The sequence below is a fragment of the Cryptomeria japonica genome, chromosome 9 (assembly GCF_030272615.1).
Source record: "Cryptomeria japonica chromosome 9, Sugi_1.0, whole genome shotgun sequence".
Classification (NCBI taxonomy): domain Eukaryota; kingdom Viridiplantae; phylum Streptophyta; class Pinopsida; order Cupressales; family Cupressaceae; genus Cryptomeria; species Cryptomeria japonica.
The window spans coordinates 570,592,003-570,648,324 of NC_081413.1; the positions used below are offsets into that span (position 1 = coordinate 570,592,003).

Sequence of the window (56,322 nt, forward strand, 5' to 3'; positions counted from 1 at the left end):
TCAATTATATAAATACAAGCATACCCATCTTTAAAGAAATATAAGGGAAGATGACCAACCCATGTTCCAATAACCATGCGCTCTGCACTCTTTGTGCATCCAATCCCCAATTACTAACTTAAAAAAAACAAAAAAAAGATAACTAAAATCTCATTAATAAATTTCACATGTACCAATAGTTGCTCACATTTTACATTTTAACTTTTTTGCTCCATAATTGATCCATTTGTGCACAACGACTAGGTCATTTGTGCATAAGTGCTCACAATTTTAAGTGCATGATTATTGAAGTATCTTTAAATAGGTATCACGCAACACTTTAAATTGTGTACCTTTTGACCCCTTGTGTACACAACACATCCCTTATTACTATCTAGAAATAACAAGCCCTTACTATCTAGATGGATCTATCTAGAAGTACTTTTACTTTTTGATTTTGATCCTTGTGTGCATCTAGCAGTAAGAACAATCGCTATAAACAATTAAGTTGAATTCCATGAAGATAAACAAAATAAAAATAATAAAAAATAAAAAATAATAAGTTAATTTTTCTTTATTTATTTTGCATTTGATTTAGAATGTACAGTGTTATCCAAGGAGCTCCGAAAATTGGCGGGCAGGCAGCCAAAGTAGAGCTGATCCACTCGCCTGAAATAATGGCGTGTTCATCGATGGTTGTGTTGGCACAACGTGCCTTCTCTTTTCGGTCATTGACATATTGCCTATACCCTCGATAGGACGACCTAAGTAGATTCGGTTATACTCTCCGATTATGTGATGTGTTGCCCATCTCTTCTTGTTACCTGCGCAAATGTGGGACTAAATTCAATTTAATTTCAACTTTGCAAATGTGACAAATCCTACTCCCGTGAATTTCTTCCCTACCCTTCATACAGTTTCCACTCTATTTATGAAATCAGCAGGGAAAAGAAGAAGCAGAAACAGTGCGGCACATGAAAAATGGCTGTACCGGAGCTCTAACACAGGTACGCTTCTTTCTGACTTCATTTTTCTACTTCAATATGCTTGCTTAGTGTTTTCTACTTCAATACGAGCTCTTTTTGAATTGGATATTGGGGAGATTGTATTCTAGGGTTTGAAGATTTTTATAATGTCCACGTCACCGACCCTTCCATGGGACCAAACGCAGTGCAGCAATCTGTGGGGTTAATGGTTTATAATAAAAGTTTTCTGTAGAATATAAAATTCTACAACTGTCCGTCTCTGAAAAAAAAATGGCTTCTGAATTCAGAACACCTGCTTTACATTTTCTGTTGTTCCAAGCAGAGTCATGTGAAACTAACCAGGCGCCTCTCCTAGGATGATTTTTGTTTAGCGAAATATTAGGGGAAGTCAACCTTATTGTTTCGTAGCTTGGCATAAGCTCCTATGGCCACTGCATTTCAAATATCTTGCCAACCCTGGGTACAGCCACAATCTGATACAGAGGCACACGAATTATTTGACAAAATGTTGAATGAATGTAGCGCAGGCAGCGTCTTACAAAAGGATTTTGAAAAGTAATATTGAAAAAGAAAGAAGAAATGATTTTAACATCCACGAGGTTAAATATAGCTTATAAGACAGACCCGTTCACAAACTGACTTCTGCATTTCAATTTTTTCCTGTGAAGCTTGATGATGAGTGCTCCTAACAAACCGTTTGTCAAAATGCGTTTACAGAGAATGCGGTAGCTGTTGAATATGTAAATGGCCAAAGCATAAATGCCTTTAAACTCTTTGAACCCTGTCAATTTAAAGTGAAATTCCTGATTTTCATCTCGTTACAAATGTATTATTAGATTTCTTTTAAAGAGATATGGGGTCCATGTTAGAATAGATTCCCGATTATATTAGAAACAGTGGTACACAGTATAGGTAGTCTTAGATAGATCCGTTCCTCCATTAAATGTAATTGACATCCATCCAGCTGATGTCAGCCGATTCCAAGGAGCCACGATTATCGACAAAACACAAGGAACAAAGCAGAGGATGAATTTACCTTAGCAATTACATATTTCTATTAATATATCTTTGAGGAGAAAGTTCTTATCATTATAAATAAGTTTTCTAATCTTTACCACAGAAATTGGGTTTGTTTTCCGTCATTGAAATCTTGGATTTTTCAAGTGAGCAATGAGTAGTTTTCACTCCTCTGGAACTATTCACTATGGGTTGATTCAAAAAGATCTAGTTTGGATTATTGAAAAAGAATATACCAGTAATATCTACTCTTTTATCCTATCTTTCCTGTAGAACAGGCTGGAGTCAAATCTATTTTATGGATTAATAGAAATAGAAATAAACATCATTATTAATGTCTGCAAATGGTCACAAAGGATAATGAGACTGAAGATAAATTTTTGTACAATACATCAAGAGAGAGTTTATATTGCACTTTCAAACAAAACAAAACTAAAACAATATGTACTTATTAAAGACTAAGCAACCAAAGTCGATAAATCGAATCATTTGTGAAAGAAATCTGTACTGCAAGTACTTCTATAAGAGCATATATGTCACATTATACATCTCTTGGGTTTTGATACTTTATGCTTCTTGTTACCACTATTTGAAAGTCTCCTTCTTTGACTGCCTTTAGTATATAAAGAACTATAAGATGCATGTTGTGAGCCACTTAGAAAATTGGCTGCAATGAAGAAGGAGGTAATAGTTCTGGTGTTAGCAGAAGCATCCATTTGTTTCCTTTACTCAAGAGACATGCAGGTTTCTCTATTGTATTATTTGAAGCCTTTTGGTTGTGACGTCAAAAGTAAGTTTTCAAAGATTGCCTTAAGTTTCTCTATTTGTTTTATGTGAAGCCTTTTGATTTGTTAGTTATTAACTTATTGTGTTCTTGTTTTTCATATGAAAGAAACAGCATTCCAAGTAAAATTTTCTTGAATGAATCAGGGCTTTAATGGACCTTTAATACCAAAGAAAGTATAACGATTGAATAGATAATTGGGAATTCACACAATAAATAACTGTTGACGGGAATAATCATTATGTTTATGTTGTCGTCGGTAATAATGAGTTACGGCGGTCAATTAGTTAGCCGACGGGTAGGTAGTTGGAGTCGCGACGGTTGTGTCGTACCGCTTCGGGTATTATATATTGTGTACCTTTTCTTCGAAGCAGGATCATGGTAGTCGTGTCAAATGTAATGTTATAAGCACTTGATGTACATGGACTGTTGAATAATATAGAGACTGGTTATTTAATATATTTCCATTATGTTCTGTGCATTTACTTTCTACATTTAACCGTTTACCTGAGAGGGCAAACATTTGGCGCCGTTGCCTAGACGAACTCGGGAAGGGAAGACACGGATGGCGCACAGACACAATGGGCCTACCCGTTGGTGAAGTAAACCCGGAGGCCGACGACGCGCAGATAGAACTTTACACAGGAGAAGACACGGCAACGCGAGAATTTTCGATTTTGCTCCAAGTAGCCATTCAGACATATGTTCGACGAGAAGCAGCGGAGGCAGAAATCCCACCAAGTGTTGTGTGGACAGCGCTGGAGGTTAGCCCGGCAGTAAACCGGTTGATGAACCACCTCCCCCGGTTGCTTGCACAGGCATCGTTGGCACAACAGGGCCGCCTGGAGGAGATTGCCCAGGAAGAGCGACGACAACAAATCCTGCAACGCTACGAAGAGAACAGTCGACAGGACACGGAAAGAGATGGCGACAGGCCAGGAGGGAATTGAATTGTGAACTTCTTATTTTCAAATAAAAGTGTCATTGACACAAGTTGTACTTGAGCAGATAAATTAATAAAGACATGTTTTGATTAAAGAATTGAGAGTTATGGAAATGTGCGACAATTAATGCCAAACCTCTTGAATAAAGATAGAAATAGAAAACCGGAAACGAACGAGTGGGAGGCCGCGCAGAGGGCTTTGATTCTGGAGCAGCAAGTAGAACGTAGACGGAGGCTGAGGCAACTTGCTGAAGGACGACCTGCCGAAGGGGGGCCCGAGGGGAACCAAGGAGGTGTCACGGAAGGTGCAGAGGCTGACGGAAATTTCTACGCATCGCTAGATCATCGTAGGACGCGGAGCCACGAAGAATTTTTAGAAGAAACAAGGTTACGGCGAAGTCTAGTCGAGGAGACTCGGGATCAGTTTAGGAACTTATCCCTCACGCCACGGAGTGAAGATCACCAACGGGAAGCAGGAGTAGGAGCGTGTCAGAACGAAGGGGAGGGCAACAGTACGGGTGTAGGTGCCACACGCGACAGGCAAAACACCGTACCTCCAGGACACACCACCAACACTATCGGAGGTAGCAGCGCAGGGCCACAGACACAGCCACAGACACAGACACAACCGCCTCCAGGAAGACGACCAGGGATGGCGAGCAAACAAAAGTTACCAAAGTTCACAGGGGACGGCAAGGAAGACCCCTTACGACACTGCCGTACATGTGAGACCATTTGGTCTGTCAACGGAGTAACAGACCACGATGACTGGGTACAGCAGTTCCCAGCCACGTTACGAGGAGTCGCCATAGATTGGTACTCCGATATAGATAAGCAAAAAGTGGCCACATGGGCTACCCTACAGAAGGAATTCACGGAGGAGTTCCGGTTGCTTCGTGATGACAACGAAATTGTGACAGAGATATATAGTACCAAGCAAGGTACTAAGGAGACAGTACGGGCATACAGTCGGAGGCTGAAAGAACTCTTGGGTAAAATGGAGAGCCAGCCGGCTGAGGGCTTAAAAAAACGATGGTTCGTGGAAGGATTGAAATCCTCCCTACGAAAAAAAATGAAGATTGTACCCCCGACGTCATATGACGACGCCTATAACAGGGCAATGGATCTGGAAAGCGAGTACAAAACATCAAGAAAGAAGAAAAGTAATAGATATTCATCTGACGATGATGAAGATTCTGACGGAGAGAGCAGTAGCAGTAGCGAATCGGGTAAAAAGGTACATGCGCTCCAGAAGGACATGGAACGAATGCTGAGAGAATTCAAGGCCATGAAAGGGAGTACAAGTAAGACGGAAGAAACTAAAGTATGGTGTACAGACTGTAGGAGTGATGGACACACAAAGGGTACTTGCTCGAAGAAGGCATTCTGTGAGATTTGCCAAATGATGGGACACTCCACGAAGGAGTGCCCATACAATATGAAAACCCGAAGCCCGAACCAGGTGTTGTTCACAGAGCAGGCCACAACATCCACACCAGCGGGTACGGGCCAGCAGACTAACACAACGGCATCATCTGGAGGATACCGGGATAATAGACGTGGCGGTGGGGGTGCTGCCCCTCGACCCTGCCCTGTACTGCGACAGGGAGCGCACCTGGGGCGCTGCCCCAAGACCCCGCGGGGGCGCTGCCCCTCGACCTCGCTGGGGCGCTGCCCCAGACCCCCAGTTTATTTTTGAGCTACAGAGTACCACGAGAAATGGTGTGGTTGTCCGTATTGTGAGAAAGAAGCCTGCAGCTAAGCATTGGCGGGGAAGCCATAAGCTGTAGAGGGAGACAGATTTGGAGGTTGGGAACAAACAGAGTTCGAGGGAAGGTATTGCAGGTCTGCGCAGTTGTATGACACCAGGGAGTTATTCAGTTCAGTTTTTTGGCTTTGGGGAGTGTGATGGAGGATTTGAGGTGTCTCCTAGCATTTGTGCCAGCGGATTGTGGCCACCTCCAGGCATGACTGGTACGCTTTGAGGAACTCGGAGTATGTCTTGGCTGGACGTGAGGTTGCCTTGGTGGATGCACAGAGGGCTCTGGAGGAGCTGACCACCAAGTTGGAGGCAATAGTCGCGTGAGACTTAGTTCAGCGTACCCAGGAGTTGGATGCCGAGAGAGCAACATGGGTGGCTATTGAGGACAAATTGGCTAGGGAGACAGTATCAATTGAGTAGCAGTTGGTGGAAGCTGAGACTGAAAAACGTGTTTTGTAGACAAGTTTGGGTTAGGCACAGGAGGACTGTGATGGCAAAGGAAGCAATATTGGTGAAATCTGCACTTGAGCATCGGATGGTAGTAGAAAAGGGTTTTCAGGCGAGGACGCAGCAAGTGTATAAGATCCGGGCCCGACTAGCGTCAGTAGTTTTTGCCGTTCATCTCTATTTTGTATTAAGTCGTCGGAGTCGACTTCTTTTCTTGGGGGGGATGATGTTGACGGGAATAATCATTATGTTATGTTGTTATATTATGTTTATGTTGTCGTCGGTAATAATGAGTTACGGCGGTCAGTTAGTTAGCCGACGGGTAGGTAGTTGGAGTCGCGACGGTTGTGTCGTACTGCTTCGGGTATTATATATTGTGTACCTTTTCTTCGAAGTAGGATCATGGTAGTCGTGTCAAATGTAATGTTATAAGCACTTGATGTACATGGACTGTTGAATAATATAGAGACTGGTTATTTAATATATTTCCATTATGTCCTATGCATTTACTTTCTACATTTAACCGTTTACCCGAGAGGGCAAACAATAACCTCAAGTAGGTTACTGAGTAATGCTTATTCATAAATTATTTTCACTGCATCAACGACTATAACTGTTTGGAAGTGTTCCATAGGACCTCCAAGAGGAGCGTTTTCTTTTTATAATAGTAAGTTTAGGATGGAGTAAATAGATAATGGTTAACCAATATTATTCCTTGAAGAACTGCTACTCTCATGTTATGGAGGTAAACTTCTTTCTAATCTATAGGTTATCTATTTGTTATGGGGATGGTTAGTTACATACTGTTAATGAATGTTTGCTTTGGTGCAAAAGTTATCATATTCTGAGGACTGACCAAACAATTTAAGAGCCTCATTCTGCTCTAAGTCTTGCATGCATGTTTCTCATTGTGTAGCTTTGATTTAAAATGTAATGCAAAATGAAGCTTGTCATTTCATTGCTTTTAATAATAATTTTTTTTTTAAAATTTTTTTTAAAATCTAAGTATTTTTAGTCTGTGAAGCTGTGGATGGCACAATTAAGCAGTCCTGGTTTGTGTGCAATTTGATTTCTTTATTGTTGTGAATGTCAGCGTTATAAATTGTACACGGGAGATTGCCTATTTGTTTCTGTAAACTAGGGTTCAGGTGCTTGTGTATCGGTATTCATTCGTTTTTCTAACTGCATTGTAGGTTTCATATTCGTATGGCTAAACACTAGAAAAAAGAGGTTTTCCATGGTTGTAAACCATGACTTGATTCACAGAGAATTTGCGTTTCCAGGTGTGTTGAAATAATCTAGGAGGGTTCTTGAGAAGACTACATGCAATCTTAACAAAGGGATACAATTCATTGACACATGGTAGGTAATTTATACATTATATTTTCAGAATATTAGTTAGAATGCTATGATTGCAAGGGCTTCTCTAATCTTGACATCTCTTTTAGATGAAAACATATTCCTCGAATAGCAGAACTTAGTTTGAGTTTTACTCTTGATTCAATATAATACAAAGACTGGTCTTATGCATACAATTTAAATGTTCTGAATCTTTAGCCATTATTTGCTCAAGTCTGAGGAATCATCTAAATGACAGGATCATAGGAAACAGAAAACTGAGTACCCAAGCACTGGACAAACTACGATGACGGTAGAATTATTGTCTCTTTGTGATGGAAAAGAGGGCATTGCAAAGGCTACCAGGTATATCTGTTCGGATAGTTCACAAAAAAATGATTTAAATGGACAGCGTATGTTTTTAAAGTTGGCAGAGGCTAACATTGACAGAGATTGAAAGCAACTGGTTGGTTCCACTTTCCATTTCCTCAATTTCATTTTTTAGTCACAATGATGCACTCTATATTTACCATTCAGCATAATCTCATATGACTGATAACTTGTGCAGAATTTCGTATCTTTAGAGTGAAATAATAATTTATTATGGAAAGCTACTGTAAATAAAAATGCATACAATTCTAACTTGCATGGAGATGAGGTACCTATGATTCGAAAATTTTGAAAAAAAAAGATACCCTTTTCTATATATGTATATTCAATTGTACAAATGACCAACATGTAAGTTTCTTGTAAATCTAAAATTTTGGAAAAAAAAACAAGATACCCTTTTCTTTATATGTATTTTCACATGTACAAATGACAAACATGTAAGTTTCTTGTAAGGAAAGAGGTTGGAGTGAGCTCTCAGGTCCCAGGGAAATGAACAGTCACCCTCCATTGATGACCTGCTTCGAATTTGCTCTGGCCTTTTGCATCTTCTTTGTTCCTTTGGCTGGCCTTGGATCATTCTTAGTTCTCTTTGGGGGGCTTTGGGAAGTATTGGTTTATGTTTTGCATTTCCTTTCCTGCACTAGGTTTAGGTGCCTTTTTTTTTTGATAATATCCGGTGCGTTGCGGTCAGGGCATTTATTGCCCGGGCAAGGTGGTATCTCTGGGGAACAACCCGAGGTACATAGGGATCAAGACAATGGTATTGTAAATAACAAAACTTTCAAGGAGGTGGTGTTGGGAGCGAGCAGAATGGGTTCCAGATTCAGTCAGGTTTGATGTGAGCATGGATGGAGCACTCTGTGAAAGTGGAGAAGCCGGAGGCAAGTTCCAAACGGTGATATGCTTGAGGGGTCAAAGGTTTATAATCAAAGCTTTCTGTAGAATATCCCTGAAAAAAAAATGTCTGCGTCTGAGTTCAGAACACCTGCTCTACATCTTCTGTTGTTCCAAGCAGAGTAATGTGGAAAAATTAGGGGAATTCAACCTTATTGTTTCGTAGCTTGGCATAAGCTCCTATGGCCACTGCATTTGAAATATCTTGCCAACCCTGCGTACAGCCACAATCTGATACAGAGGCACGTGAATTGTTTGACAAAATGTTGAATGAGTGCAGCACAGGGAGGCGTCTCACACAAGGTTTTTGAAAAGTAATATTGATAAATGTGCACAAATAGTGTAGAATCTGACAACAGTCTCTACCCTTGACAATCTTTATAAAGAGATATCCTCATGCTATTTGTAGTAGTGTGTCAAGACTGATTTCTATTGAGCTGAGAAAGACCTCTAACAGAGGCACGATGTACTCCAGTTTTGAATTGAATTAAAAAAAATTGTGTGTAAAACAGCATTCTTTGTTTCCTCTGTTTTCTGTCTCTTTGTTTCTTTATTGTTTGCTGCGTTTCAGATTTCACAAATAGATGTAATTCGTAATTTTCTCAGTTTACAAACGTATTGATTACTATGTAAGTGATGCTCCTTGTGGAGAATGGTTATCACACCATTCTGTCTATGGAGCACTCATATTGTACCATTGACAGTATTTTTAATTTAATTAATAATTAAAATTTAACCAATATTTATTTATCAATTAATTATTAAAAATGGTTAATGGTACAATATGAATGCTGGATAGACGTTACCTTATCACACACCCTCTTTATTATTACATTTCCTCTCAGGTCCTCAACACTACCAACAACATTGGGCTTGTAGTATTTTGGGGTTAGAAGCCAAATTGCCAATGTTTCAAAACTAGAGCTATACCCTAAACTCGAGAAGGCTTGCTCAACTTTCTCCTTAGAACTATATATTTCTTTAGTTTGCTTATTTAATTAATCAAAAGGCCAAGGCAATAGTGATATCCTAATTAGGAAGTAGCAACAATCCACTCTCCTTCACCATTTTCCTTCTTTGTTCAAGAGTGATATTTTTAACCTTAAAATCAATTTTTGGAGAGTGTGTAGGATTATGAGAAGTTTAAAGTGGTGATGTAAAAAAAATGCGTTTTTTATTTTATCATAAATGTGAAAATCTGCTTTGACTTTTTTGGGTTGGGTAAAAGTACATGCTGTCATGGCAACAACTAAAGCGGAATGGATATTTGTTCAAAATGAATATCCATTTAGAACGAATATCTTTTAAAAAAGGATATCCATTTATAATGGAAGTTCAAAATGAATATCCATTTAGAACGAATATCTTTTCAAAAAGGATATCCATTTATAACGGAAATCCATTTGAAATAGATATCCATTTAGGACAGATATCTGTTCCAAACTGATATTCCTTAATTGTCGCACAATAATATATATATATATATATATATATATATATATATATATATATATATATATTATTTACTAGCATATATACATATGTAGTAATATATATAAAATACACAGAGAGATATCCATCTCAAGGCGCCTATTTTTAATCAAAATTTCACATAAAAGTTGAATAGGCGCCTCAAGAAGGATACCTCTTGTCGTATTTTAGACATATTACTAAATATATATATGCTAGTAGTAGTACAACACGAGACAATATATAAATGAAATTATAATTATATATATATTTATTATTAAATTATTAAATATGGTAATAATATTAATATTTAATTTAAAAACCTTATTAACAAATTATAATATATTATTCTCATATTAATAAAAAGAATTTATTATTATATATTTAATAATAATGATAATACTAATAGTATTAATATATAATAAGTGTATTTTTTTGAATAAAAAGGGGTAATTTTTTTATTAAAACTCAAAACAGAACATTACAAGGCATACACGAAGCCAACGACTCTGGAAAGGGTATACAACAACACCTAGTCACAATCATAATCAACAAAATCCACCATCCTAACCATCCATATCAGCAACAAATATTTCCTCCAAATCCTGACAGTACTTAGGGGAAAGGTGATCCCATCCCTCCACCTTCCAATCACCAACATGTTCCAAAGCCCATTTAGCCAACCAATCAGCTACCCCATTCCACTCCCGCAGAAATGTGAATAAAAGACATCGACTCCATCTTTGATCTAATTTGCAAAATCTGGTAAACAACCAAAGCCAGTTACCAATTAACATCTGTTAACTTCTGCTCAATCAACAAATTAATAATAATCTATGAGTCCGACTCACATATAACCTTACGCCAACCCAAAGCATAAGCCCTCTCTAAAGCATACAAGATTGCAAGACCCTCCATAAAGTTATTAGCTTGTTGCCCTTTATAAATAGAAAAGAGGAAAACAACCTTCCCCAAGCAATCTCTACCAACCCCACCAATCCCAACATGTCCAGGATTACCACGAGAGGAGCCATCGGTATTGATCTTTAAGAAATCTTCCGAAGGAGGTAACTATCTACCCACTCTTTGAACCCTCTTTTTCCCACGTCTACCTCTTCTAGCACAGGCAAAGACTAGAGACAATCCCTGAATACCAAGCCTGCTCACAATATCATCATCCACTTTGTCAAGAGGAAACATCACCCCACATTTAACTTTCACCATCTCTTGGATCATACCCACTATTCTGTGCCATACTTGTTGAACAACTAACCTTTCACCCCCGAAAATTCTACGATTTTGCTCTAACCATATTTGCCATAGTATAAGTGTGGGACCAATACTCCACACAATCTGAAGGAAAGAAGTCAAAGTGGGAGGCTTACCCAAAGTATTCTAGAACTCCACCAGGGATGAAGCATGAACACAAGGGTGTTTCCAAACTCCCCACCAAAAATGCTAGAGCTGGAAAGAGAAAGGACACCAAAAGAACAAGTGCGAGGAGTCCTTCTCACCAAAACCACACAAGACACAGATAGAAGGTCCATGAAAGCCACGCTTTCGAATATTATCCCAAGTCAAACATCTATTCCAAGCTAGAGTCCACATAAAGCAGTTACACTTTGGCCAAGAGAATTTGTTCCAAACACACTTCCACCAAGGAACCTCCTCCCTGTCTAGCCTTTGAGACATCAGCTCCTGATATCCACTAGCAACAGTAGATGTGCTCCTCAGATTCATAAACCAAGCAAGGCAATCCTTATCCCTGATGGAGCTGCAATGTCTATTAGATATAATGCCATGAAGCTAAACACAATCCTCTTCCCTACCAACAACAATCTAGTCACTAGGAGCCTTCCATCTTGCCACCTCCAACTGCCCACACGGATAAAAAGATTTAAAATCGTTCACTCTAGACCACCCAGCCTCAAGGAACTGCTGGCAGAGATTCCTCAAGTTTGGATACTGAGAAGTAATGGGAGGGAAACCATCCCAAGAGTCAAACCAAAAGAGTGCCTCTTCCCACTCTTGCATATCCGGAATAACCCATCCTTAATTAGTGCTGCCCCTTTCTTGAGTTTGTTCCAAATCATTGAGCCTTTCCCCACTAGGGGATATCTTGAAATCTCTTCCTTCCGAACCCCCCTGAAGATACTTATGCAACAAAATCTTGGCCCGGATTTGATCCTGCTCCACACACCACCTCCAATACAAGTTTGTAGCCAACGCCATCCCAAACAAAGTCGATTGCCTTAAACCAAGCTCACTTAACTGCTTTGGGTTGCACACAATATCCCAACTGACAAGATTCCATTTAGATGAAGACAAGCTGCCCGCCCATAAGATCTGCCTTGTCAAAGAGTCCATCTCCTTGATAAAACCCATCGGGGCCACTTGTAGCATACACCTATAAAAAGGCAGGGCCTACACCACTGACTTGAGCAACTAAACTCGCCTAGCAAAGGAAATCCATCTACGAGTCCAATGATTAACTTTCATACAAAACTTGTCAAGAATATACGACCAAGACTCCCTGGAAGGTTCCCAAGAGAGATAGGAATACCAAGATAAGTCAAGGGAAGGGAACCAATCTGAAACCTTAAGATATGAGCAATCCTCAATTGTATAGGCTTTGGCGTACTGAAAAAGAAGATCGAGGATTTATCCTCATTATTCAACTGACCAGAGGTAGCAAGATAAACATCCAAAGCCTTACACATATTAATAGCTTCTCCAACCTTTGCAATTCCCATCAAGGTTGCATCATCCACAAACTGCAAATGAAACAACGGGGGTAAATCATTTCCCCATGTCCACCCTTGAATCAAGCCCAACTCCACATTATTCTTCCTGATTTCCAAGTCCTTCCGCAAGAAGAATAAATAAGCAAGGGGAGAGTGGGTCCCCCTGTCGAAGGCCCCCCTAGAGGCACCAAAAAGCTCAATGTGCTCACCATTGATCAAAAGAGAGAAAAATATAGAAGTAACACATGGCATAACCCATTAGATCCAATCCGCAACAAATCTAAAGGCCCCAACAACATGTCAAAGGAAGGACCATCGAACCTTGTCATAAGCCTTCGCCATATCCAGCTTGATGAACATAGTTTTTTCTTTTGAGGCTGCCATGGAATGGATGAATTCAATAGAAATAACCAACTCGTTCAAGATTTGTCGGCCTACAAAAGCACTTTGCTCCTCCGAGATAAGTCTTTTAAGCCACTTCTTTAACCTATTTGCTATCAACTTGGAGATAATTTTATAGACCACATTGCAAAGAGATATTGGGCGGAATTGACTTAACTGATCAACCCCCTCACATTTGGGGATAAGGGCAATAAAATTAGAGTTAAGAGAATGCAACATCTGTTTATTCCTTTGGGACTCTTGTACCACCTCCAATAAATGCAACTTGATAATATCCTAGAATTCTTGAAAGAATTCAATCGGGAAACCATCAGGGCCAGGTGCCTTCCCCTTCTTCATTTGGAGCACAATCCTCTCCAGCTCCTCAAGAGAAATATATCCTATAATATGCTCATTCATCTCCCTAGTAACCAACCGAGGAATACAAGAGAGGACACACGTTTCCTCTTCTGAACCCCCCTAGGAATCCTCTCTAAATAGAGAATCAAAGTACCAAACAACCTCCTTAGAGATGTCATGCATGGCCAAAAGTTGCTCACCCCTGTCGTTTACAAGAGTAGGAATAGAATTGCCATGTCTCTTGGCTTTCACCAAATTGAAGAAGAAAGCAGTATTTTTATCTCCTTCCTGAAGCCACTCAACCCGAGCCCTCTGTTTCCAATAGATTTCTTTCCACAGTTCACATTCTTCCAAATTCTTCATAGCTCTAGCTTCCTCCTTGAGCAAGGTCTTAGACAAGCCAACCTCCCTTATCTCTCTAGTGATGCCATCCAACTTAGACTGAGCAACAACATTAGCATGAAAAATATTGCTAAAGCATTGATGATTCCATCGTGTAAGCTGATATTTAACAAATTGTAGTAATTTGGCAAAGGTATACATAATAGTGCCATAAGCAGGTCTACCAATCCTACACCATTTAGCTACATAATCCTGTAGAGAGGAGTCACACAACCACATAAGTTGGAACTTGAAGGAAGGAGACCTAGCAACCCCAACAGAGGAAGAATTTAGCTTAATAGGCCAGTGGTTTGACCCCCGCCAGTCCAAGATCTCAGACCACCCACCACCAATCCAGAAACAAGAGACCAAGAACCAATCAAATTTCCCAGCAATGCAGTACTCCCCAATCCTTCGATTGTTCTAGGTAAACTGATATATAATAAGTGTATTATTATTTATAATATAAGATATTAAATAATTTATTAAACCCTAATCCCACTTGAACTTAAAACCTAACACTAATCACACACTAATTAAAATCTAACCCTAACCCTAATTATATTATAACCTTATTTGTACCCTAACCTTAACCAAAAAATTTGAACTATAAACCTTAACTCTTACCCTAATTATAGATAAAATTAGGGTTAGATATATAATTAGGGTTAATAGGGATATGATTAATAGTAGGGAACCTTAGGGTTAGGACTACATATGGAATTAGGGTTAGAGATGAAATGGAGTTAGGGTTAGGATTGGGAATAATCTTAAAGTTAGTATAACAAATAAAATTAGGTTTAGCAACAAGACTATGGTTAGGGTTAGTGTTGATGTTAATGTTAAGATTAGGATTATGGTTATGATTGGGAACAATATTAGGGATAAAACCTAATAAGATCTAATAGTAATCCTAATTATACCCTAAATGTAATTTAACACCAAGACTAACCCTTTCCTTATTAGAACTCTAATTAAACTATAATTGAAATCTAACACTAACTCTAATTATTCCCTAACCCTAAAATAATGCTAAGAGTAACCCTAATATTAACTTTAATCCTAATTGAATCATAACCCTAACCCTATCCCTTACCCTAATTAAACTCTAACCCTGACCTAACTAAAACCTAATTGAACCTTAATTAAACTATAATGCTAAACAAATTATAACCCTAACCTTATTTATACCGTAACCACAATCATAACTCTAGTCTAACTCTAACCCTAACTGTAATTGAACTCTTATAAAATCGCAATCCTAATGCTATACCAAACTTAAATTTAACTTTAATTAAACCATAATCATAACCTTAAGTGAACAATAACCTTAATTGTACCCTAACACTAACCCTAATCAGACCCTATACATACTTCAATCTAACTGTAACCCTAACACTAACTTTAATTCAACTTAACGCTAATTAAGCCCTAAACATAACCCTGACTAAACTTTAGCCCTAACCCTAACTCAAATATTTTGTTACAACCCTAATAAATAATCTTTTTTTCCCTTGCTTAGATATTTATTATTATTGTGGTACAAGTCTTGTAGTATTTTGCTCCTTTACCTTTTCACTCGTGGACTTTCTACCTTTGCTAAACTATATTTGAACACATTTTTTAGATTGGGTATTATTGGAGTTGAGGAAAAATTAACTCTACAGCTCCCAAAGATCACCTGCATGCAAACCTGTCACAGAAGGAGAGAAGCAAAAAAGGTATGGAGGCCAGAATTCAAAGATCCAGAAAAGAGGAATATTGATTGTGCAACAAGAATGCAATTCAATAATTACAATTGTTATGAAAATACAAAGAGAGAATCCTTATGAAAAGATACTCAAAACCCTAAAGGCGAAAACCCTAAATAATTATAAGATTCCTAAGTTTAGATTAAGCATGGAGTATAATAGACTAATAATTAAATAAATAATTCTTAGCTAATAAAAGATAACTCCAACAACCCCCCTTAAGATGAACTTGGGGAGTAGCTAAAAAACAACTAAGGACTAAAAAAACATGTAAAAAATGCAGGAAAACAACAATGGGTCCCGACAACTAGGCCTAATGAGGTACCCAAGTACAATAAAATCTCTGTAAAGTGGAGAAAAAAAGAGAAAATCCTGTGAGAAAAAAACTGCTCTCCAAGAAGAGATGGAAGCTCAAGTGAAGGACTAAGATGCCTCCAAACAAGAGTGTTCCAAAAGATAGGAACAAAAAAAAGAGAATGAAGAACACCACCGAAACAAGAAATAACTGTAAACACTGTTGAAGAGTAACTGCTGATCTGAAGAACCTCCACTGAAATAGAACATGACTAGGTAGACAAGACTGGAATCTACATGAGTGCCCTTAAATGAAACTACTCGAATCAGATGGCAAACAAAGGCAAACAACTGAACTCAAAGATATAGATGACATGAAACACCAAAGTTTGAAGAGTTGATCAATCGAACCAAGGAAGCATTAGAACAACATGACAAACCTCCCCATAATGCTGAAAAGGGAGAGGGACAGGTACACTGAAAAGAACGGCCAACAATAACTGCATGACGAAGAACCAGGAACATCAAAGGTGCAGAGAAAGTACATAGTGTCGTGGAAGGAACGTTCACTTGACACACAAAATGTGGCTAATGTCGTGGAAGGAACACTCATGTGACAAAGGTAGATGACAAACAAAGGCAAGCATCAACCCCCCCAATGACACTTTATAAGTAGTGCATGTACACTAAGGCACAAGATGTACAAGATCCCAAGTATACAATGCATAGTGACACTTTATCTCAGTGCGTTTGCAAAAATAAAATGCTACAATGATCAGAAGAGACAAAAGACTGGAAATAGAAAGAACAACCAAAGACGAGATATCCTACTCAAAGAAAGAGATCCCAAGACTTGAAACATCCAAGATATTCATTAGAGTGCTGAAAAGAAAAAAACTGAATAAAATATACCTGGAGAAGAATTTGGAAATAAAACTCATATGAATGGAAAGAACACAGAACAAGTTTTCCAACAATATAAAGTTTTCGAAAAACGGAGTTCAGATGCTCAAGTTATGTCTCCCAAAGTGCAAAAAAGAACCTCTGGCTTTGATAGCAAAAAACACCATCAAAAAAGAAAAATCAAAAGGTTCAAGCCTCCAGATCTGGATAGATCTCGGAAAGAGATTTCCGACGATATAAGGTTTTACAAAAAATGACTCCGTTTGCCCAAGTTATGGCAAAAAAACCATTAGCCTGTTAAAACCGTTCATTAAAAAAACACCCCCCCTGCTGGTGGCAGGGAGGTGGCGGTTGGGCGGCAGCCGGGAGCTTGGAGGCCGATGGGGTTTCAGGGCGGCGGGACCTAGACGGCTGGCGAGTGGTGGTGGAGCGACGGGTTTCGGGCTACTTGTGGGGCCCGAGCTGTTGGCGGCGGGCGGGTTTCTGGGCGGTGGCAACAACTGGCTGTTGGCGAAGACCGTGAGGGTTGGCCCCAACGATTATCGGACCGTCAGTGTGCGGATCGACCTAGGCAAGCCATAAAACTGCAATTTTTTTGTCTCGATCTGCGTGCCCGAGGCCGTATGACCTAGGGCCTGAATTTTTTTTTTCCTCTAGAACACTTGACTCCAAAATAAGTCGATTTTTATATCAAAATTTGTGGAAACGACCTCTTGAATCCAACTGTTAGGTCCTTTTGGCACCAAAATTTACCAAAAAATCAGCTACCCCCAGAAATGGAAAAAAAAACAATTGCACAAACCCTCGAAAACACAGATCTAAAGAACAAGGCCCAAAATCTCTCATGAAGAGAACAGGGGCATGTAGATCTGGAGCTCTGATGCCATATTGGATTTGAGGAAAAATAAACTCTACAACTCCCAAAGATCACCTGCATGCAAACTTGTCACAGAAGGAGAGGAGCAAAAAAGCTATAAAGGCCAGAATTCAGAGATCCAGAAAAAAGAAGTCATATTGATTGTGCAACAAGAATGCAATTTAATAATTACAGTTGTTATGAAAATACAAAGAGAGAATCCTTATGAAAGGATACTCAAAACCCTAAAGGTGAAAACCCTAAAGAATTATAAGATTCCTAATTTTAGCTTAAGCATGGAGTATAATAGACTAATAATTAAATAAATAATTATTAGCTAATAAAAGATAACTCCAACAGGTATGATAACACATAATATGAGAACTATACTGAGCATATTTATTAATACCCAACTTAACTTTGATTATCCATAATCATTTTGTCAATTGTTATCAAGAACTATTTTGGTTTTGTTTAGAGTTATATATAAAATATTATAAATTATATTATAATTATAATTATTATAATTTAATTTAAGCTCACTTTAGTATACTATACTATTATATAATTATTTTTTATATAAAATAATTTATTTACTATTTCTATTATGGCATAATTATACTATAAAATCTAGAATAAAATGTAACTCTAATCCTAATTGTACCCTAACCCTAATTTAACACTAGCAATAACACTAATCCTATTTGAACCAAAATTAAACTATAATTAAAATCTAACCCTAATTGTAATTATTCTTTAACTGTAATGACCCTACTAGTTAGAGACCATTGTCCTGCAAAACAAATTGTTAGAATACAACAAATATACATATATAGCTAATCTAATTTGCAATTAAACTTAAATTACTTAATTAATGCTAATCTCAATTCCTATTTAATAAAAAGGATACAAGTGCAGTACTGGGACATGTTCTTAGGCAACTGTGAAACTCACCTTTTTGGAACCCATCTTGGTTCCAAGCCATCCAGGAAATCGAAGGTTAATTCGATTCCAGTGTTGGATGTAATTTCTTACACCCAAGCCATTCAGGAAATCGAAGGTTAATTCGATTCCTGTCTTGGATGTAATTCTTTACACCCAAGCCATCCAAGAAATCGAAGGTTAATTCGATTCCTGTCTTGGACGTAATTTCTTACCCTCAAGCCATACCAAGGAAGACCATCCTATATAATCCATTCCTTGCCTTGGATGATGCATCTCATCATCCAAGTCTACGAGAGAGGACCAACCAGATCCGTCTCTTCTTGGATGAACTTAGTCAACCAAACCATATATATGCATATAGATATTCAGTATATACTGCTGATTAGGGATTATCATAATCCCTCCATTAGGCCAAGGGAGTTTCCTCCTTATAGCCTCCATCATATAATCACATTTATATTACATTTTATAATTTATTACTACTTTCCATTCCATAATCCACATTTACATATTCCTAACTTAACATGTATTCCATAACATATATTCAGGAAGTGTCCATTATCAAACATTCACATTTATTAACGTATATTCCTAACTAATCATTGATATGTATTCATTAACATATGTTTATACATATTCATTAACATCTAAAAATCATTCATTAACATATGTATTAAACTGTTCATTACTATATTCACTAACATATGTATTAAAGTATTTATTATTTATATTCATTAACATATGTAATAACATGTTCATTATTTATATTCATTAACATATATAATACAATATTCACTCCTTACTTACCTGTGCGTAACCTGCTGCCGTAGCTTCCAGACCTTTCTCTCTAACCACGTAGCAATCCTTCTTCCTTTTTCGTTGCCGCCCTCCCATCTGCGTGCTGCTGTTCCCCTTTATACCCCGTGAAGGGTTGTACCCCTCCACGGGTCCCCTTCCGCATGAAGAGATCGCACCACTTCATGTGGGGGCAATCATTTGGGGTTGGGGTTGGGGGTGGGGGGGGTGGCGAGGCGGCTTGTTAATATATGTTAATATTACAACTATTACATTGACATATATTAAATATTGACATTGTAAATATATTAAATATTAAATAATACTTTCTTTATTATTATGTATTAAATATATTTCCTTAATTTTTTATTTATTACTATTTATCATTTTAATCATTTATTTATAATAACCTTATTTAATTAATCCATATATTAATATTATTAAATAATCTTACATTAGGTGATACCGTAGGGGTTATCACATTAACCCTAGTATAATACTAAGAGTAACCCTAACCCTAACCCCAACCCTCACCCTAATAGTAACCTCAATCTTAATTGGACTATAATGCTAACCCTAACCCTTACCCTAATCTAATTGAAGCTAATTGAACCTTAATTAAACTTTAACACTAAATGAATGATAACCCTAACCTTATGTATGCCATAACCACAATCATAAGCCTAATCTAACCCTAACCTTAACTATAATTGAACCCTTATAAAATTGCAACCCTAACACTAACTCAACCCTAAATTTAACTTTAATTAAACCCTAACCCTAACCTTATGTGAATAATAACCTTAATTGTACTATAACCTAAACCCTATACATACCTCAATCCTAATCCTAACCCTAACACTAACATTAATTTAGACCTAACCCTACTTAAACCTTATACATACTGTTAGGCCCTATATGGAAAGCTAATGTACTGAGAGGGGAGGGGTGAATCAGTACTTCAAAACATTTCTTCAACAATATCTTTACTGTTTTGCATAAACCGAATAGTACAGTAACATAATATAAAACTAAAACAAATAGATAGCAATCATACATGATTCACTCCATAACACATATATTTTGATTACGCAAAAACTCTTGGTTAGAGAGAAAAACTGCGGTGGGGATGACACCCACAACTTCACTACTGCAATAATAAAGAGTGCTCGGTTAGAGCTACATGTTTAGCTATTTCTAATGGCTTACCCTATTAGGAGTAACAAGATCTATTAGATCTACCTAGCTAAAGGATTTTACAACACTTCATCTAAATGCTGCACCTGGTTAGAGGCTTTACAATTTATAGACTTGATTAGAGTCTTTTACCCTGTTAAAGGTTTCTCTTACAACTTCAAAATATTACAATAAAATTATTACAAATATCTGCAACTTTACATCTGGAATGTCATAGCAGATTCTATGTGCTCATAATAGATTACCTTGCTTATAGCATACCTCGGTAACCCATATAGTAACTCGGTAAACCCTTCTGTTTACTCTGTACTTCGACTGTTCTCTGAAAACCTTCTCGGTGACCTCTATATCTCTGTAACAGTCTTCTTACACTCATGCACACACCTTTAACTCTTTAAACTCATGCTGTATAAATAGATCTCTTATGACGGTGATCCAATTCATTGCTTCGATCTTACAAACACGATTTATTGAATGAATAACCATGCAAAATATTTCATTGGTTAGATAACCTCAAAATCATACACAATCTTTAAGTGCAATTTCCAATGTGATAACAATTAGATGTGCCTCGATCTTGTAACACGTTTTCATATGCATGTCCAGGTTCAATGAATCTGGTAACATGTTTCACTCGGTGTAAATCAACTCGGTGTGTCATCTTTGCTACTCGGTAGACATGTAAAGATATTTGGTAGACAACTCGGTGTATACTGCGTTCTGTGACTGCTTTCTTTTGTAACCGACTAGACTGTACATACCGACTGAATATTTCGGTAATAGATAACCGACTAGAGTATATAGTATAACTTTGACATAAAACCAATGGCAATTTGATAAGTAGTAACACATACTTCAATTGTAATACTAACCTAACACTAACTTTAATTTAAACCTCTGTAATTAAACCCTAATTATAACCATGGTCCTTGCCTAAAAGGACAAATATCAATAAAGCTTTCGTTAGCCATAATTTTATTGGCAATAATATGAGAAGACTGCATAATGAAATAATTCAATGACAAAATAGCATCATTAATATCAAGTTCAAAATTATGGTTTACTAGCGGTAACATTCGAGTATTGAACATCTTAATTCGATTATATGATAGAACTAGCTTATATATCTTAACTTTAATCTATATAAAGTATGTCGAGAGTATCGAGACATTTTTTTCTTTAATCAAATCTTTAAGTATAGCATATACAAAGGAAATAAAATGCCTCGATACTCACAATGTACTTTATATAGATTAAAGTTAAGGCATATAAGCTAGTAAGATTTGAAATTTGAATATATAAGTAAAATAAATTAATATTAATTTAATTTATATTTCGAGCATGTAAATTAATGATTAGTATACTATAAATTTAATTATTTGTATGTAATGATTTTTTATTTATAGTATATGATGTTCAATTTAAGTTATGAAAAAATATATTATTTAAGTATATAATTATATGTATTTATTGATAGGCATATATGATTATATATAGTTAAAATGCAATAATAACTTTATGCTTGTAGTTTCTTTCGTAGTTACATAAATATGTATATGTAGTTAAAGTTAATATATTAAATGTTTAATTGTTTTTTATTTTTATTTTATTTTTGAGAGTAAACATATATCATATTATAACAAAATAATGTGAATTTGTAACAAAAGTAAATGATTAAGAGAGGTAGCTTAAATTGCTTATAGAAATTGTTATTACAAAATTAACAATGCTAGGTTATTTTAGTAAAACATACTTCAATGTTGAAATGAAGTTTCTATTAGCATAGGAGACGACATGTAGCTTACAAAGTATATTGTTTACTGAATTATTAGTTTCATAAATTTTGAATTTGCACAATTTTCTATAGGAAAGCATTAATATAAATATTGAATATATCGTGATATTGCATTTGGACAATATTGAAGCAATTGTGGTTTGTTGAAACATATATACAAATTCATTGAGTCAATATTAAAGCACAAAAATAGGGTTCTAGTTTTTTGAAATAATTTTTACAGTCAAAATATTATCCGATGACTATTTGGATTTTGGTACTTCTGAATGTAATTGGTGTCCCCATGTCTTGACATTTATGTAAGGAACCCGTGAAAACACAATAAATTTACATTATTGACATTTGAATAGTTGAATTTTAGAGTTATAATAATTGGTAATAAATCATAGGAAAAAGTGTCATTATTATTTGATAGTGTAAAGAATTGAAAATGTATATTTTCATTTGGATAAAGAAATATGAATACTATAGTAATGTAATTGGTGTCTCTAGGTCTTCACATTTATATTAGGAACATGTGAAAAGAAAAGAAATTTACATTAAGATTGATATTTGAATGGTTGAGTATTAAGATTTTTTTTTTTGATAATAAGTCATAGAAAAACTGTGAATGGTATTTGATACTATAAAGAATTGAAAATATACATTGTCATTTGGAAAAATAAATTTGAATACTATAGTAATATTTAAATAAATAAAAAATAGATGTATTTCGTAAAAGAAAAACTTACATTAAGTGTTCTTGATGCATTAAAGCCCATCTTCTTTTTTTCTGCTTAAAAATCGTGTCCCTTTCTTTAATTTCTCGTATCTATCATATTTGAATGGTGGCATGATCTGTAGTCCTTGTAAGCATTTTACACGAGATTGGCACAAATGTTAGACTTGTTCTTTATGTTGGTCCTATATCAATAGTAGTTTTTTGAAGAGTCAATCCTTGAGATTTGTGTATTGTTAGTGCCCAAGCCAATTGTAATGGTATTGTGTAGAACCACCTCTTTCAATTGTTGAAATTGGAATTGGAATTGTAGATGGATGACAATTATTGAATGATAGTCTAGAGTAATTGTCAAAATTCAACTAATATGTATGCTGATGGTTGGGGTAGTCCACTTCTTGGTTTATATACAATTTTTCTTAATATTTCCTAAAGCTCGATTTAGAAGTCTTGCTTCTATCCATAGATTTGGTGTCAACATTACTCTTGAAATTTTTAAATAATAATAATTCTACGTTCAGTGCATCATTTGTTGCGCCTTCGTTGCTAGTTAGAGTTCCAATTGTTGTTGTAATGCTGCATTTAACTGGATTCTATAATGATTGTAATTTCTTCCTGTTATGGTTGTGAATATTATCATTTGTTGAAAATAAATGAACACAATTATCAAATTCTTGGTTGCTTGTTGCATTAATTGCCATGTAAGACCTTGTCATTGACAACATCCAATCATCTAATGTAGGTTTTGCATCTCTTATGTTCATTAAGAGTTCACGAAATCATTGTTGGTCATTGTTTTGTCCATCCTATCGAAAAATATGATTCAAAGTAATAATAGTCTTGAATTGTTCCCATAATAGTTTAGCTTGTTTTCTACTTTGATATGGTGGTCTATCATTCACTGGAGGCAATTGTCCAATATTGCCAACCAAAATCATAGATATTCTTGAACATTTTTATTAATTATTTATTATGTTAATTGTATGTATCATAACTCTTAAATTTAAATCTTTTTAGTGCAAATTTGTCTAAGTAAAATGGAATTGAAATTTTACAACTTGAGTAGAAGACATACTTGTGAAATTTTCATTTTTTCATTTGTAGGAAAAGCTTAGCGTACCCTAATTCTAATATTAACATTAATTTTCACTGTAGCCCTAATACTTAACCTAATTATAACATTAAATACAATCCTAATCCCATTTTTTCCTTAACTCTATCCCTAGTCTTTAATCTAAAATGCTAACCTTAATTTTAGAAATAGTTTGAACAATTCTAACACCAACTCTTGTTATACGTCTAATTTTAACCCTAATTATAACTATTAAGAATAAATGTAATCATAATATAATCTATAAGTGTAATTATTATAAATAGTTTTAAATAATTTGTAATTAATTTGAATCATAATTTTAATTTTAATTCAATTATGAAATTTAATGGTGGTATAAAATAAATTAAGCGATCTTTATAAATCATTATTACTTAAAATATATTGGCATGTTTGTAAAAACTATTTTTCATAAGATGGTGGAAATGTATAATATGTTAAATTATGTTATGATTGAATATTTTTAAAGGTTATCCAAAAAAAAAATAAAAATTACAATTAAAAGAAGATTTCTAAATTGATATTAAAAAATTATTTTAGATGATGTTACAAATATTCTATGAAGTTGAAAATATATATTTATAAAGACATGTACTAACCATTATGTGATACATGTTTATTATGAATAATTTGAAAGGAATGGCGTTGTACATGGTGGGAGCCGAATGCGGGCTAGGGCATCGCAACCCTAGCTCGTGAGTGGAGCTTGCATGTTGGTGTGGCGGCGGGAGGGTGGCGTTTACGGGTTTGGGTGTTGATGCGCGAGAGGTTAGCTACGGGGCTGCGGGGGTGGAAGGTGGTGCGGTGGCTGTGGGTGGTGGGAGGTACTGCGGGAGGCAAGGGCTTGGGGTTCTTGTGGAATCGCACCCTGTTCGCGGGGAAGGGCAATGGGGGTTTCGATCTGCATGGTGGGGAGCGTGTGTGCTCTTGCAAGGGGGTGTGGTGTCCTTGCCTAGTTCCTTTCGGGAGGTGGGCTCTCCGAGTGGTGCGATGTCTAAATCTGGTGGAGAGGCCTCGAAGGCACCTCACGATATGGATCTCCACCCCAAAATGTAAAGACCTTTGATAATAACCTTTTTGCCTCAGAGTCTGGGGCTGGAGGTGCTGGGGGCTCCCGGATCTGAAAGATTAATGGCTGCCTAGAGAGGTGCAATGAGAGACCAAAGTTGAGTATTCCTCCAGAGATGATAGCAGAAGATGTTGATTACTTTTCAAAACATTCGTTATACTGCAAGTTTTTGGGGATGAGGGTTTCTCTGCAGTTTTTGGAGAACTGGGCTCAGAGATCTTGGGCACCAGAAGGGGAAATGGAGATTATGTTACTGGCAAACAACTACATCATGATTAGCTTCAATTGCATGGAGGATCGGAGTAGGGTTTTTGAAGGAGGGTCGTATTTTTACAACCAGGTGGGGTTGTTCATCAAACCTTGACATGCAGGGTTCAATTCTTTGGAGGAACTCCCGAATAGGGTCCCAGTGTGGGTTTGTTTATCACGTTTTCCGGTGGAATGTTGTTGGGAGGATGTGCCACGGATGCTCGCTTTAGTGCTTGGGAGGCCAGTTGGAGCCTCATCGCAAACCCTGGGGAGAAGGGTAATGACCTTCGCCCGTATCTGTGTTGAAATTGATCTTAGTAAGCCTCTGCTAGATGCTATAGATATGTGTGCGTGTTCTTATTCTTGGGTTCAACAGCTGGATTATGAGACTTCACCATTTCGGCGTCGTCTGTGTCATGAGTATGGTCATTTGCAGCATAAGTGTCCTAGGTATAAACTAATGGTGCACCAACCTCAATAACCGACCTGCAACACAGATGGGTCTGACAAAGGAAAAGCCGCCATGACTGGGGAAGTTTTGGGCATTGATGGTTTTGTTCCAGTTAAGACAAAGAACATGAATCAGGGACAAAAGAGGCCACTACAGGAGAGACAGGAGGAGGATACCTTTAACAGGTTTGAAGCTCTGGATGACCTCACCCAGCAGGAGGTGAACCCTGGGCTGACTCCTTTGGATTAGGGTGCATCAGGGTTGGTCAATGATAGTGTGAATTGGGACTCGACCCAGGCTCTGCAAATTGCTGGGAGCCCGGAAATGGAGATGGATCTGCTAGGTGTGGCTCAGTTGGGGACCATTCCTAGCGTTGTAGTGGAGTTGGCTGGGGGGGATGTTTCTCCTTCAGCTCAAAAATTGGAGTCTGCTGGGTCATAAGTAACAAGATGGGCTTACATTTGGGTCTCCACCAGAAGGACATTAAGAAAGGATCAATGGAGAAGAGTTCAAAGGTTGGTAGAAAAAAGGATTTGGAGAAGATCAAATTGATGGGGGAGAATTTGGTTTAGTCAGAATCAGTAAAGACTCTGGATTCTCACCTTTCCAATCCCCCTAAATGATTGTTTTATCATGGAATGTGAGGGGCTTGAACAGTGGCCCTAGACAAAAAGCTATCTGGGAGTTGATAAGGAGTCATTCTCCTGATATCCTATTTTTGTAGTAGACAAAACTATCTGTGGAAAGTATGATGGATCTGGTGCCAAAGCTTTGGGGGAGATGCCAGTGTCAGTGTATTGGGGCTGTGGGTTCCTCAGGAGGGGTGGCCTGTCTTTGGAAACCTTTAAGGATTCGCCCTGTCTGGTGGGTGACCTCCAAATCTTCGTTATCCGGGGTTGTCTCTAGTCTTGAGACTGGAGAATATATCTTGTTTACTAACATCTATGCCCCCACTAATCTTCAGGGTAAGTAGAACTTATGGTCCCATATTTCTTGTATGCGAAGGTTGGTCCCTTTTCATCCTTGGATTATGGCGGGAGATTTCAATGCCATCCTTGAGTTGAGAGAGAAGAAGGGGGGTGTTATGCGGTTGGAACCTTCGTCTTTCCTTTTTCGGGATAATATAACATCGTTGCATCTTGTTGACATTAAGCCTGGAATGGTCTGTTCTCCTAGAACAATAGGAGGGTAGGGGAGTATTGTATTGCGGAAAGGTTGGATCGTTTTCTGGTTTCTAGTTTTTGGATTGGTGGGGAGCGGTTCACAAGCTCTGAGATTCTTGATTGGAGAGGGTCCGACCACTGGCCCATCAAGTTGGTTTCTTCTTTTGCTCGGGTCGCTCGCTCTCCTTCATTCAAATTCCAACTTATGTGGCTTCAAGATCCTGCTTTGTAGACTCTTGTAGCGGAGTGGTGGAGGAAAGGGAGGCATGCCTTTGGCACTGCTATGTACACTTTTGCTAAGAAGTTGTAATTTAAGTTCCAGCTTAAACAGTGGAACCGTCAGGGTTTCGGGAATATTTTTCATGCTAAGAAAGCTGCTCAAATAGTGTTGAATGGCATCACAAACGACATCAGAGAGCATAGTTTGTCTAAAGCCTTGCTTAGGGAGGAAGACAGGGCTGTCAAGGCTTTAGAGGAATAGGAGCTTAGGGAGGAAATATACTGGAAACAAAGAGCTCGTATTGATTGGCTTCAAGAGGGGGATAAGAACACCGTCTTCTTCTTCAACTCAGTGAAAGCAAGAAGACATGGAAATGTCATTCCTATTCTGGTCAATGATAGAGGTGAGAAGCTTTTATCCTTGCAGGAGATCTCCAGGGAGTCTTTACATTATTTCCGGTCCCTCTTCAGGGAGGATTCTCAGGGGGAATCGGTGGAGGAGAATCAAGTTCTCAATTGCATCCCTTCTCTAGTTACTAGGGAGATGAATTAGCAGCTTATGAGTCCCATTTCGCTGGAAGAACTAGAGAGGATTGTTTTTCACATGAGAAAGGGAAAGGCTCTTGGACCGGATGGCTTCCTGGTTGAATTCTTTCAAGATTTCTGGGATATTATCAAACTAGATTTATGGGAAGTGGTTCGGGAGTCCCAGAGGAATAAGTAGATGCTTTGGGCTTTGAATGCGACTTTCATTGCACTTATCCCCAAGTGTGATGGGGCTGACCGGTTAGGCCAATTCCGACTTATCTCTCTCTGCAATGTGATTTACAAGATCATCTCTAAGTTGATAGCGGATAGGTTGAAAAAGTGTCTGGGGGATGTTATCTCTGAGGAGCAGAGTGGGTTTGTGGAAGGGCGCTAAATCCTGGATGGGGTGGTCATTGCTACGGAGACCATTCACTCTATGGCAACTTCCAAGGAAAAGGCTATGTTTATTAAGCTGGATATGGCTAAGGCTTACAATAGAGTTCGTTGGTCTTTCCTCCAGAAGATTCTCAGGGTGTTCGGCTTTGTTGACGAATGGATCCAATGGCTTATGAGTTGTGTTACGTCTACCTCTATCTCGGTGCTAATCAATGGAGATCATACTGAGTTGTTTGGTGCTTCTAGGGGTCTTCGCCAGGGGGACCCCCTATCCCCTTACCTATTCATTCTTCTGGCTGAGGGTCTGGGGAGGTTGATTAAGCATAATGTGGGTCTGGGTTTTATTCAGGGATGGAGTTGGGGTAATGACTTGCAACCGCAGTCTCATTTGCAGTTTGTTGATGACACAACCCTTATGGGACTTGCTCGGATCAGAGAGGCCACTAATCTGAGAAAGGTTTTGGATGTTTATCTTGCAACTTCGAGCCACCTGATCAATGAGGATAAATCTTCTATCCTCTTCTTCAACACTCTTGGTTCTATTCAAAGGAGGTTTGCTCTTACCTTGAGATTCCAAGTTGGATTTCTGCCTTTGACTTATTTGGGTATTCCTATTTCTCCTGGTATCCCTCCTGGGGAATCTTGGCAGGGTATCTTGGATAAATTTCGTATGAAGGTTCATCACTGGACAAATATATGGTTATCCTTTGCTGGGAGGGTTCAGCTGATTCAGTCGGTGGTTCTGGCTCTTCTGATTTATCGATGTATGCTTCAAGTGGCTCCTAAGTGGTTCTTGAAGGGATTGGACTCTCTGGCAAGGCAATTCTTATGGGCAGACAATCTTTCCTCCAAATGGAGTCTCGCCAATTGGGATTTGGTGTGTAGCTCGAAGTAGTAAGGGGGGGGGGGGGGGAGGGGGCTAGGTTTAAGGCAGTCTATTTTATTTGGGGAGTCTCTAGCGGTTAAATTGTACTGGAGGTGGTGTGCTGAGCAGGATCGTGGCTGGGCTAAGATTTTTGCCTACAAATATATGCATAGGATCCCGATGGAGGAAATTCCAAGATTTCCACTTGAGGGAAAAGGCTCAACGATTTGGAGTACTTTTAAGAAGGGGGCTTCTCTTATTAAGGAAGATCTCTTTTGGATTTGCAGGAGGGGGGAAGAGGTCCTATTCTGGAACAACTCTTGGGATGGTTACCCTCCATCTTGGACCAGTTACCCAACCTTGGGAATCTTTGCCAGAGGTTTTTGGAGGCAGGGTGGTCTAGGGTGAGTGACTTCAAGCCTGTGTATAGGTGTGGGCGGCTGGAGATGGAGTGGTGGAAGGTTCCTAATGAGTGGCTAGTTGTTGGGATGGAGGAAGAGTGTGCTGAGTTGCATGGTAGTCTGGCGAATAGACACTATAGTTCACTCAAGGGTAGGGATGGACTTGCTTGGTTTTTGAATCCTAAGGGCGTTTTTAGTGTAGCTAGTGGATACCAGGAACTGCTGAACCGAAGACTTGAGGAAAGAGAGGTGCTCTGGTGGAAACAGGTGTGGAATATTTTTTGTTGGCCAAAGTGTAACTGCTTCGCTTGGACTTTGGCCTTGAACAAATGCCTAACTTGGGACAATATTCACAAGCGAGGATTTATGGGGGCTTCCATTTATGCCTTGTGCGGTAATGGGGAGGAAGACTCCTCACACTTGTTCTTCAGATGCCCCTTTTCTATGCTTATTTGGCACTATTGGTGGGGGGTGTGGAAGCATTCTTGTGCTCACGCAGATTCTCTGGTGGAGTTTTGGAGCAGTTTGGGCAAACTTCCTATCTTCTCCTCCTTCCTCCAGACTGTCTGGTACATTGGGCCCATTTTCATACTGCAACAGATCTGGGTCGAGAGGGACAAGAGGATCTTTCGTGAGGTCAGATTGGTAGTTCAACAGGTGTGGAATAGGATCATTGTTATGATTTGGGAGATGGTGGAAGCTAAATGTGAGGTGCATTTTCCTCTGAATAAAGATGAGGCAGATATTGTGAGTAGGTTGGGATTGCAGGAGTTGTCTCCTACCTCAGCTTGTGTCAGGAGAGGAAAACCTACTTTGAAGAAGGTTTAAAGGGTGGGAAGATGGATGCCTCCTCAGGATGAGTTTATCAAGATTAATATCGATGGCTCCTCTAGGGGTAACCCAGGCCCTGCTGGGGTTGGTGGTGTTGGTAGGGATCATATGGGGGAGGTGGTCTTCTTCTTTTCGGTCCATAAAGGGCAGCATTCTAATAATTTTGTGGAGGATTTTGAAATCCTCTATGCCTTGGAGTATGCTTGGGAATTGGGTCGAAGGAAGGTTATCTATGAATTGGATTCACAAATTGTTGTGAACTTGCTGATGAAGCAGAAGGTGAGTGGGATTCATTGGCAGTTGGCAGTGATTGTTCGTCAGATTCTTAATATTAGCTCGTCAATGGAGCAGGTGTCTTTCATCCACATTCCTCGTGAGTGGAATAGAGCAACAAATTGTTTGACTAAGTGGGCCTCAGAACATGGTAGTGATTGGAAAGTTGAAAGTTGGGAGCATCTTTCCTCGGATTACTGTCAGGACTTGCAGAAGATTCTTGCTGAGGACAGGGATGGGTATGAAATTGGCTGATCTTGGGCTGGGCTTGTGGTCCTTTTCTAGGGCTTTGGGGCTCTGGTTCTCTTTGTAATTCTTGTGTTTGATTTTCAATAAAGTTTTTACCCCTTTATTCTATTATGTGATACATGTTTAATTATCTATTTTTAATTTGAAATTAATTCTTATTGTTATAATATTTTTAAAATTAAATTTAATAACAATTATTATTAATTAATTTTATATATTCTATATTATTATAAAGATAATTTATAAATCATTAATGCTTAAAATTTTATATGCAGTGCTTTGTTTTGAACTTTAGGCTTTGAAATGAAAGAAAAATAAATAAATCTAATTGTATTAAAACCCTTAAAACAATATAAGATTATCGTTTAAATCACAATCCTAGAGGAGCCCACTAGAGGAATGGCAGATGGAAGTACCTGGTAGGGTTTTCAGAAGGCATGAAGGCTTTTGTTACAAAGGTGGTTCAAATTTGAAAGGGTCTTTGAACAGAAACTGGAACCGCGAAAATTTTAGAGATGACCGATCAAGGTTCAGAAGACAGTCATGGCCATGGAAGGGTCCAGAGACCTCTCAACAAAGAAGGCCTACAACTGGAGCAACCACGAAAAACGTCAGGGACTGTAGAAAGGCAAGATTTGATGGCTATGCAACATTAAATAACAAGCAACAAATTGACTTTAAAACGGTGCAGGAGAAATTTTGGAGGCCAAAACCTTCGGCGGAAGCTGCAAAAGTCCTAGAGGTATGCTCGAACTCAGTCTACAATAGAGTTTTGAACATAGAAATTTCTAATGAGGAATGGAGTGAAAACATTAGATTTCTTAGTGAACATGCCCTTTTTTTGAAATGGGAGGGCACATGGCCAACTTTCTCTAAGATCAGAGCGTGGTGTGTTTCCATCTGGGGTAAGGGAGTGGAGCTTAAAACTTTAGAAAATGGTTTCTTTCTAGTTATATGCCTCTCTGCCTAGGACATGAACTAGATTTTGGAAAACAACCCTTTCTTTATGGATGGGAAAGGTTTTAATATTATCAAGTGGAAACCAAATTTTAACCCTAAGGAAGAGATTCTCAGTAGGGTTCCAATATGGCTAAAACTTCCAGGGTTGCCCCAAGAATATAAGGATATATAAACCCTAAGGAGAATAGCTGAAACTCTAGGGGTTTTTAAGAAAGCAAAAGAATTCATTGACTCTTCGAATTTCAGCATGATTTCGAGGATTTGCATAGAATGGAATCCGGTTCACAATTTACCGGACACCCTAGAAATCAAAACAGGGTCGGGTGTTTGGATTCAAAAGGTGTTTTTAAAAGATTTGATGGAGTCATGCCCAGAGTGCAACTCATTTGCTCATCCAAAAGGGGAATGCAAGATAGGGGATAAAGGGAAGCTCAAAGAACATGATTTTTTGGCTGAGGAAATCACAAGGCTTTCAGAATCTAATGGCTGGGAATATCATAGGGAACCTTTGGACTGGGATGTGCTTCATAACCACAACTGAGGGAACGCTTTAGAGCACACCACAATCCATAAAGCTGGTATAATGAAAGGGCTTATTCATGAAATGTTTGAGTCAGAGTCATCTAGGATGGGTTTGGAGACTTTTTCGAATGTTCGCAGGATAGAGTCTTTGGTTTGGGATACCAACCATAAAAAAAAATGATCTTCAAAGGCAAAAGTGGGAGAGGATTATAGACGAGAACCCCTAGATTATTGAAGAGGGTAATAGTGTTTCGGATAAAAACATAGAGCAGGAGAACATCCAGGATGTTGATCATCTAAAACCTGTTGATGACTATATTTCGAACAAGATCCATGACAGTAATAAAGATGATGAGGAGGAGACAATAGTCCTTGAGACTCAGACAAAAAACATGGACATGGGATTTATAAGAGATGATCAATTACTGTCCCAAATCCAAGATAACGAGGAAATTTTACAAGCAATTCATAATGGTCAAGACTTGGAAGAGACGGTTTTCAAAGATATACAAATCTCACCCATTTGAAATCCAGAGGGATCTTTTGAAGGAGTTAAAGATAGTGGAGGGGAATTGATATCATTAGATTCAGAGGGAGAATCATCTGATGCCCAACAAGGGGAGGATGAGTTAGGTTTACTTGCTCTTAGAGGGGATTAGGAAAAGAGATCTCTGGAAATGACACCATCTCAAAATGTCAAAGTGAAAGTAGGGGAAAAGAAGAAAAGAGGACCTAAATCCGACAGAGTTAGACTAGAAATTGTAGGAAGTGCTGCTGGCCAGAGTAAACTCAGACTAAATTGGGAAGGGACGTGGTCTCTTCCCGGAGGCAATGAGGCTCCTTTCATGGAATGTCAGGGGTTGCAATGCCCTTGACAATATTAGAATGATCAAGAGATGCCTTGATTAGTTTAGACCAGATCTGGTTTGTTTGCAGGAAACCAAAATTAAGATAGAGGATTTTGATTCTTTTCACAGTAGATTTAAAAAATGGAAATGTGCTTTAGTGGAAGCTCAAGGAGCTTCGGGTGGTCTAGCTATTATGTGGAATAACTTCTTGGTGGATGTCACAATCATGAGACAGGGTAATTGGTGACAATGGGTGATATTTTACTCCAAACAATTGTTTATACATGTTTATATGATTAGTGTTTATGGTCCAAACAACACTATTTAAAAAAACCAGCTATGGACTGATCTATCTGAGTGTCTTAAACAGGGCACTGAAAATATTTTCATTATAGGTGGTGACTTTAATGCTTTGGTTAGACCTTCAGATAAAATGGGTGGAGTTGGCTGGAATAGACAAAGTAACAAAGACTTCAATTCCTTTATTACAGAGTCTGGTTTAATTGAGATTCCTTTCAAGATTGATGATTACACATGAACCAATAGAAGAAGCATATTTTTAAACATAGCTGAAAGACTGGATATGTTCTTCATAGCTGGTGATTGGTCATCTAGTCTATGGACATGCACTGGAGATATTCTTCCTTTTACAGGGTTTGATCATTACCCCACGTCTTCGAATATGAGATGAAAAAGCTCCAGATAGATGTCCTTTCAAATTTGAAGCAATGTGGCTTAGGGACAACAACCTCAGATCTATAATGGAGGTATGGTGGAAGCACATCCCCAAAAAGATAGGTAACAAAGCTTTCACTTTCTTTAAAAACTTCAATTTGTTAAAGAACAACTAAAGAAATGGAATAGAGAATATTTTAAGAAGATTTTTAGTGAGAAATTGAAATTAGAAGAATAGTTGAAACAACTCCATGAACAAGTCATCCTACAAGGCATGGACGAAGTATCTTTTTTGAAAGAGAAGGAAATTAACAAGTTGTATTTTGAAATTTTAGCAAGAGAGGAATCATTTTGGAGACAAAAATCTCGTGCAACTTGGTTGAAGTAAGGCGTCAGAAACACCAAATTTTTTCACATGTCAGTAAAGGTGAGGAGAACACAAAATAAGATATTCTCAATTAAGAATATGGAGGGTGAACTTCTAACAGATCAGGAAGCTATTAATAGGGAGGCCATTAGTCACTTTTCTAATTCTTTCAATGGAGAAGTGCTAATAGATCATGATCTACAAACCATTATGGATATCGTCTCTACTTGTGTGAAGGAACAACACAACATGATGTTATTGAGCGTAGTGTCAGTGCAGGAGGTGAGATCAACAATTTTTGGTATGGGCTCTGATAAAGCTCCAGGCCCGAATGGTTTTCCTACCCTCTTTTAAAAAAAATTATGGGATATTGTGGTTATAGATATTTGGGAAGTTGTGGAATAATCAAGAAAGGGTGGTTTTGTCCTTAGGGATTTCAATAACAAATTCATAGCCCTAATATCGAAGAAGGAGAATATCTCCACTTTCAATGATTTTAGGCCTATATCCGTTTGTAATACAATCTATAAAGTGATATCAAAGGTGATAGCAAATAGATTGAAATGGATTTTGGAGGAGATTTTTCCTCGAAACAGAGTGGGTTTGCACCTGGAAGATCCATCTATGAAGGAATCATCCTAGCACATAAGGCAATTCACTCCATTCGATTATCAAAAGGGGAAAAAATAATGATAAAAGTGGATATCAAAAAATCTTATGATGAGGTAAATAGGGATTTCCTTTTAAAAGTTTTAACTAAATTTGGCTTTGATCCACTTTGGATAGCTTGGATATACAACTGCATCAATTCCCCATGCTTTTTTGTTCTCATCAATGGGATCCCACAAGGTTTCTTCCCATCAAACAAAGGGTTAAGACAGGGGGATCCCTTATCCCCTTTTTTATTCATAATTATGGCGGAGGTTTTGGGGAGATTGATCACTAAAGAGTGTAGGGCAGGCCGCTGGAAGGGGGTGAAGATTGCAAAAGGGGTGGAACCACTTACCCATCTTCAATTTGTAGATTGCACATTCTTGGCTGGAGAGGCATCGACAAGGGAGGCTAGAGTCATAAAACATATCATTGATAAATATGAACATGTGTTAGGTCAAAGAGTGAACCAGATCAAGTCAGAGATTTTCTTTTTTAATATAGAACCCTCCACATTACTGGAATTCTTGGCATGAAATTGAGAAGCCTACCAAGAAAGTTCCTAGGCATTCCTCTCTTTGGAGGAGCAAATAAATCAACGTTATGAAAATTTTTGGTGGAGAGATGCTTCAATAGACTTGAGGGGTGTAAAAGTAAATGATTGACATTGACTGCTAGAATTTTAATGCTTAAAATGGTTGTCTCAGCGATCCCAATTTTCTCTATGATGTACCTCAAAATTCCAAGTAAAATCATAAATGTGATTAAACATAAAATGAGGAAATTTTTATGGAATGGAGCAAATGAGCAGGATAAAATCCCTTTATTGGCTTGGGAGAAAGTTTGTAGCTCGAAGATGAAGGGGGGTGCACGCCTAAGGAATTAGCAAACTATGAATGAGGCTCTCAGAGCAAAACTTAATTGGAGCATTTATGCTAATTCGAACCAACTATGAGTTAAGGTAATGAGGGCTAAATATTTGGACTCTAAGGAAGACCACAAAATTTTCACAATAAAAAATCCGCCAAAGGGATCTGCAATATGAAATTTCATAGTGAGTTGTAGAAAAGTCGTAACAAACCATCTAACTTGGCATATTGGGAATGGAAGGTCAGCTAAATTTTGGGATGACTCTTGGGCAACTTATCCTCTAATAAAAGATACAACTAAATTTTTTGATATAAAGACACAACTATGCAGTATTTGGGGTGACCAGATTAGAGATTATTTGGAGGTTAAACAAGGTTTTTTGGGGGAGGAATGGTGCTGGAAAGATCTATCAGTCACGGGGTTTTCAGAGGCTCAACAATCTCTTTTAAAACAGATTTTAGATTAGAGGAAGATTTTTATCACGAAAGAACATGATAGAGTGGTTTGGTGTGGATCCAAGGATGGTAAATATTCAATAAAATTAGGCTATCAGATCTTGGAAGGTATGGTGGAAGACCGCTCAAAAGTGAACGATTTAATTTGGCACAAACACTGCTTCCCCAAAGCATGAGCTTTTGCATGGCTGGCTATCAAAGGGAGAATTCTTACAGGTGAAAGAAGGAAGCGTTTGGGGCTGGTAGTGCCCACAAAGTGTGTAATGTGTGGGGAAGTAGAAGAGGATCTTGACCATCTTTTATTACAATGCAAAGTAGCTTAGAACTGTTGGTTAAGTGTAAAGGGAAGGTTAAATTGGCATGGCCGTTTACAAAAATCTCTCAAAGATGTCTTTGAAAGATGGTCAAGGCAAAGTAAGCGGTGTACTTTCTCAAGCATATGGAATATTAGCCCATCTCTAGTGATATGGGAAATCTGGAAGGAAAGAAACCGAAGGATCTTTCAAGATAAGATAGAAGATGAAAGGAGGCTTGTGAGCATAATTGATCAGGCAATCAAAGAGACTTTAGGGGTAATAGCATCCCAGATGGAATCCATGAATGTCCCTTTCACTCTAGAGGATAAGAGGATTCAAAAACTATGGCCAAATATCAAAATAAGACATGGGGCTTGGAATAATAATAAGAAGAGTAATAAAAGGGACACATCCACATAGTGGAATCCACCCCAAAGGGGATGGATCAAAGAAAATTTCAATGGAGCTGCGCAATATAGTATGGGCTTGTCTGGTGTGGGTGTGGTGCTAAGGGACCATTGTGCCGATTTGGTGAAATTAGGGGCCCAACGTATTAGGAAGGGGACTAATAATGAAGTTGAAGCATATGCAACTTTGTTTGCAATCCGGTGTGCTCGGGATCATGGTGTTGAAAAATTACATTTGGAAGGGGATTCGTTGATCATAATCCAAGCTATCAAAAATGGAGAAATTAAGGCTTGGCATTTGCAGAACTATTTATCACTAGTCTTAGAGGATTTGAATTCATTTGAAGATGTTGTGGTCAGTCATGTTAGGAGGGAGGGTAATAAGGTGGCTGAAAAATTATCTAAATGGGCTTTGTCTTTTAACCAAGTGGAGGAATCAAGATTTGAAGTTTTTGATGGTGAGTTAACTTTAGATGAATCACTTTAAATAATGATGACCCAACATATATGTCTGTAAGCCAAGAGGTTGAATACTCTTCATGATGAAAGGGGGTGCGAAGGACAAGAAGTGTTAGAGGATTTTAAAGTGGAATATGCGATTCTTTTAAATGGATGTTTTGTATGGATTCAAATTTTTTAAATTCAACACCTTATGAAGGATAGGAAATCAGATGGCAGTGAAGGGGTGTTGGGGACACACGTGTAAATTTTTTAATAGAAGATTGGAACAGGGTCTCTCAGTTGTCATTTTTTATGATTTATTTTGAAAAAATTGGTAGGGGTAGTTATAACATGTCCTTCGTAAGGAGTATGCCTTAATGATGGTAGTGGCGGCGGTGAAGTGAGCCGAGGATAGTGGATTATAACCAAGCAAGTGAATTTAATGATTCTATTCACACTCTGTGTGAAGGTGGTGATTTGATAAAGCAAAACACATTTATAACCCAACTTCTCGATGTTTATGTGAACAATAATTCACACGAGCTGGATTTCTTTTTAAGGAAGTTAAGATCAAAGACTTTCTTCAAATCTCTATTTTGCTTTGTCTTGTGTTTATGTGCAGGTGCAGATTGGGTTGAAAGATGGATTCCACTTTCACTTTCAAGACACAAAAGTAGCAAAAGGCTCTATATGGGCCAATAGAGAATCATAGTCTTAAACTCCTCCTCAAATTCCCATTTGATGATGTGTTGAATGCAGTGCAGAGGACGCTTGGCTACTTTTTTCAGCATGCAAATCATAGATGGAAATTAAATATTGACATTGCAACAATGATCATGGCATGGGGTCTTGAATTAGGTGTTTCAGTAGGTGACATTCGTTGGGTCATGAACTCTCTATTTGAACAAGATTTACTAACTAGAATTGACTCTATCCTGGAATGGGCTTACCCAGGATATGGGTTTGATTACGGAGAATGTTTCGATAGTCAGATTGTGGTGGAGGAGCTGGGTTTTGTCCCCTTTGTGCGCTGGCCCAGAATGGTTAATCAAAATCTTTACTTGAACCACATTCAGACATAATGACATTCTTTAGTGGCAGAAATAAGGGAGTATCAGGTCTCTAGGGGAAGCCGAAGGCTTTGGTTCCTGACTATCATTCCTAGGAGGAAGCGCAGCGCAAGACATTGATTGGCTCGGGGATGATTCCTTCACTGATGGAGTTTGGTTTCCTATTTTTTTGGTTGTTCGACAGTGATGAGAAGAAAGGATATTTCAACATGTTGCAGTTTTGATTATGGGTTCTTTGAGTAGCTATACTTGGTCCTATACGAGGTGATTTTCTTAAGTGTAAACCCATTGAAATCCCTTTTTGTCATATGGCTGATGGATTTCTTACTATTAAAAATAGTGGGGGAAGTGTCTAGATTTGAAGTCTTATCCCTTTGAAGGGGTTAGTTGCTTGTAGAATGTCTGATATGCATAGCTTTTTGAAACATTTATTTAAAAACTAGTAAGTAGTATATAGTCTGTGAGAATATGGGCTTTTTTGGGAGATGATTAGGTCCATTATATGTAATGTTACTCTCTTGCCTTATATTTAATAAAAAATCAATATTATCAAACAAAAAAAAAAGATTATCATTAATGGGGACGACCCCACAACGTAGTGGTTAGCTGCAAGCCTCCTACATGGGATGTCTCGGGTTTGAGTCTACTCAACTGGTTCTTAGCTTCAGGGAAAGGTTAAAAAATACCGCTTCAACTGTAATCATGGCTTGCACTCTATGGAATTTACGTGCAAAAGAACCTTTAGTTAAGTGACGTGATATATAGATAGAAAAAAATTCTTTTAATTTGAACTGTTGTGATCTATTGACGGAAAACATGATAAAGGGGGAGTTTTTGTGTTTGGTGGAATCACAATGGCACGATGCATTTTTTATGGCATAGATGGTGGCCAAAAATTTGAAAATAACAACTGAGCATTGATTAAAGTGAGGTGAATATATCAACATAGTGGAAAGAGTAAATTTTGCCTAATAATATGGCTAAAATAATAAAATTATTTTTATGAGTGATTCCACAATTTCGTCCCAAAAATATTGTCTAATCATTATGAAGAAAAATATATATTTTTAATTAATAAACTTAAAAAATACAAATGTAGACTTTAGGATAAGAAAATAAATTTTAAAAACATAAAAAATACTTGTATGCAATTGTTTCAAATAGTGTTTTTTAATAACTAGTTAAATGAAAAAAGTAAAACTCAGTACATTAATATTGCCTAACGACAAGTAGTAATAAAGTAAATAAACATAGATCTTAATATAATATTATTTATCATATTCACATTTATAGTCATTTAAATGAAAAATTGAATGAAACACATACATATATAGAGATATTTAGTAATTCTTAGTTTATAATAGTATAAAAAAGTTTCAATAAAATTTCAAATTCCCTTCAAACAACAAACATGAATAACCTTTCTACTTCACTACAACTAAAAAAAAATTAAAACAATACATCCATTAAAAAACAAAAACTGTTCAAAGATAATCAAATTCACATGTCTCATATATTTGACCAACAGTGGATTGAGATTCTCATCCCAACTATTCATCACAACATCTAAAGCATCATAGCATGTTACATGGCTAAGGCAATTATCTCAGCTTAGGAAAAAAATTAAACCACTCTAAGGGCTATTAAGCCTTAGATCTATGAAATTAAATTGAATACATAAAATTAAATATATGCACATTAAAAAAAAATAAAATCCAATATATATATATACACATAACAATGTTGTTGAAGACGATGGAAAGCGAGGTCATTTTGTGAATATTTCTAAGATTGGATTTTTTGTTTGTTTGAGAAATTGCTCAACCTTTGCACTCTAAATGACTTTGTTTGAATGTTTGGAGGTGCTTTATAAGTTGCCGCAAGAAGATAAAGAATGGTCAAGCCAAAGCAAATTTAAGGAAAAGTTCCAAAACTATTAAATATTAAACATTTAGTTATTAAATTTTCAAGAAAAGGTGAAAGTCTATCGTCCAATATGATAACATGCCTGTGCAGAAAAGGAATCATCCAAATTCTTGAAAAAAATCAACATAAACCTGTCTAATCTATAAAAAATTGTCACAAAGCTATGAAATTATGGTATTACCCGGGTTTATAAATTAAGCTTCAATGCCCCTAAATTTTTTAGTATATTCCGGTTACATTAATATGGGTTGTCTCTTGTTTAAATAAAAAACTACATGCAAATTGTCTAAAATTACATACAGAAAATTGCTTCTAATATGAGAGTTTGTAAAACAAAAAAAAATTGCTTGTAAATTTGCATATAGAAATTTGCCTCTAATATGCAAAGTTTTTAAAATAGAATATTATTTCTTAATATGCTACAAATTTGTTTTCTAAATCATCTTCACAACCATAAAAATTACTATTACTGTTACTTTTGCTTTTAAATTATTATTACTATAAAAATTACTATTACCATAAAAATTACTATTACCATTACTGAGCCTCCCATCGACATAATTGATTACGAGGTCCATTATATGGCAGATGTACCACATGAGATGACAAGGGTAAGAGCATATCTTGGAGAGTCATTGCATGCTAGAGATGAGGAGGATATTAGATCTTATCAAGATCATGTAGTGGCAAGACTTAAGGCAATTTCATAGTGTATTTTATCTTAAATCAATATTTAATAAGAGATATTCGTACTAATGTATATTTATGTGGTCCATTTAACAATTGATGGCCAAGGATGACATGATATTGGTCGAACACAACACCATTTTGACCATTTCATTTGGCCTAGAGAGTTACACGGTATACATTTTTGCACATAGATGTTTACAATTTTTTATTGTATATATGCATATTAATTAAACAACCATTTATTAAACTATATATTAATTTATATGTTGATCTTATTTTACTCTTGTAGGAGACTCCAAGTGTGGGTGAGGTGTCTCATTTTCCAACCTCTGACAACACAAAAATTGACTAAGGAAAGGTAATTGAACACAAGTTTATTGTATTAATAGTTTAAAGAACTTATATAACTTATTGTAGCATGGTTTAGATGTTAACTCTTCAAATGTATTAAATGATTATATGTGTGTAGATAGATTGATAGTCCTACTCACTTGTCATTTTAATGTAGAAAGACATTAGATTTACATCGTTGTTGACTGCTCCTAGAACACTTGAACAAGTATCACAAGATGTATTTGTTTATTTTATATTGTAGATACATATGTTTAGATATAAGTATCTATATGTGTCTAGTTTATGTTTCTTTTATCAACAACTATATATTAATTTTTATCAATCTTATTTTATGTGCTATAGGCTTATACATAATTTGACAATGTCATGGAGCCTCTGCCACATAATATGATAAGACAATTGATCATTCCAGGGAGTACTATATGTCGAATGTCTTTCAGAGAAAAGATGTAAAAGTTGAGCTAATCAAGAATTCAAGTTTAAAGAAATTATAGTTCAATATATATTGATTTTGATGTTTACCGACAATTCTAAATTATATTATATAATTAATCTAATTTGTGGTTTGAATTTTTATTATGCAACCATCTTTAAAGCCACAAAATACTTCAAAGAGGCTTGATTTTGATGATCCAACAACACAAGTTTAGGATTTGCTAGAGACATGTAGTAGTCGCTTGTGGACGTTTAAGAATTCATACATAGCTATTCAATGTGTATGTTATATATATAGATCTCAAAATGACATGTCACATTTTGTAAAACTTTATTTGAGTTGGCATATATGCCATTTTTGTATAGGGTCATATACACAATTATCCTACAATTTGATATATAAAGGTTGATATTCGATCTAATTTATTCCTTGTGTGCATGTTTTCCTACTTTGAAACTTAAATTTTGAATGTAAAATTAGTTTAGAATGGTTAAGATATGAACAATAGAATGTTATAGAATCTCAATGATATCTCACTTCAATAGAACTTATGAATGACAATTGGTAATCCATCTATATTCTAAGTGTTAACTTTGGTTGCCTTGGGAAACTTCACCAAATTTTATGAACATTATTTTAATGTTATCAATCATAACATGGATTCTTAGTAAATAATATAAGTAATCAAAATTGGATTCAATTTCATGTTTTACCTCCTTTGCTCTTTGTAAATTTTCATTACGTTATCAAACAAATTACTTACTAAGCATATGGCTAAACATAACTTCATTTTTCATTTCCATTATGCATTGCAAAAGTGTGGGGTCTATTTTCAAAACTGCACTATGAAGAACATGCACACTATAATGAGAAATCACCACATGTCATAGACCTTTAAGAATCCTAGATTGACTATTGAAAGGCCTCAAAATCCCATTCGAAAATAACCAAATCCGTCTGGAGTTAGCATAACATTGAGAGAACCTATGAATACAATGCTAAAGGTATTGACACATACCAATAAAGTGCATTCTTGCTACTTTCATCAAAATATCAATGCAAAAACTATGATGCACTTGATCAATGTGATGCAATAAAAAATTGACACCTAAATGCCACCGCAACATATTCACTAAATAAAAACCAAATCATTGCAAACAAAAAGGGAAAGAGATGGGCCCATGTTGAACATAATGATGCCTAGAGAGTGGACACTGTAAGAGGACATTATCATTTGTAAACTCTTCAATAGCACTTGCACTAATTTTTCAATCATATGTTTAATCTTCAATGAACTAATCGAATAATGCCATCTCAATAAGAGAATTAGCACCATAAGGATACATTGCAGATACAAGTCACTTCAAAGTAAAACAACAATGTGAAGAGTGAGTGCAATGTAATAGAAATCCAACTCATAGACATAAGTGGGTAGCCTTAAGGAAAAAAAAATTATGAGCAAACACTAGTATATAATAGGACACCTAAGAGATATGGAGCACAACTATAATTTCCATGATTGTCTCACTTAATGTTCATAATACTATCCATTATTTGTCAAGCTCACAATTTACTATCATGAAAAAATGCATGCAACTACCTTACAAAAACATATAAGATCATTTGAAGGTTTTTTAAAAAGTTAATGACAAATTATTGCATCTTCTCAAATACGACAAGGGTGTAAGGCTCATTATGATTGTCCTAGGTTTATTAAAACTTCCTTATGACTTTTAGGATGACCCTACATTCATTAGGATTGACTTAGGCTCATTACGAATGACTTGGGTTCAATAGGGTTGTCCTAGATTCATTAGGACTCTCCTAGGCTTAGTATATATCTCCTTAATTCATTATCAACTCATTCATGGCAAAAAGTGTCAAAAAGTTGCAAATAATTAAATAAATTGCAAAAATTGCAAAAGTGTCAATTTTGTTCAATGAAAGGTTGCAATATTGCATACATTTCATTCTTTTCATTGTTGGGATGAACCTTCAGTGCCAACATGTAATGCCCGCCAAGAATACCCTAGAGAAACAGACCAACTAACCAAAAAATAGAGATAATATTTTTTTAAAGATACATCATCTCATAAAACTTAAGAAATATATACGTTAAATAAGCATGTTCTCATAAACTGGAGTGCACAAGCGGAAATATTTATAACATTTAAATTTCATATCCCTAGGGTAACTCAACATCATTACTTAAACACAATATAAAGATATGTACAACATTAACTAACATTGATACATGATTTTTCCTCTACTTATACTAATGTATATTTCATAACATAAACATAGGAAAATAATCACATAATCCATTAAATACTTAATAAAGAATTATAACATATTTTACATTTCTAACACAATAGGTCCATTTTAATGCACCAATGCCAAATGTTCCTAAGTTAATATTTTTAACAAGTAGATATTCACAAAAACTCTATAATACAATCAAAATCATTTCTAAATTGAAGAAATCACATAAGAACATCATCATTACATCATAATTACATCACATATTACATCTTTTACAAAGTAATCATTCCAAATATACATTATCTACTTCAATAGGAGATCGTAACACACTAACTACATGAATAACATCTAAGCCACATATTACAATGATATTCCTCAATCAAATAGAATAGATCATAACTGCTCCAAGAATTTCATAACACAAGAACTGAAGAGATGTTGAATATTCAATCATGCACATGAGCATCCAACGAAGAAAATCCCAATGGAAGAAGGCATCAAACCACCTGACCATGTGGAATAAAAAAGGTCCACCCCCCATGTTGCAGAGAATGACATAAGCCCCCCCACACACTCTAGACTTAGGCTAACACCTAACCTTGAAGGAAACATAAAACCATAGGCTAACTCACAACAAAGATTTATGACATAAAACATAGGCAAAATCACAAAGCAAGGCTTAACCACAAAACATGGACTTACCAGAGGCTACCACAAACCATAAAGACTAAGGTAGTAGGAAACATATAGGGAAGCATGTCATCACATGCCATCAACAAGGGTTTCCCTGGCAGTCTCTCACTAGACCCTGACGCCTAAGTGACACCCATGCAAAATTGACTCAAGCTTTCGTAAAGACAAGGGAGTACATTCGTGCCAACAAGGCCTTCCTTAACTCATCCTGAGCCTGGAATAACACTCTAGGCCATGAGCAGGGACCACAATTATCTTGTTAATGTGAAAGTTACCCAACCCCTAGATTAATTAATTAAGGTTATCACTTGATTACAAAAACTTCCAATGGGATTTCTTGGCAACCACTTGGGGGTCCCGACACCCACTTGGAAGTCACTCCCCCTATCATGTTCCCAAAACCTAAAGTAAAAACATGAATATAAAGAATCTCATGAAAACCACATGATACATCGTTACAAAAGTTCCATATCATAATCTGAACCACAACAAATTTTAATCCTTAATACCATATTCCAATTAATCAAATGCAATACCAAAAACACAATCCGACAACTCAATATACAACATACATCAAAATCCCTCAAAATCCAATAAGCCAAAATTGAAAACGACATCACAAAAAAATTATAATTTAATCCTAAAATAAACCTCTGGTCTGACTTATCTCGACACAGACTGCGAAAATCAACCAAAATTATTTAAATAGAAAATTAGCGCTTTTTCAGAATCTTTTGGCGCTTTTGCTTAATCCTCTGGCGCCATTACAAGTTCTTCTGGTGCATTAGCCACTCAATATAGGGCATTCAAAATATAAAATGGTGCATTCTCGACCTAGAGAATCGCATACACAAATTAGAATGACACATATACTGTGCAGAACAATGCATATACCAAACAGACTAGCACATTCACTAACCAAATTGGCACAAATATCAATCAGACTAGCACTTACGAGAAATAATTTAGTGCATATGACACCCATTTTAGCACATATAACACAAAGAGTAATTTATGACTCCGATAAAAAATTATGAACTAACTCAAAAAATCATGAGACACGGAAAACGACTCCAATCAAATACAAAAAAGGCGTCTTACAACCAAATACATGACTTAGAAATCATAGAACGAAAAATATAATCTACAAGCTCCAATTCTCAAATACTTTCTCGACAAAATGAAACCTAGAAACTTTATATCTCCCACAAACTAAAATATTGAATTTAATACATATAATTTTTCAGATACACAAAAGACATCTCCAAATACACACAGTAACCAAAGGAAAAAATAAACATAATTCTTTCATCCAATTAACAAACATAAGGGAAAAACATAGAATTTTTAGAATAAACAGTATACATTTTCAAACACACAACAACATTCCTTTTCCTTTTGAAACATGATGCATCATAGAAGACAATGATGGAACATAGTTTTGGAAGGAGGAGGTAGTTGAGGCCTAACTAACTGTTGCCATTTGGCATATATACATAGCATCAGACTTAGCCTTGATTGTAACCAGCTAATTATTAGCTATAGACTTAACAAAACCATGAAGAGTGGATAAGATAATTCCCAAAGCATGAAGCCAAGATCTACCTAGAAGATGATTATAATATAGAGGACTTGGTATCACATGTATTGGGGTTTGAATTGTAACTGGTCTAACCTTTAAAGGCAAGATAACAATGCCTAAAACAATCTTACCAGTATTGTCGAAGCCATTAATGAAAAAGACACCACAAGGGCATTTAGATTAACCTTAATATTTGGTAGCGAATCTAGACTGCAAACGTTGAGCGTTGAACCAATGTCAACATGAGTTTGTCTAATTCCAACACCATTAACATGAATTATTATCATCAATGGATTGGATAGATTTCTCACTTCTAGAGGTAGGAGTTCATGTAGATAATACGTAATATTGAGTGTATCTACACAAATATGATCCATCAACACATTTACATCCAAAGACCTTGTAGAAGAAGGTAATAAGATCTTCTGTAGAGCTTCCTATAACATTGCTTGACATACTAGAGCAATCTGAATCAAATCCCATTGTGAAATCTTAGCTTGAGTAACACAAAGTTGCTCAATAAGATCATAATCACTAGGTTGCTTGGCTACGAGTTTAGGTGCTAGAGGAAGGCCCAATTGAGAAGGTGGTAAAGAAATATTAGGCTGGTTAAGGTTTTGTTTGTTCTTCTTTGTATTATATTTATGAGCAACAACATTATAAGAAGCATTTATAGATTGATTGAACTTGATATACAAGTCAAGAGAATCATTATTAAACGATTTTTCATAAATAGATTTAACTTTCTTAGGAGGAGAACTAGTTGCAGTCACATAAATACATGGTCTCTTAAAATTTTGTGGAGTTGTAGAGACAACAATGACATTAAAAAACTTTTCATCCCTCAATGAAGAAAAGTCTAGACATGGATCTTCCTTATCAAGTTCATAGTCAAAGGACGATGCCCCTAGGAAATCATTCAAAGCATCATCCAACATGGTTGAATCATCTCTAGAGAATAGCTTATCAAATGCATTGAATCCTCGAAGAAAAAATCCGACATGAGGCACTCATGTCGAGTTCACCTAGATGTAGAGGAGGGGATTTTCTACCTTCAAGTGATGAGCCTTGAGGAACAAACCTACCTTGATACCTCACTAAATTGGTGCTCTAGTGAGCCAAGAAGATATAGAGAACTACCTACTATTATACTTGTAAATAGAAACAATAAATAACAAGATATCCAATAACAATAATTTTTTTTACTAAAGAAACAGATAAAGAAACAGAGAATGCACAAAACATAAAACTTATGGTAGATTAGATTAATCCTTGGCCTTGGATGTTAGCACATCATAGGGACATTTGCATGTCACGTTGTCATCTGTACAAACATAAAATACTAACTATACGAGATCACTTCTACAATCTATCTCTTTCACTGTAGATCTATTCACCACCTACACATACCGAGGCAGGAAAAATGTTGGGGGTTGTATAGGAGTTTGCCTTAGTCAAACCCATGTTTTGGTGTTTCCACTTCCACATACAACCGAATAGATAGATTTTGAAAAAGTAATAAATAGATAATGTAATAGAAACAAACCCCACTTAATGGAGAAAAAATCCTATTACAAGAGCTACATAGACAAATTAAAGAAAATGCAACTAGATGATAGATGCATTTAAAGATTTGATAATTTGAGATAATGCAATATTGCAAGATAAAAGATGAATAAGATAAGAAAGAAGAAGAGCGTTAAAGATACAGCTCTCTCTTAAGATAGTAGGATGATAATGTCTTGAGAGAAGAGTGGTATGAGATCCAATATAAAGTTTGGTAGGGCTTCATTGGACGTAAAAACAAGAACCAACAAATAGAGAGAGAGAGAGCCAAAAAAGAGCCAGAGAAGCTCCAATGAATGAAAAGTGAGATTTTTATGCTTAGAAAAGATAGGAGTAGCTGTTTCAAATGTGTCTGAGTGAAGGGACACACGTTAGTAAAATATTGATGCAAAATATGCTGTTTTGAATTTGGAAAATTTCATCTTTTTTTGCATTGTGTGGACGTTCGTGTGCTGCACTATTGTCTAGCACAAAATAGTCTCAAATAAGGCTCTGGAGTGGTCGATGCTACTTCATCTTTGGGATTCAAGATGTCAAAATGATAAAATATCAATCATGAATTTTATCATTAATGCACCAAGCCTAATACGAAAGTGTCATAAATGAATTGGGCGCAATTTGCGACACTACAAGAATGCAAAAATACAAAGAACGTAATTTAATTCCTCCATAGAGAAATCCTCAAAATTAGGTGATGATGATTTGATTTCTTCTCTTCATGTTATGACTATAGAACATTGATTAATTGATTTAGGATGCTCGTACCACATAAATCCTCATAAGGAGTGGTTTTCCACCTACGAGAAGTTCGATGGAGGAGAAATATGCCTTGATGACAATTCCTCATATATCTTATTTTCGAAAGGGGTAAGATTCAGTTGCGTTTTAGTGATGGGAGAATAAAATCTCTTTTAGGTGTTTTTCATGTCATAGGTTTAGAAAGAAATTCAATTTTAGTTTCTATGTTGAATGACATGTGATTGCATGTAGCATTTGACAAGCATGGTTGTAGATTAGTAAGAGGAAAATTGGTGAAAACATGAGGGACAATGAAGAGGATTCTTTTTAAGATTGAAGCCACTACAATTTTTAAATCTTCTAATGTAACTAAATCTAAAAATACTTGTATGTTGTGGCACCATAGATTGGGCCAAACTAGTGAGAATGGTTTATAAACCATTTTGAATAAAAATTTGTTAGATAGTTTTTCCTATTCCAATGAGAGTTTTAAATTTTGTGAACATTATGTGTTTGGAAAACAAAATAGAAATTAATTTCCTTTAGAAAGTAATAAATCAAAGAGTAAATAGGATATTATTCACTCAGATGTATTCGGTCTAGTGGATATTGAATCAATTAGAAGATCTATATATTTTGTCTAATTCATTAATAATGTTTCTAGATATACCTAGTTATATTTTATAAGGCATAAATTTGAAGTTTTCACTAAGTTTAAAGATTTTAAGGCCTTAGTTGAAAATAAAAAAGATTGTAAAATCAAGGTTTGAAGAACTGACAATGGAGTTGAATATTGTTCTAAGGAATTTGATGAATTTTGTAAACATGAAAAAATTGTAAGACAAAAAACTACTCTGTATACTTCAAAATAGAATGGAGTGACCAGAAGGTTAAATTAGACAATAATGGAAAGAGCTAGAAGTATGTCAAGTGGTTCACAAATTGATAGATGTTTTTGGGAATAATCTATAACTATTGCTTGTATTTGTTACATAGATCTCTTTGTAAGGCTCTCAATACAATACCTTATGAAGTGTGGACATGTAAGAAACCTTTTGATTCACATTTAGGGGTATTTTACTATGAGGCTTATGTTAATGTGCCTAAATAAAAATGAACTAAGTTGGATCCAAAAGATGAAAAGTGCATTTTCATTGGATATGGTGATAATGTAAAAGGATATAAGTTATGAAATCTACTAACCAATAAAACTATCTTTTCTAGAGATGTGATTTTCAAGGAACTTTGTGTTATTTCATATCCTAAACAACCAAAAGAAAAAGATAAGGAAAAGATAGTACATTTTGAAATTAAATATGAAAGTGCACCTCGAGAAGAATAGAGAGATGGACATGACGATGAGGAAGAAGAAGGCGAGAGTTCAGAAAAAGTTACTAATAAAACCAAAGAACATGAAGAGGTTGAGCAAGATCAAGAACAATAAGAGCTCCATACTCCTATTCTTAGAAAATCCACAAGACAATTAAATTTAGTTGATAGGTATAGCCCACCAAATTTTTGTTGTATATTCTCTTTATTAAGTATTGATAATGAACATTCTTGTGCATGGGCTCAATCAAGTAAATCTAGGCTTGAATAGGCCTTTAGAGGTGTCTTGGATGAAGTCAGAGGAGGGATGGTACAAAATCAATTTTGATGGTGCTTCCAAGGGCAATTTGGGTCTTTCTGGCTTTGGTTATGTGGTAAAGGACTGGATGGGGAGTATGCTTGCCTTGAGGGTACAGATAATAGAAGATGGTACAACAATGTGGCTAAAGCATTAGCAGTCCTCCAAGTGATTGAATTCGAAAAACATTTTGGTATTTCAAAACTACACTTGGAGGGTCATTCATTAATAATTGTTAATGCAATCATTTTCAGGGAGGTACAAGCTTGACATCTGAAGAAGTACATTTGTGCAATTCGGAAGGAATTGGAAACTATCAAAAACTTCCAAATTAGCCACATATGTCGTATGGGAAATCAAGAAGCCAATTCTCTATCAAAATGGGCATTAAAGTTTAATGATGTTTGTGAGGTGAGAGTCAAGGATTTGTACTCTCACACTCGATGACTTACATCCTTGGCTTGCTATGGTATGATTTCTAAATTTATTAGATGGCAGGGGCGAAAGGTTGATGAGATGGGTGGACCTCAGGTGGCATTAAAATGGGGATGCATTGTGTTTTTCTCTACTCACTGTTGCTTTGTTTCCACGAGACAGAGAATATGGAGGCCAACTTCGCTCTGATTACTTCTTGGCCTCAAGCAACGTTTTTTGGTCTGGCTTCGGCAAAACGTCTAAAGGGGCTCTTCAAATTTGGTGATGAGGAGATTATGCAGTTGATGGAAACATTGCTGGGTGAGGTCTTTTTGCAAGAAAAACACCAATATTGGTCCAATATGGACATTATCACAATGGTGGTTGTATGGGGTTTGGATAGGGTGATACAACAGAGAATGTCAAATGGGTTGTTCACCCAATTTTGGATGATGAGTGGTTGGTTGGGTTGGACTCCATTTTGGAGTGGATGGTTCCAGGGCAAGCTTTGATGTGAGTGAAGGGATTGAAGACCCCACGACAGCTAAGATTTATGAATTGATTCTGTTTATTTGCTGGCCCATAAAGTGCAACCGTGATGAAACAAGGGCAGGGGCCCTCATTGGGTTGGATTATTTGAAATCCCACCTCAGGCAGCATGAGGCCATGACCAGTGGAGTAATGATGGCTACGAATGGAAATGTTCGAGGCAAAGGCAAACGGGGGCCAAGACGTGGAAGGGTGGTGAAGGTGAAATGACATGTGTCCAACCTGGGAATTTCGAATGCAGAGTAATTGATTGCAGTTCTTCTTCCTTCTTGTCTCTGGGTTATATTTTTTGTTTGGTATATTTTTTCAAGGTGCTTGAAATTTTGTATGATGGTTATATGGGAGTTTTGTTTTCGTCTGCTCCCCAATGTATATAATGGTTGTACAAGGTTATAGGTTAGGTCTCTGTAAGTGGTAGGGTTATTTTTTGTAATGACACATTCGTTACGTGCGATGTTTCAGGGTGTTGCGACTTTTCGAGGTGCTTTTGTAGTTGGGATATTGGTACTAGTTTTTTGACATAGTGATTAGTCTCTATTTTGAATAATCCATGTAATCATTGTAAACTCTATACTTTTTGTTAATAAAATAAAAAACTGCAGACACCTAAAAGTTGCACAACAAATTAAGTGAATTTTATTCATTTAATTATCCCTATTTCTTCCAATTAATTAAATTAAGATTTAATTAATATCCCTATTTCTCTAAATTAACTTATTAATCAAATTAAAGATTTGATTAATATTTCCCTTCTTCTATCCTAGCCATTTAACTAAATTTACATTTAATTAAAATCTCTGTCATAGCCATTTAATTAAAATTACCCTTCTAGCCATTTTTAATTAAATTTACATTTAATTAAAACCACCCACTTGCAAAAATTAAAAATCACATTTAAATAAATCAATATTTATTTAAATCTATCAAATGGAAGTTGCAACCAACAATTGAAATAAATTAATTTTACTTTAATTAAATTCTATTTTTCCCCACCCACTTGCAAAATCCTACATCTCCCACTTGCTTCCTAAACCTCTTCTAGAGCCTTCTAGATTCTTCTAAATCCTTTTAATTAGCCCAATCAACTCTTAATTATGTCCTTTCCCTAAAATTGAGGAGGTCACTTCTCAAATTTGAAAGAAAGCCTTCTAAAAGCAATAAAGGCTTTATCCATTCAACAAGCTAACTTGTTGAGTTCCCCCAAATTTGGAAGGACTCTTACAAATTTGTCCCCAAAGTCTTCTTAACCATTAATGGTTAACTCAACCTCCCTCTCATGGTTAGAGAATTTCTCTCTAACTTAACCCTCATTTAACTCAAGGGTCTCATCAAGAACTCATGGCTTTGACCCTAGTTATCCTATTAACCCTTGCACAAGGGTTTATCCCTTGCGTAAAAGCTTTATCCAATGGATGACCCTAACCCAACCACAACCTTACCTCCTAAGGTAACCACCATGTCTCCTCAGGCATTTAATCTCTCTTGCATCTCCTCTCAAGCCTTTTCAAGGTGAAATTTGTCAACTTGAGATTGGATTGAATCCCTCACATGGATTGATAACTTTCAATCCCAACCCTTATTGAGATTATTCAATCTCAACCCTCCATTGCCCTAACCCAACCACAACCTTACCTCCTAAGGTAATCACCATGTCTCCTCAGACATTTTATGTCTCTTCCATCTCCTCTCAAGCCCTCTCAAGGTGAAATTTGTCAACTTGAGATTGGATTGAATCCCTCGCATGGATTGATAACTTTCAATCCCAACCCTTGTTGAGATTATTCAATCTCAACCCTCCATTGCCCTATTTTCCCTATAAATAGAGCTCTCATTCTTCATTCTCCATATGAAGTCTTTTGTGCATCTAATTTATAGTCTCATTTCATCAAGCATTGTTAGCCTCTCTTTGATAATAGCATTTTAGATCATTTAGTAGCATCATAGCTTAGATTTATCATGTCTTGCATATCAAGTTAGTAATATCATGTTAGCTTCATTTCCATGCTAGCTTAATATCATTTTAACATCATTTTCATGTTAGTTTAGTTTCATATCAATATCTTGCACCACATCATCATCTAGTTTCATATCAAAATCATTCATTAGGATTATAGTTGCATCCATTTTGATCCTAAAATCCTCTAAATCACGTTCTCTAAGTTGTCATCCAAGAGATCAAGTGCTCTTCCAAGTGAGGGCCACCTTGAATCTTGAGGATATTTAGAGATAGAGGAGCATGGAACGATTTTAAAGAGTTTAGATTCATTTTACTTTGTTTTGTTTTGATTTCTAACCTCTAATGCAATGTTTCATGTGTGTGTTAGAATTGCTTTCTCCTCTTGCAGGTTGATACCACATTCTAGACATACATTAATTTCATATCGAATCTCCATATCAATTTCATATCAGTTTCATATCGACTTTTCATATCATATCAATTCTTCATATCTGGGGCATCATATCGAATCTCGACATCAATTTCATCTCAGTCTCATATCAACTGATTAGTTTCATATCAGTGTTTCTTATCAAAATCAATTTTTCATATCCAGGGAATCATATCGACAATTTTGGCAACATCATCATATCGAAAGTTTTTGACAATAAATTGAACATTTTTCTTTGAATCAACATGTGGTCACACGTCGACTCAAAGAGGGGCAAAATGTAGACACCTAAAAGTTGCACAACAAATTAAGTGAATTTTATTCATTTAACTATCCCTATTTCTTCCAATTAATTAAATTAAGATTTAATTAATATCCCTATTTCTCTAAATTACCCTATTAATCAAATTAAAGATTTGATTAATATTTCCCTTCTTCTATCCTAGCCATTTAACTAAATTTATATTTAATTAAAATATCCCTCATAGCCATTTAATTAAATTAAATTTAATTAAAATTCCCCTTCTAGCCATTTTTAATTAAATTTACATTTAATTAAAACCATCCACTTGCAAAAAATAAAAAATCACATTTAAATAAATCAATATTTATTTAAATCTATCAAATGCAAGTTGCAACCAACAATTGAAATAAATTTATTTTATTTTAATTAAATTCTATTTTTCCCCACCCTCTTGCAAAATCCTACATCTCCTACTTGCTTCCAAAACCTCTTCTAGAGCCTTCTAGATTCTTCTAAACCCTTTTAATTAACCTAATCAACTCCTAATCATGTCCTTTCCCTAAAATTGAGGACGTCACTTCTCAAATTTGGAAGAAAGTCTTTTGAAAGCAATAAAGGCTTTATCCATTAAACAAGCTAACTTGTTGAGTTCCCCCAAATTTGGAAGGACTCTTATAAATTTATCCCCAAATTCTTCTTAACCATTAATGGTTAACTCCATCTTCCCCCTCATGGTTAGAGACTTTCTCTCCAACTTAACCCTCATTTAACTCAAGGGTCTCTTCAAGCACTCATGGCTTTGACTCTAGCTATCCTATTAACCCTTGCACAAGAGTTTATCCCTTGGGTAAAAGCTTTATCCAATGGATGACCCTAACCCAACCACAACCTTACCTCCTAAGGTAACCACCATGTCTCTTCAGGCATTTAATGTTTCTTGCATCTCATCTCAAGCCCTCTCAAGGTGACATTTGTCAACTTGAGATTGGATTGAATCCCTCACATGTATTTGATAACTTTCAATCCTATCCCTTGTTGAGATTATTCAATCTCAACCCTCCAATGCCCTATTTTCCCTATGAATAGAGCTCTCATTCTTCATTATCCATATCAAGTCTTTTGTGCATCTAATTTATAGTCTCATTTCATCAAGCATTGTTAGCCTCTTTTTGATAATAGCATTTTAGATCATTTAGTAGCATCATAGCTTAGATTTATCATGTCTTGCATATCATGTTAGTAATATCATGTTAGCTTTATTTCCATGCTAGCTTAATATCATTTTAACATCATTTTAATGTTAGTTTAGTTTCATATCAATATCTTGCACCTTATCATCATCTAGTTTCATATCAAAATCATTCTTTAGGATCATAATGGCATCCATTTTGATTCTAAAATCCTCTGAATCTCATTCTCTAGGTTTTAATCGAAGAGATCAACTGCTCTTCCAAGTGAGGGCCACCTTGAATCTTGAGGATCTTTGGAGATAGAGGAGCATGAAACGATTTTAAAGAGTTTAGATTCATTTAACTTTGTTTTGTTTGGATTTCTAACCTCTAATGCAATGTTTCATGTGTTTTTGAATTGTTTTCTCCTCTTGCAGGTTGATACCACATTCCAAGCATACATTAATTTTATATCAAATCTCCATATCAATTTCATATCGACATCAGTCTCTTATCGACTTTTCATATCAAATCAATTCTTCATATCTGGGGCATCATATCGAATCTCGACATCAATTTCATGTCAGTCTCATATCAACTGATCAGTTTCATATCAATGTTTCTTATCAAAATAAATTTTCATATCCAGGGAATCATATCGACAACTTTGACAACATCATCATATCAAAATATTTTGACAACAAATTAAGCATTTTTCTTTGAATCAACATGTGGTCACACATCGACTCAAAGAGGGACAAAATGTAGACACCTAAAAGCTGCACAACAAATTATGTGAATTTTATTAATTTAATTATCCCTATTTCTTCCAATTAATTAAATTAAGATTTATTTAATATCCCTATTTCTCTAAATTAGCCTATTAATCAAATTAAAGATTTAATTAATATTTCTCTTCTTCTATCCTAGCCATTTAACTAAATTTACATATAATTAAAATCTCCCTCGTAGCCATTTAATTAAATTTACATTTAATTAAAATTCCCCTTCTAGCCATTTTTAATTAAATTTACATTTAATTAAAACCACCCACTTGCAAAAATTAAAAATCACATTTAAATAAATCAATATTTATTTAAATCTATCAGATACAAATTGCGACCAATAATTGAAATAAATTAATTTTATTTTAATTAAATTCTATTTTTTCCCATCCACTTGCAAAAT

The 56,322-nt window shown here is 36.2% G+C and overlaps 1 long non-coding RNA gene across 3 annotated transcripts; it reads left to right on the top strand.

Moving 5' to 3' along the window:
* The first annotated feature begins 566 nt into the window (after positions 1-566).
* On the top strand, positions 567-41,868 carry LOC131051305 (uncharacterized). Of its 3 annotated transcripts, XR_009107106.2 has the most exons (5): positions 568-986; positions 7,202-7,280; positions 7,516-7,722; positions 41,403-41,471; positions 41,810-41,868. It is a non-coding gene; the product is annotated as an uncharacterized LOC131051305 (long non-coding RNA). The 3 variants fall into 3 exon arrangements; XR_009107104.2 differs by lacking the exons at positions 41,403-41,471; positions 41,810-41,868 and having other exon boundaries at positions 567-986; positions 7,112-7,280; positions 7,516-9,035; XR_009107105.2 differs by lacking the exons at positions 41,403-41,471; positions 41,810-41,868 and having other exon boundaries at positions 570-986; positions 7,516-9,034.
* Positions 41,869-56,322: the final 14,454 nt, after the last annotated feature.